General features: G+C 50.5%; 1 protein-coding gene across 1 annotated transcript; it reads right to left on the bottom strand.

Annotated features, from left to right (window-relative positions):
• Positions 1–4,438: 4,438 nt before the first annotated feature.
• Positions 4,439–43,035, bottom strand: Pnpla1 (patatin like domain 1, omega-hydroxyceramide transacylase). Its single transcript, XM_075979706.1, has 10 exons — positions 42,280–43,035; positions 20,374–20,606; positions 17,978–18,043; positions 16,989–17,198; positions 15,929–15,989; positions 12,825–13,469; positions 9,735–9,810; positions 8,672–8,794; positions 6,989–7,094; positions 4,439–5,863 (listed from the first exon to the last, which is right to left on the bottom strand). The coding sequence occupies exons 1-10, from the start codon at positions 42,482–42,484 to the stop codon at positions 5,840–5,842; spliced, it is 1,749 nt and encodes a 582-aa protein (XP_075835821.1). The 5' UTR covers positions 42,485–43,035; the 3' UTR covers positions 4,439–5,839.
• Positions 43,036–53,906: the final 10,871 nt, after the last annotated feature.

The raw sequence follows: 53,906 nt of genomic DNA, 5'->3' as shown, positions 1-53,906 counted from the left end.
AGGGGACCTAGCGAATGAGCACGGGAGGTGCTCTTAGTGGCTGCAGCTGAGGATCCATCCTGTCAGGACCTCAAGGGCAGGCCAGTGCAGATGCCTGAATACTAACACCCACAGACCTGCCCACCTGCCTGCCTGTCTGTATATCTCTGTGTGTGCGTTTATCTGTCTGCCGGTTTGCCTGTCTCTGTGTGTCTGTCTGTCTGTCTGCGTCTGTATCTTTGTGGGTGTGCGGGGGAGGGTGTGTGGGTATAGGTCAGAGGTCAACCCCAGATATCCTGCTCCAGTTCCATCTACCTGACAAGGTCTGTCACTGGCGTGGGACTCACCAAGTAGGTTTGTGTAATGTTGAGAGCCCCAGGGATCCACCGTTTCTGCCTCTCCAGTGCTGACGTCGCAAACGTGTGCCACCACACCCCACCATAAATGAGTCGTTGTTTTAAAAAATAATATTTTTAGTTCAGTCTCCAACCCAAAAATTGTACATGCATTCAAACAGCTGGGTCTCTGTAATATGTCCTTTACTCTGCTGGCCAAATAGTGTTTAATGCTCCTGGATTCATGAACGACCCCTGTGGACTCTGCAGGAGCCTGGGGTGAACTGGAGATTGGGGGAACCCCTGATCTACCAGAATCCTATCAGCCCTTGTGAAGATTCTGAACATTATCTAGTATTATTTCTATAATTATTTTATTGTATGGAGACAAGGACTCACTGTGTAGCCCAGGCTAGCCTCTTGAGTACTACACCTGGGCTACTTTATCATGGTCACATCCGAGGTCGAGGAGAGCATCAAGCTGGACTGCCCCGGATGGCTGCAAAGGCGTGCACCGTTCCAGCGCTGGCCCGGGACATGCAGCCTTCATCCTGTTCTGCATTCTGTGGGCGTGACGAGAAGCTCCCCCTCTCCAGGACACGCAGCCTTCATCCTGTCCTGCACACTATGGACATGTCAAGAAGCTCCGAGCTGATGGCTATGAAGTGTCTTGAAAAGCTCCGAGCTGATGGCTGTGAAGTGTCTTGAGATGGCTTCTCTTGTGACTGTGTCTGTTTGCGCAGCTGTGAGGTGTGGGTGCAAAAGGCCCTGCATCCGGGTGCAGCTGGTCAGTGATTCAGATGGGCAGTTTGTCACATGTCAGGTGACAGGGCCACTGACTCCCTGGGCCACCGGCAGGAAGGTGTGGCCGTGAGCATTAAAGCCTGGATGGCAGATGGAGTCTGGGAGTCTCGTCAGCTTGGAGACTATCGGTGGCCACATCAGGTTCTTGGCAAGCACTACAGGCTGGAGACAGCGTGAGGTGGGGAGGCCTGGACTCTCAGGCAGGGCGGCCCCACGCCCGAGGCATCCTTTCAGGAAGTCCAACTAAAACCATCCTTTTTTTTTTAATTACTTCGAGGTGTTTTTATTGGCACTTGGTGACCTCTTTAAGATTTATTTAGGCAGTATTCAGAGATGTGTCACTGATGTGCAAGAATGAAGTTTTGAAATGAGGGTCAGGAACCTTTTGTGCATAATTTATTTTTCTTCATTATTTTTATTATTAAGACAATCTCATACATAGTCCAGGCTGGCCTTGAACTTACGGCACTTCAGCTCTGCCTAATAATAGCTGGGATTACAGGTGTGCGCCATCACACCCAACTGTACACAGTTTCTTTTATCTATTTAAGGTTTGGCTTTTATTTTAAATTATGCATGTGTGGGTTTGTGCACATGAATGCAGCACCCTCAGAGGCCAGAAGGGGGCACTGTATCTCATGGTGCTGGGGTTGCTGGTGATTGCGAGCTGCCTGATGTGGCAGTTTCTCATCCGCAGCAACAACCTTCTGGGTGTGGAGGGTTTGGTATGAGTTTCCGATGCTGGCATCCAAGTCTCATTTTTGTACTGTGTTGTTTGAGCTAATAAAGATACTGACTTTCTCAGAGAGTGAGTTGGGTCTTTCCTGGGAAGCCTGATGATCACCCCTTTGCTCTATGCAGTGCAAACAAAATGGCTGCCCCCCCCCCCTACCATTCAGTAGATGCAAGATGGCCACCACCCTGCCCCATCCAGGACAATCAGAGAATCAGAGGCCACTTGATAGGGGGGCCAGGCTCCCTGTGCTTGCCCTGGGTTCTCTCTGGATATTTCTCAGGTGATCTATCTATGGGGTGACACCGTGATGGCACAGTAACAAAGGGGTCATAGGTCGGGTGGTCAGGAGCCCCAAGCTTCCCATCTGCAAGGTCAGGAACAAGACACTGCCTCCTGACTTGACTCGCTACAACCCTGTGAATGTCAGGGCGACTGAACGGAGGCATTAGACAGGGGAGGCGGGGAGAGGAGGTCAAGAAGGGGAGAGACGGGGGGGGGGGCAGCAGCCCAAGAGAAGAGCCACGACTGAAAGGCCAACGAACACCTGGACCAAGAGGAGACAGAGCCAAAATGGCTGGCTTATTTAGGAATCAAAGAAGCTGGGGCCAGGAGAGTGATGCTCATGGACTGGAGCGGTTGGGATGGGGGATGTCAGCCAGGAAGACTCTGTGACAGGTCCTTGTGAGTGGGAACCAAGGGAAAGACTGGGTCCACACTGATGTTAGATAGGCACCTGAGCTATTTGTGCCGGTTGTCTTTGAGACCCAACAGTATCCGGTCTGAGTTCAGCTTGGGCTAATTAGACCTGGTCTGCAAACAAAAATCAGTGTCTGAGCGTGTTGATAAAGGAAGGGCCAGCACACCTTTGATCCCAGCACTCACAAGGCAGAAGAGGGTGGATCTCTGTAAGTTCCAGGCCAGCTAAGACTGCGTAATAAGACCCTGTGTTTAAAGGAAATAAACAAATGAGGGGAAGAAGGGATTAAAAGAGACTAAAGTTACCAGAGACAGCAAATGAAAACACGGGCCGCCCAGCAAATCTGAATTTCAGGTAAATGGTCGTAAGTCAGGCACACACTGCCGTGAAAACACCTGGTCAGTGTTTACCTGAGATTTTCAGTCACAAGGTGCCCTGTGTTTCACCCGCCAATCCTGGAACTAGTACACAGGTCTCTCTTCATTAGTTCAAAACAGGAGACGTTAACCCAAGCCAAGAGAATCGATTATAAGGGGTTCAGGATCCTTGGGACAATGGTGACACTGGAAGGCTTGATATCCTCGCTCTGAGGGAAGACAGTTGTTAATGGGGGCTGCGTGCCCTGGTGCCAGGGAACTCGCATTTCTGGGTTGAGATGGACGCTCCTGTAGATGAAGGTCCTCACACTTAAATGAAAGTTGTGCCTTGGGGGCTTGGGGCCACACACCAACCTCCAGGTCCTGCCCCTCATAGCTTACACTACTGGATCAGCCAGAGTAGCCCTGGCGACATCAGGGATCTTCATTTTATGTTGGCAGTGGGTGGGTGGTAAGGAGGCTATCACATCTGAGACAGTCTTATGTAGCTCAGGCTAGTCCCTAACTCACTAGGATAGCCTGTCCCTTAGAGTTGAGCCACCACGTCCCTCTCTGGACCTTGATTCTTTGTTAGCCTTTCAGAAACCCATTTTCCCCCTGAGATGTCTGTTTAGGCTCCTCCAAGGGATTCTTGTCTGCTGACCTTTGCCCCTGGGTCCTCAATGGCCAAGTTGAGCTTGTAGCTGATCATCAGCCCTGCTCTAGCTTTTGCATTTGAGTATTTGTTAAGCAAATGCTGCTGGAGCCTGTGGGCAGTCTGGGCCTTCTTTTTGGGCCTGGCTTGGGTGGTTTCCTTTATAGGGGGCCATGGGTCACATCTTCTGCTAGAAAAGCTGGAAATGTTGAGGCTTATAGTGAGACCCATCCTCGGACCCTAGCCAGAGTGTCTCCACCTTGTACCAAGCCTTCAGCAAGTCAAACCATCCTACCCATGGTCAGTGTTTGCAGAGACCAAGAGACTCAGAGAATGCAGGCAAGCATGCAGCCCCAAAGTAGCCAGAGTCTGGTGACTCTGTGGTTCATGCCAGCCAGGCCAGGACCATCTGGACTGCGTCAGCTTGAGGTAGTGTTTCTTAGATCTCAAACCGGGGTCAAAGGGCTGAGATGCCTATTGGCGTATCAAAGCAGACCTGGCCACCAGGATCTCCCAGCATTCCTCAGTCCCTACCTATTTCAGGGTCCTCCTGGCGGGCATACCCCGCCCCTGCCCTGAACACTCTGCCCTGGAGCTGGGCTACCTTTCCCCCGGTTGCTCTTCTCTATGTAGTCCAGTCATTTGGGCTACTTGGTCCTTTTACCCTTTTCCCTTATGGCCTCTTTGCCTCTGGGCCTCTAGGCCCCAGGATTTCCCCTCTCCCCTCCCTCATCTCCTCTGTTGGCTTGGAATAGGGTCGTGTTCGCTCTGGATTCTTCCAGATGCCTCTGGCTGTATTCTCCTGTGTACCTACTATAACTGTCTCGTCTGTCATATCTAGGAGCGGCCGTGTCCTCTTTTTAAATTTCTTTTTCTCATTCCACGCTCTCATGGGGTCTGCATCAATTCTGGTGGAGATTCAGAGTCGGAGAGCTACAGCTACGTTTAAGTTTAAATTACTGTGTTTAAAACAGAACAAGAATGCCTCTGACCTGCAAGTCCCACTTGCCCGAGGACAGATAACTTCCTGAAATGCTGGGCTGCTGTGCCTGTAAGATAACAAGCCACTGCTTTCCTTCTGCAAACGAGGTTGGTTGACCCAACCACACAGGATGTGCTTGATCACACATAGGTGGGAGGTATGTAGGCAGGAAGTACGTCAGGGTGTATGCTTGCCTCTGATTGGACGAAGGCACGAAGTACATAGCCTTGTGGCTTTTGCCTTTATAGACATCGGACTAATAGTCATTCTCTGAAGATTCCGGGTATGGACCTGGCCGATATCCACCATCCTGGCCTGTTTTTAATAAAGCTTGCTTCCCAGCACTGGGGAGGCAGAGGCAGACAGATCTCTGAGTTCGAGGCCAGCCTGGTCTACAGAGCAAGTTCCAGGACAGATTCCAAAGCTATAGAGAAACCCTGTCTCGAAAAACCAAAACCAACCAAACAAAATAATACTAAAATAAAGCTTGCTTCAATTTTAACTCAAAAATTGTGGTAGTAGCCGGGCGGTGGTGGCGCACGCTTTTAATCCCAGCACTCGGGAGGCAGAGGCAGGCGGGTCTCTGTGAGTTCGAGACCAGCCTGGTCTACAAGAGCTAGTTCCAGGACAGGCTCCAAAACCACAGAGAAACCCTGTCTCGAAAAACAAAAACAAAAAAAAAATTGTGGTAGTGATCTTATTCTTGCCCAGCCGGATTAACAAGAGCCACCCCACAGGAGTCGAACACCTCAGGAATGCAGTTCTCCAAAGTAACCCCTTTTCTCAACTCACTGTTACCCCTCAAGAACTTGAACAAGCCATTTTGGGGCTGCTGTACCACGCCAGCTTGAGAGCAGATGTTTAATTTTACATGTCCCCAGAGCATCACCCACGGAGGCTGGAGATGTCTTCCATGTGGCTCACTGTCATAGCGGTGTGAAGGATACTCCACCCTCACTGGTGTGGGGGATTGGACATTTCGTCCTTGACATCCTCCCCGTACTCCAAGACTGGGAAAGCCCACGACTGCTGGTCTGCATGGCTGAGCCTTACAGTTCCAGGGGGATGGAAAATCTCTGGAGCCCAGAATGCTGCTCAGTTCCCTCCCTTGGGGGAGGCTTTGGTGGGCAGGAGACTCCTCAGGCAGGGAAACAGACATGGGGAGAGGGAGCAGACCTTCTGCAGTGCTGGACCTTGGACGGCTGAGAGCAACCCCCTGGTCCCAACCGGCCCGTCTTGGGTGGGAAGCTGGACTCGGACTCCAGGTCACTGGGGTCTCTCCTGCGTCAGCCAGCCTAGGCACTCTGTCCGCCCACTCCCTAGGAAAGGAGAAAGAATCATTTTGAGAGCCCATACCCAGGATATCCTGACCGCAGTTCCCCTCAGGCCTTCCCTCTGCTGAGCTTGCCAAAAACCAGGGATCTAGGATTGTTTCAAAAGCCAGTTAAGGGGTTCACTTTATTATCCCAGACCCCTTAGATATTCTGCAAAGGGGATCCCTCATGAGGAAGTGATTAAAAAGATGTTTGAAAGATTATTCCGCTTATAAACGATTAATTGGTAGTTGTTTTCCAGGAGGTGGGGGTGGTCTCCAGACTGCTCAGTTCAGTTGTGTGGTTAGCCTACTGCTCTGGGTACGGGTGCAGGTGGGTCACAGGCGCGCGGGTGGATCACAGACGCGCGGGAGGGTCACAGACGCGCGGGTGGGTCACAGACGCGCGGGAGGATCACAGAGGACGCGCGGGTGGGTCACAGACGCGCGGGTGGGTCACAGAGGACGTGCAGGAGGATCACAGACGCGCGGGTGGGTCACAGACGCACGGGAGGGTCACAGACGCGCGGGTACCCTTTGGAGGTCATCTGCACACTTCTCTTCAGTGCTCTTCATTTTATTTTATTTTGAGAGAGAATTTTTTTGGTTTTGTTTTGTTTTTCAAGACAGGGTTTTCTCTGTATAGCCCTAGCTGTCCTGGAACTAACTCTTGTAGACCCAGCTGGTCTGGAACTCACATAGAGATCCGCCTGCCTCTGACTCCCAAGTGCTGGGATTAAAGGCATGTGCCACCACCTCCACCACATCCCAATTTGCGCTCTCTCTCTCTCTCTCTCTCTCTCTCTCTCTGTGTGTGTGTGTGTGTGTGCCTTTCTCTTCCTTCTTTGGTTTTTGAGGCAGGGTCTCACTACAAAGTATTGAGTGACCTTGAATTCATTATGCAGACCAGGCTGGCCTTGAACTCACAGAGATCACCCCCCCCCCACACACACACACCTGCTTCTGCTTCCCAGGTGCTGGGGTTAAAGGCCTGCACCATGCCTGGCTCCCGGCTGTTCTCTAGAGCTAACTGTGGCTGTCCCAGGAAGAAATGGGACTCACATTGCTCAGGTCGATACACAGCCGTCTGGAGAGGCAGGGACACCTGGGGACACCCAGAAGGACTCTTTACCTCAGGGCAGCTGTACTCTTGGATCCGACTGGGGTGAGGTTTGTAGGTGACCCAAACTGTCTTGGAAGTGGAGAGTACAGGGAAGTCCAGTGGACGAGGAGCAGACCTGGATTCCAGAAGCCAAGGACGCATGCGTGAGGGGGAAAAAGAAGAGCAATGGGAGTTCCAAACCCTACTCTCACCTGCGGTGTGGGCCAGGGTAGCCGCTTGCCCTCTCTGGCAATCACAAGATCCTGAAGAGCCCACCTCAGAGGTAAACTCAGTGTTTAGCCCTGAACCTTCACAAATAGTTTTTTTTTTCGAGACAGGGTTTCTCTGTGGTTTTGGAGCCTGTCCTGGAACTAGCTCTGTAGACTAGGCTGGCCTCGAACTTACAGAGATCCACCTGCCTCTGCTTCTCAAGTGCTGGGATTAAAGGTGTGCACCACCACCACCCGGCCACAAATAGGTTTTTCATTTAAATGTTATATTTAGGCAAGTTCGAGACCAGCCTGGTCTACAGAGTGAGTTCCAGGACAGGCTCCAAAGCTACAGAGGAACCCTGTCTCAAAAAACCAAACCAAGGGGCTGGAGAAATGGCTCAGCGGTTAAGAGCACTGACTGCTCTTCCAGAGGACCCGGGTTCAATTCCCAGCACCCACATGGCAGCTCACAACTGTCTGAAAATCCAGTTCCAGGGGATCTGACACCTTCACACCAATGCACATAAAAAAAAAGTTATATTTATTTCTTTACATGGTGACCACAGTTCCTTATTCAGGGGTCCCAACTGGACCCAAGGGGATTTCCCCAGCTCCTGGCTAACATTGCTGTGGATGGAGCATCCACAGAAGGGACTCTGAACGTCGGCCCTCACCCATCCGGGACATGCGCCCTCTCTGCGGTCAATCATGAGTAGATGTGAGAAGAGGAGCTACTTGACGATTGAATAAAATACAAGTTCATGAACCCAAGAGGGACGTGAAAGAAAAGTCTAGGACTAGTAAGATGGCTCGGTGGGTAGAGGCGTGTACCCCCAAGTCTGGCAGCCTGCATTCAATTACAGGGACCCAAAGATGGAAGGTCAGAGCCAACGCCACAACGTTGTTCTTTGATCTCTGTGGCATATACTCATATATGTGCCCAAACAGAAATAGGAAGGAAATAAATGTCAAAACAAAAATTTAATTTCTACTGAATGGACTAAAGGCCACAAGCAACGACCTGTTGGTACAGGTAAGGTGTTTGCTGTTGGAAGAATGACATGAGCCACGCATGTTGTCACGTGCTTATAATTCCAGGACTCGAGAGCTAGAAGCAGGAGGGGGGGGTCAAGAGTTCAAAGTCAGCTTTAGCTGCACACTGAGTCTGAGGCCAGCCTGGTCTACATGGTGAGTTCTAGGACAGTCAGGGCAACTCTGCTCAAAACAAAACAAAAACAAAAAACAAAAAGGACCAACAGAAACCAGCAGCTGAGCAATAGTGCAAACCTCCAGGACCCCACCCTGACACTTGCTGTTTTCTGGATGCTTTCCCGTTCACTGGGTGGCTTGCGCTGTACCCTCAGCGGCTTATGAGCCGGGTCACCCCTGTTTTTCAGGTCAGAAAATGGAGATCGGAGAGCCCTGATGTCCTAACTAAGCCCCGAGCCTGCCCAGCAGAGGAGAACTTTCTGTCCATTAACTGCACACCTCAGACACTTACTGCAGCTTGCTGGCTGGCTTCTTGGAGCGAGGGTTTCTCTGGAAGAACTCTCTGGTGGCATTTGTCTTCTGTTTCTTCTTGAACATCTTGTCTGTCCTGTTTGAATCCACAGCAAGACTGTCCCTAGGCAAAGAAGCAAGGAGGTGGTTTGTTATGGCCTGAACAGTGTCTGTCACCACAGAGCCCTGCCCCAGCTCAGGAGACCCCCAGCGGCATTGGCCAAGGTTGGTGTTCCCCAGCAAACATCCCTGATTATCATTAACTATTTATCTGGACAATACCAGGCCAAGAGGGAAACAGAACCCACACTTATACCTACTAAATGTAGACACAAAGAGGTTAAAATCACACAAACGCAATATATACTTTATATATTTTAATTTACACGAACTGTGAAAGGTTTTTTTTTAAGATTTGCTTTTTTATGTATGTGTATCTACATGTAAGTATGCATACATGGAGATGAAAGGAGGGCTTCAGATCTCCTGGAGTTAGAGGTCTAGGCTGCTGTGAGCTGCCCAGTGCAGATGCCGGGACCGGAACTTAGGCCAGATCCTCTGCAAGAACGGTTTGTGTTCTCATCCACCATCTCTCCAGACACACACACACACACACACACACACACACACACACACACACACACACACACACAGAGTTGTAGAGATGAAATTATACATAATGGGGAAGCAGGTACATCTTAATAAACTTCAAAAGAGATTTGAGAGCTCATCACACCATCAGGGGTTACCTAAGGTGCTGTTAGACTTTTCCAACCCTGGCTTCACCCAAAACGAGACCCCGGGCCAGGAGTGCACACACTCCCAATGCCCTAGAACAGAGTGCACCCAGTGTGCGCAGGAGGGAGGCAGAGGGATGGCATCACCCCCATCAACAGGCGCGTTCCACAAAGCCCCTCACTGGGGAGAGAAGAGGGCACAAAGGGTAAATTATTATCCCATGGACAAGAAGAGCCGGTGGGGCCCAGGCAGTCATAAGGGTGGAAACCTCACTTAGCTGGCCCTCTCCCCTGAGCAAAGGTGAGAACATATCCTGGGGAACTTACACCAGAGGCTTGTGGAGGGCTTGCTTCCTGGTGCCCGGTGCTGCCAAGCTTGTCAGCTGTGGAGAGGCAGGAGGCCCTGCAGCCGGAGTGAACACACAAGGAGGAGTGAGGTGACAGGAGGGGGTACTGGGTCACTTTAAACACAGAGATGCCAGACTTTGTGACACAGCACGCTTTTAATCCCGGCACTCGGGAATCAGAGGCAGGTGGATCTCTGTGAATTTGAGGCCAGTCTGGTCTACAGAGCGAGTTCCAGGATAGCCAGAGACAAAATAGTGAGATGCCGTTGTCAAGAAAGCCAATTTTTAGAGGTATTTTTTTGTTTTCTGGTTTTTCACAAACAGGGTTTCTCTGCGTAACAGTCCTGGCTATCTAGGAATTCACTTTGTAGAACAGGCTAGCCTTGAACTCACAGAGATCCTCTTGCCTCTGCCTTCCGAGTGCTGGGATTAAAGGTGTGCACCACCACACTTAACAAACATAATTTTCTTAACTTTTTAAAAAATTTTATGTGTATGTGTGTTTTGCCTACATGTATGACTGTTACGAATATTTAAGTATGTGAAGGCATGTTGCATTTGTTTATCAATGTAAGGATGTGTGTTTAGTTATGGAAAGCTGTGTTATTTTGCCTGCCCAAGGCACCTGATTGGTCTGATAAAAAGTTTAATGGCCAATAGTGAGGCAGGAGAGGGATAAGCGGGGCTTCCAGGTAGAGAGAATAAATAGGATAGGAAAAAAAAAAGGAGAGAAGGAAGGCAAAGAGAGGGAGCCGCCAGACAGAAGCAGTGAAAGTAGACGTATAGAAGAAATGTAAAGGGCTGGAAAGATGGCTCAGTGGTTAAGAGCACTAACCTCTGGAAGAAGATCCAGAGGATCTGGAAGAGGTCCTGAGTTCAATTCCAGCAACCACATGGTGGCTCACAACCATCTGTAATGAGATCTAGTGCCCTCTTCAGGGGTGCAGGTGCACATGCAGGCAGAGTATTGTATTCATAATAAATAAATAAATCTTTTTTTAAAAAAAAAAGTAAAAAGCCCCAAGGCAGAAGGTAGATAAAGAGAAACAGACTAATTTAAGTTAAAGGAACTAGCTGGTATTGAGCCTAAGCTAGGCTGAGCATGCATAACTCAGAAGTCCATATGATTTGGGAGCTGGTTGGTTGCCCTAAAAGGCCTGGTATATATGTCTGTGTGCAGTGACCCAGAGGCCAGACACTGTGTGGGTGCTTGAAGAGGAGCCAGTGCTCCTAAGAGCTGAGCTATTTCTCCAGTCTCTGGAAAGGTTTTTAAACCTTAAAAACAAGAGCAAAAGAGACTGTTGGGACCATTTAGAGTCCTGGCCTCCAGCTGCTCTTCCCTGCTAGAGATCTTTACTTTCCTTCTGATCTGAGTTACTGAAAGCTGTGTCAAAGTTGTTTACCAGCTCTGCTTCACGAGCACGTGTTGCCTTGCCTTGAGGATCAGAGGATAAGGTTTTCACCTGTGGGCCCACCTGACTGTTGGGTATATAAGCCTCCGTGGTGCTGTTGAATAAGGGGCTTCTTACCAGTGACTAGAGGTCCGTGTCTCTGTGTGTATGTTTGTGTGGGAGCTATATGGTAGTGCATAGAGTGCAGACAGGTGCTGTGCGCTGCAGAGACTCATCAAGATGGTTCAAGACATAAAAGCACCAAGCCTGACAAAGGCAGGTGGATCTCTGTGAGTTCGAGACCAGCCTGGTCTACAAGAGCTAGTTCCAGGACAGGCTTCAAAGCCACAGAGAAACCCTGTCTCAAAAAACCATAATAATAATAATAATAATGAAACAAGTGAACAGTAGTAGAATCAACAAAGAGTGCTCTCCTCAAGGGTAAGATCCAAGCTGTACACCAGGGGATCTGGTGGAGACCCAGGGCAGCAGCTGTGGAGGGCAGACGCTGCTGGCTCCTGCGGTGACATCAGAGGCTTTCCTGAAAGTGCCATGCTAGAATTTCATAATGAATTCCCAGGGCTGAGGTCTGAACATCTACCAGTGAGAGTAAGCAGGCCTTCATCTTGAAATGGAGAATATTATTAGAACCACTGGTGTATGTGTGTGTGCGCGCGTGCACTGATTTGGAGGTGGACACTGGGTGTCGTCCTCAATTGATTATATATATATGTATGTATATATATATGTGTGTGTGTGTGTATATATATATATATATGTTGGATTTTTCGAGACTGGGTTTCTCCGTAGCTTTTGGTTCCTGTCCTGAAACTCACTCTGTAGACCAGGCTGGCCTTGAACTCACAGAGATCTGCCTGCCTCTGCCTCCTGAGTGCTGGGATTAAAGGCATGCGCCACCACCGCCCGGCTACTATAATTTTATGTGCATTGGTGTTTTGCCTGTATGTTTGTCTGTGTGAGAACGTCAGGTCCCCTGCAACTAGAGTTACAGATGGCCGTGAGCTGACATGTGGGTGCTGGGAACGGAAACCAGGTCCCTTAGAAGAACAGTCAGTGTTCTTAAGCACGAGCCATCTCTCCAGCCTCTCAATTAGATTTTTTAGAGAGACTCACAGATCTGCCTAGGCTCACCAGCCAGGGTCTCCTTGGATCTGCCTACCTTCATGGCCCCAGTGCTAGCTACAGGAGTCTGCTGCTGTACCCAGACTTTCTGTGGGTTCTGGGAATCAAACTTGGGTCCTCATGAGTTTATGTTTGTTGGTTAAACATTATATAAATTGTGTGAGTTCTAAATATAGATGGCTTATTATAGTGAGGTCTTTAATATCGTTATTAACCTTATTAATATTTATTTAATTAATATTAATCAAAATTAATTAATTTGGTTTTTGAGAAAGGGTTTCTCTGTATAGTCTTGGCTGTCCTGGAACTTGATCTGTAACCCAGGCTGACCTCGAACTCAGATATTTGCCTGCTTCTACCTCTTGAGTGCTGGGATTAAAGGCGTGCACCACCATTGCCTGGTTTATTTTATTTCTTTAAGATTTATTTTATTTTAGCCAGTCAATGGTGGTGCATGCCTTTAATTAACCAACTGTTAATCTCAGGTCCACACTGTTAAGTGCTAGTCTCGAGGGACAGAGCAGGGAGACTCATACCTGTGGGTCGCTCTGGGCCGGGCTCCTCCACGGGTGGCAGGGCAGGTGGTATTGAAGGACCCGAGGGCGGAAGTCTGGAGGCTGTCCCGGCTGCTGTGGCTGCCTGGGGATGTCTGAGCAGCAGTCCAGAACAATGAGGGGATTCAGGTGATGATCCAGCCTCTGAGCTGTGCGTGTCTGCCGCTGAGTCTGAGGCGTGCGACACCGGTGGCAGGCTTTTTGTGCCTCGGTTGTCGTCAGCGGCCGAGTCCGGTTGACAGCCATCCTTCACTCCTTCCTTCAGGCTTGGAGTTTGAAGATTCACTGGGTCAGTGTCCCTGGGGTCAGTGGGCAGCCCAGGACTCATTTCCGGGCATGGCTGGGGTGGGGTCGACGGCGATGCCGGTGACTGCTTAGATGAGGAGCCCCCTGGTGACTCCACAACCCCGCTGGTCCTGGATTCGGGTGTCTGCACTGATGGGGAAGCTGGAGAATGGCCATCCTTCCTGTCCTCTTGGGGAGCCCCCTGAGCATGGGGTAGTGAGGAGTCTTCAAGCTTGTCCCGCTGAGCTGGGGGCTCGTGGCCAAGGGCAACCTCTATCTGGCAGTACACTTCCACCCTGGGGAAAATCACTCTCTTGCTGGGGGAGTCGAGGTAGGCAGCGTCTAGGAGAAACAGCACAGCAGATTTGATATGCTCATAGTCTATTACGGGGGTGTGAGCGAAATCTGTATAAATATGATACATGGTCAGCCACGGTGGTAAACGGTTAGTCCCAGCACTCAGGAGCTGAGCCGAGAAGACTGTGAGAACAGGAAACAAATGAAGGAGGATTTGGACATAAGGAGGTGGGGGAAGGTGGGGTTCATAGAAGGGCTCCAGGAAACTTCTGGGTTTTTTTTCTTTTTTGAAATAAGGTTTCATGTTATCCAGGTTGGTCTGGCCTCAAACTTACTATATAGCCAAGGATGACCCTGAACTTCTGATTCCGTCCCCCCCCACCATCGCTCCCATCTCCCCAGCTCTGGGATTACCTCAGGTGCCACACTGGAATATGAATACTGGACAGGTATTGAATATGAATATGAACAGGTTTATGAATACTGGAAATTAAATTTAGGTGTTTATGTATGCTAGGCCAGCACTCAGCCCCAGCCTCTCCAGAAAACCTTGGGGATGAGGGATGGCGCATGTGTAGGAGGGAGTGGGGGGGCGGGTTGAAGGGCTGCTGGTCACAGCTGGGTGCAGACTGGCCTCCTCCAGCCCCTGCGTCTTGTTTTCCACACCACGCAGGCAGCCAGCTGGGCCAGCAGCTTTCCAGCTGCGGGAGTAACTGTGTGGATGAGAGCTTTTGCAGGGGAGGGAGGAGAGAAAGGGGGCGGGGTCCAGGGTGCCACTATTCTGTGGGCCATGACTGGCTCCCCCGCAACAAGCAGGGAGTAATCTGAGTGCTTCCAAGTGGCGGGTGGGGAATCATAGTGTGGCTCTGAGTACCAGAAGGAATTTCCCAGTAGCTCCTGATCACATCCGGTGCTAGAAGAAAAATCCAAGAGGCCTTGCGTGAGGAATTGGAAGGGACTCACGCTTGGGCGCTGGCGCCACCTGGTGGGTGATGCGCGCATCACAGGGCGCCTGGGAAGAACCCGGGCAGGGGACAGGTAGGTGCACGGGGTGTACCCTGAGCTAGGGAAATGGAGTTGCCTTCAAATAAGTGCCAATGATAGGATCTTCCTGACCTCAAGTCCCTGACAAATGCCATCACCCAGGAGAGAGTGAAGGGTTCCCCAGATTCTGGCCAAGGGATCCTGGCCAGCCCCTCATCCTCCAGGCTCTAGGAGACACAGGGTGTGACTCAGATGTAAACCACCATACAGATGGGGAAACTGAGGCCCCAGGAGACTCACTACTGCTCCATAGCACGAAGGTGTCAAGAGCTGGGGCACAAGCACAAGCCCTTCTTTACAAAACTGGCAACAAGACTCGGAGAGCTGAAGTGATTTTTCCTAGGACTCACAGCTCCGGGGTGGGGCTGGGAACTCCTTGCCTCCAAAACCCAGGATGCTCTCTCTCCCTCTCCCTCCTTCCCTCCCTCCCTCCCTCCCTCCCTCCCTCCCTCCCTCCCTCCCTCCCTCCCTCCCTCTCTCCCTCCCTCCCTCCCTCCCTCCCTCCCTCCCTCCCTCCCTCCCCCTGCTATCATTTGTTTTCTTATGTTCCTGGATGCTTGGATGGGAGTAAGGATGAAGGAGAACATAAGGAAAGAAGATAAGGGAACTGGAGAAGGCAGGGAACAATTTGAAGAAAGAATGTGTTTTTAGTATACATTCTAGTATATATATTATAGAAAATATCATTCAACCCTTAGTTTCACCCCAAAATATTTCTTTTCCCAAAGCATTTTTTTTAAGTCACAGAGATGTATAGCCTTGTCAGAATAAGGCATGCTGGGAACTCAGAGCCAAGTGAGACGGGGATAGAAAATTATACAAAGTCCCTGAAGATCACAGGGAGGAAGGCTGGGCCAGCAGTAGGTGAGCACCCTTTGCCCTGGACTTCCTTCATCTGAATGCACATTCTAAGGAGTTAGCCTGAGTACGGACAGGCCTTTCTTCTCTCTCTCCCCAAAGACGCTTGCCACACCTCCGTGAAGTTTGAGCGTTTAGTCTCCGTTCAGCTGATAAAGGCTAGAGGAGACAGGGGTTGGGTCCAGACCCGCTAAGGTTCCTGGTTCTTCCCTTTGATCAACTGTGACTAGTCACACCTACTTGAGACAGAGTCCTGAGCAGCCCAGGCAGGATGACCTTGAACTTCTGACCCTCCAGCCTTCTCCACCACTCCTGTTTTACACAGTGCTGGGGATTGAACCAGGACTTTGAGCATGCCAGGCAAGCACTCTATGAACTGAGCTGCATCTCCAACCCTCACCTTGTTTTTAACTCCATAAACGTTTTAGAAACACTCTGAACACCGTCACAGCCACCATGGGCTGTCTAGGGCAGGGTAGGCTGCTGGGTCTCCTCGTGCCCAGCTTTCTCGGCGATGGCTATGGGACACTCCTCTACCCAGAATTCCATTCCCACCCCTGCCACCCTCCTTGCCCTCCCTTCCTCAGGCTCCAGCTACTCACTCAGCCTCCGCAGGTATGAAACGGCGTCATCATAGCCCCGATAGTAGTAGTCCTGCAGGATCTAGGTGGTGACACAGGAGAATGAATGAGGGTCACTGTCCCCACCCACAGCCATGTTCTACAAGCTGACACCAACCCCCTCCTACCCGAGACATGTCATCAAGCCCTGGTCTGCACGACCCCCCTGTCTACCCTGGAGAGCTGGGAAGCCATGGCTGCCATGGTGGGGGTGTCAACACGTCAGTCACCTGTTCCCAGGGCACCACCCGCCCCCTGTAGGAGAGGGTAGAGAGGGTAGGGTATTTCTGGGGAACCAGAGACCACACATCTCTGGGTCATAGGAAGGCTAGAGCTTGGGGTCTGGGTTCAAGTCCCAGCGCTGCCCTTCACTGGCTATGTAGTGACCACTCAGTCTCTCTGTCTCCACCTGTCAGATGGGGACAGTGGGTGTTGGGAGGGGTGTGTGAGAGGTTCTCTCCACAGTGCTGTCTCTGAGGAGGGCTGAACTGCAAACATTTCGGTCGTTGCTGACCACAGATTCTGCCCCAGAATTTTGTTTATTTGTTTTGAGATGGGATGGCAAGTAGCTCAGGTTAACCCCAAACTCCATATGTAGCTAAGGATGACCTTTTTTTTTTTTTTTGGTTTTTTTGAGACAGGGTTTCTCTGTAGCTTTGGAGCTTGTCCTGGAACTCCCTTTGTAGACCAGGCTGGCCTCGAACTCACAGAGATCTGCCTGCCTCTGTCTCCCAAGTGCTGGGATTACAGGCGTGTGTGACCACCACCCGGCCAAAGAATGACCTTAAATTCCTGAATTCCTGACCCACCTGCCTCTACCTCCCCAGGACTGGGATTACGCGTGGATCACTGTGCTCAGTTTCTGCAGCGCTGGGGATCAAACCCAGGGCTTCAAGCATGCTAGGCGAGGCCTCTACCAACTGAGCCACGTCTTCAGCCCCGCTTGTCTTTTAGCAATCCTTTAATCACGGCAAAGGTCCAGGGGAACCCTTTGAGAGGGTCGCCTCTGATCTGGACCCCACGCGGACCCTCTGTCTCTCACCACCAGGTCTGGCGGGAAGAGCGCGTGTGTCATGCGGGTGATGTTCTCCAGGGAGAACTGGAAGGAGAAGTTGAACATTCGGAAGTCATGGAAGATGGCCGGGCAGTCTCTCGGACAGATGTCCTGCTGGCTGCTGAAGGTGGAGATGGTAATGGAGTCTGTCCAGAAGGCGCAGGGCTGCATGCTCGTGAAGCCACCATCGATGTACCGCTGCAGGGACAAACAGACAATCAGAGAGGACATGGAGGCTGAGGTCCCCAAGAGAAATAGTGGGTGGTGTGGAACAAGGTCCCTTGCTGTGTTCACGGAGGCCTCAGGACTCCTAATTTAATATTCTGACCCTAGACTTTCTCTCTCTGTCATCTTGGTGATACTGGCCTCTGGGTGGTGTGTCCATCTTCCTGATGACTCAGGAGCAAGCCCCTCCCACAGCCTCACAGCGCACCCACTTCTGGCTCCATGGATGGGGTGGGGTCCTGCTGGTTTCCTTACCTAGGAACTGAACGGGAGATGACAGTACAGAGGCTCTGTACCCCGTGGGAGTCAGAAGAAAGCTTGCTGACAGAACATAATGTCTGGACCAGGGCTTCCATCCCCGCTACTCAGATTGTAGCAGGAAACTGGTCGCTGGTCATCCTGAGGCCAGCCAGAGGTGCAGAATCTTGGCCTGCCCAGGTCTACTGAAGCACAGTCCTGTTATCTTAGGACTCCTCTGGGTTAATCACGGGCACAGGGAAGCCTGCGACCACTGGCCCAGATGGCCCCAAAGGCTTCCTCACTCAGGGTCTCGGGTCCCTGTGTTCTAGCGCCTGTTTTGTCACACTGTCTTCTAGGAGAACACGGAAAGTCTTGGAACCCCGACTTGCTGGGTCCTCTACAGGGTGGGTGGTCTAGAGAGGGCTCCCCTTAAGAACCCAGGCGTCCATCTACTCCAAGTAGAAAATCTTCCTCCCCTTAGACGCTGCAGGACTCGGCTCACCGTCACTCACCTCACCCCGGTATGTCGGGGGAATGAACCCGCAGTACACCGGAACGAAGCAGCTGCAGTACAGGGCCTGGGGAGAGACAGGGCTGAGACGCCGCAGGCCCCGGAGTGGGTGGCAGAGATGCAGAGGTGGCACTGACCCCCGACCCCTGGCCAGTCCGCAATTCCTTAAAGTAAGGGTGCTGGCCTGGGAAAGTTTCCGGTCAATCCCCGTGCTGTCCTGAGTGGGGTCCTTGGTAGTCTACTGGCTTAGCTGGACCGGATATCCTAAGAGGGAGGCTTTGACATACAGGGGCTCTGCTGGCCATCAGCCTTCCACGAACCAGCGGCTGCCCTGGACCAGGCCCTGTCCTCAAAGAACACTGAGAAGCCATCCTTGGGAGTGTCACATAGCAGAGGGTGAAGGAGGTAAGTATGGCAGCTGTGGCCCCAGAGGAGGGGACCAGGCGGGGTGGGATGAAGGGACAGGAGTAAGGTGAGGCAGGGGATGCCAGGCCAGAACTAAGAGGGAACAGCTCTCGGCAGACATGGCCTGATTTGGGTGTGGTGAGCTGTGTTGTCACGGTAGGAGTGGGAGTTGGGAGAGGCTGGGAGGGAGACCGCAGCCATGAGCGTGAGGGGGTACACTAGTCACCCCAGGGGCCTGCTGCTTGTTCACCCCAATCCCAGAGCTGGAGGCTGGGAGCTGGGCACAGGCTTGGGAAGTGGGAGAGAATGGAGATAGCAGATGAAAGTCTCATGAAAGAAAGCTGAGCCAGGTCAGGGTCTGTTCAGCGGTCACAACTGGTCGCTAAAATCTGCACCCAGGAGCTCAGCACAGCCCTCTCAGGATGGATGGGAACTTCTCTAAGTGGGAACTGGAGGGGAACGTTCAGCCATTTGTTTGTTTACTTTTGTTTGTTTGTTGAGACAGGATTTCTCTATATAGCCCAGGCTGTCCTGAAACTCACTCTGTAGACCAGGCTGGCCTCCAATGAGTTTTGCCTGCCTCTGCCTTCCAAGTGCCGGAATTAAAGGGAGTGAGCCACCATGGCCTAACTTTATATTTAAAGATTTATTTTATATGTATGAATGTTTCATCACCATTTATATCTGGGAGCAACTTACATGGCTGGTGCCCATGGACATCAGAAGAGGGTGTCACCCTGGAAATGTAATTACAGGTGGTTGTGATCCACCACGTGGGTGCTGGGAACTGAACCCAGGTCCTCTGGAAAAGCAGCCAGTGCTCTTAAACTCTGAACCATCTCTCCAGACTCATTAATCCTTTTAAAAAATATTTATGTCAGCCGGGCGGTGGTGGCACACGCCTTTAATCCCAGCACTCGGGAGGCAGAGGTAGGTGAATCTCTGTGAGTTCGAGGCCAGCCTGGTCTACAGAGCTAGTTCCAGGACAACTTCTAAAGCTACAGAGAAACCCTGTCTCGAAAAACCAAAAAAAAAAATTATGTCATGTGGTGGTGGCACATGCCTTTCATCTCAGCACTGGGGAGGCAAAGGCAGGAAGATCTTTGAGTTCCAGGCCAGCCTGGTCTGCAGAATGAATTCCAGGACTACAGCCAAGGCTAAACAGAGAAACCCTGTCTTGAAAAAACCAAAATAAAATAAAATATTTTTTTTTTCGAGACAGGGTTTCTCTGTGGTTTTGGAGCCTGTCCTGGAACTAGCTCTTGTAGACCAGGCTGGTCTTGAACTCACAGAGATCTGCCTGCCTCTGCCTCCCGAGTGCTGGGATTAAAGGCGTGTGCCACCACCTCCCAGCTAATATTTATTTTTTAATTTATGTGTATGTATATGTGTGTGTGTGTGTGTGTGTGTGTCTGTACCTTTTGTGTGAGTGCCCAAGAGGCCAGAAAAGGGCACTGGACCCCTCGGATCCCCGGAGCTGGCCTTACAGATATGGCGAATGCTCAGTGTGGATTCGATGACTAAACTGGGTGCTCTACAACAGGTGCTCTTAAAATCCCCCACTTTTCTAGACAAGGTCTCCTGTAGCTCAGGCTGGCCTCAGCCTCGCTGTGTAGTGGGTGACCTTGAGCTTGATCACCTCTGCTAACCTGTGGGTAGAACCCAGGGCCTCCTGGGAGCTACAGCCCCAACCGGGTGATTCAATCCTTGTCAAGGCTCCTGAGGACTGAGAGGGAGCACGGGTGCTGTTCCTCATCCTCTCTAAACCTGGGATTGCACTGAGACCCAGGCCCGGAGGTCTCTGGACTTGGAGGGGTGCTTCTGAGAAGCCCCAGATTCAGCCCAGAGGCTCTGCAGGGTGAAGGCAGAGATGCTGGCATGAAGGGAGCAAAGGGTCAGGCAAGCAGAGAAGAGAAGAGAGGAGGAGGCTGGGGAGAGAGCGGCGCTGGGCTGCCCGGGTTCCCACAGGTGCTGGCACAGCCAGGGCCTTGCCTCGATGAGTTCTTCCTTGGACGTGTACTCTGAAACCACCACGCTCTCCCCGTCTGTGACTCTGGTGAGGCTCACGTGCAGCTTCCCGGTGGCAAACTTGTAGGAGTCCTCGGGCAGGACGTCGTACAAAAACTGTCGCATCATCTTTACCATCTTACAGGACGGGGACAGAGGGCCCAGGAAGGACTTCTTCACCTCAGCCAGGCCCTTGTTCAGCACTCGGAGGTACTCCTCTGTGGGGGAAATGGGCGGGAGACGCACCATCAGTCAGCAGTGCAGAACTCACAGGGATCTCCATGACGTCACCACTGCATCCCGCAGCTCACAGTGACAAGGCCTGGGATCCAGATGCCTGGGGGACTCAGGAACAGGCCTGCCATTGTGCACAGGACAGAGGCACGAAGGAGGAAGTCCCAGGTCCCCCACAGGACAGACAGCAAACAGCTTCCCCAGCCTCCTGTGTCCACGCCTGGGGACTGCCACCAGGCCGTGTTTCTGAAAGTCCTTATTTGCAAACGCAAATAAGATTGAAAGTCTTTACCAAGCGACAAGGGCACTTGCTTAGAGGCCACAGACCTTTGGCAGGCCTCACCCTCACTGAGTAGCAGAAGATGGCCTTGAACTCCTGATTCTATTGTCCCCCCAATAGTCCAGGATTACAGTCTGCCCCGCAGGCTTGGTTTAATACTGTGCTGGAGAGAGAACCCAGGGTTTCGTGCATGCTGGGCATGGACTCTGCCGGCTTAGCTGTTGCGGGAGGTCCTTCTGCTCCTCCAGCCTATAGCCGCTGAGATACCAGCCCCTTGGGGCGTGGTCTCTCTCCCTTTAAAAAAGCGGCCACTTCCCTCTCCTCTCTCTCTTCACTACCACCTTATTAATCATAATTCCAAACTGGTGTGGCATTGTTTGTGACTTACACCTTCACTTAGCTGTAGTTCCTCCATGATAGCCAGCTTTTTAAATTTATTTTTATTCGTGTGTATGTATGTGCACATGTGTGTGTGTGTGGCCACAGAAGCTAGAAGGGAGTGGTGAACCCCCTTGGAGCTGGGAACCATCTGACTTGACTGCTGGGGACTGAACTCATGTCCTCTTCAAGAGCAGCAAGGGCTCTCAACCATCTCTCCAGCCCTCAAATATTGCTGTTTCTTGGTGCCAGGGATGGAACTCAGGACTTTGCACAGGTTAAGCCTGCACTTGGCTGCTGAACTACACACCGGTCCTTACGCAAACGTCTCATGTGGAAAATTTTGCTTCAAGCTAGAGTCATGAATATGGAATAGGGACTTGTGTAGTCATGAGCTCTGCCATGGGAGGCGGCCAAGTGGAGGTTGCATAAGCACCTTTGTCAGAGCCTTATCAACAAGATCCATGCGTGGGCAGAGGGGCCGAGTCTTGCTGACTCGCAGAGCCCAGCTTTCTGAGGGCCTGGCCGTCGATCCGTGGCAGACACACTGAGAAGGTGACAGATTTGCCCAAAGTCACACATGACAATTTGGAGACAAAAGGAGAGTTTCTTCCTGTCACATTTTAAAGAGCACAGATTATACACCAGTCTAATCCCGGAGAGCACTCTGCTAATGTTGGGGTACCATTGCACAGATAAGGAAACTTAGGCAGGGAAAGCGTCTTTCCTGAAGCCATACAGGCAGAAAATGTTAGTTTAATGTTGTTGTTTTGTTGTCTTTTTCTGACTCCAGACCATCCCTCACCAACACCCATACTACACCTGCATTAAGTCCTAGGGACCCCATACTGGTTGTGAACACACATCACTCATGATCCTTCCTGGGCAGAGGAGGCCTGGCAGTTTCACAATTATATCCTTACTGCGCTCAGGACAGGCGTGAGCAAACAGCACTTCCCTCTGTGGGGGTGGTGACCAGCAGCAGCAGTTAGACCGGACACGTGGGCTTTGGTGAATTGGTTTCACGTGGCCCAGGCTGGCCTCACACCGTGTAGCCAAGAATGACCTTGAACTCCCGACCCCTGTTCACTCCACCTCCCAGTGCACGCAGTCATCAGATGACGTGTTTAAAAGCTGTGTATTATTTATTACGCACACGCCTGGACCAGCTGCGTGTACCATGTGTTTGCAGGTTTGCTCAGAGGTCAGAGTGGCGATAGATCCCCAGAACTGGAGTTACAGGTGGCTGTGAACCGCCAAGGTGGGCGCTGGGAATCAAACCTAGGACAACCGAGAGAGCAGCCAGTGCTCTAAGCTGCTGACTCAGCTCTCCAAGCCTGTCTTTGAATTCTACACAGGCTGACGGAGTCACTGACCTCGCCTTCAGCACTGCTTCAGCTTGTTCTACAGGTCTGGGGAGGAGCAGGCAGTGCCTGGGGACTGGAAGGGAATATGCTCTGTCACCGGAAGCACATCTGCTCCTGTGGGGACACGCGCCAAACAAATCAGATACAGGCAGACGTGTACTGCGGTCCCAGTACTCGGGAGGTGGAGGCAGGAAGATCAGGAGTTTGAGGATAGCCTGGGCTATAAGACCCTGCCTCAAAAAACCAAACCAAGCAAGACAGAAATGTAGAGAGACAGAGAGTCTCGGAATTCCTCTACCCAGAAATGAATGCCTGGTCTGTTTCCTTAGATGGCCTATTTCGTGTTTAAGCTCACAGGGAGCTGTGCTGAGTATTACTGGACGCACTCGTAAGTTACTGTTTAAACCTAATATATGCATGTGCCTTGCCAATAAACACCTACTTACGTACTGTTTACATGTTTTGGGGTGTGGGGTGTGTGTGTTGTGGATGCACCTCCCTTTGCCTGTGCGTGTGGAGGCCATGATCTCTCACTGAACCTGGAGCTCACGGTCTCCACCTGACCAGCTGGTCTCGAAAAACAAACAAACCCCCAAAAAACAAAAACAAAAGCACTAAGCCTTTAAAGGCCTGTGAGATGCCCAGTGGGTAAAGCCGCTTGCTGCCTCGCCTGACAGCCTGAGTTCTAGCCTTGTGACCTACAAGGCAGAAGGAGAGAACTGGCTCCTACGGGCAGTCCTTGCTGTCCCCATGTGCATGGACATCCACCAACAAACACTGGATTAGTTCCATTTCTGCTGCTGTGAGCAGACACTGTGACCAAGGCAACACATGGAAGGAAGGGTTCATTTGGGCTTAGGGAGAGGGATACGAGTCAGTCATGATATGGGCACACGGCAGTAAGCAGCAGACATAGCGGCCGAAGCTGAGGGCTCGCTCAGAGCCGAGAGGGAGCTAACTGGGAATGACTCAGGCTTTTGAAACCTCAGTGCCCATTCCCAGTGAGACACCATTTCCAGCAAGGCTACCTTATACCTCCTGTGCCTGCCAAACAGTTCAAACAACCTGGGACCAAGTATTCAAACATCTGATCTATGGGGGATGTTCACATTCAAACACCCACCCCCCCACACACACACAATTTTAGAGAATAGCCTGCTATGAGACTGGAGAGATAACTCAGTGGTTAAGAGCACTGGCTGCTCTCCCAGAGGACCAAGGTTCAATTCCCAACACCCACATAGTGATGCACAGCCATCTGTAATTCCAGTTCCCCGGACATTCAACGCCCTCTTCTGGCCTCTGTGGGCATTGCATGCACATGGTGCACAGACATGCATGCGAATACACACCAGGAGGAACAATAATTCAGACCCGGTTCTCTGCCCACACCCTGGATTCTCCTCTTTAGGACAAATTCCTAGAAGTAGGAAGGCAAGGTCAAAGGTCTGCACGTCTCGAGCATAACCTGCCTATTTTAACCACGGCTTCAGAACTAGAACAGGATTGGTTCTCAGTCTATGCTCACCCACCCGCTAGGGAGGGGTGTGCCGGGGATGAACAGCAGTGGAGAGAATGAAAATAGTGTTGACATTTCCAGGGTCCTTCCGTCTGAACACGGTTCAGTCTGGGAATCAGCTGTGCACCGCCCAGACACACACAGCCAGGGAGGGAGGGGGTGGCTGTCTGGTTTCTCTCAGCCTGGCGTTTGGTTCAGAATTCTCCCTTCCCGCTCAAGGCAGGCACACACCGAAAGGTCCCTGTCTTTCTGCGTCTTCTTGCTTCTCTCCTGGTTTCCGTGTATCTGTCCTCAGGGACAGACTGTCCTTCCCTCCTCTCTCACTCTTTTTCTGTCTTTTTGGTGATGGGAAGAGGAAGGGATAACTAATGTGGTTAAACAAGTCTCCTGTGGTGGAGAATCAGGCAGGTGTGATGGTTCATGCCTGTCAGCCCAGAGTTCAAGAGGTAGAGGCAGGAGGATTGCTTCAAAGGTCAAAACGAATCTGGTCTACACAGAAGTTCTTCAGCCAAGCTCCCATGGTGAGACCCTGTCTCACTCAAACAGTGAGAGAAGCAAGGGGGGGTGATGGAGAGGGAGAAAGAGAGAGAGAGAGAGAGAGAGAGAGAGAGAGAGAGAGAGAGAGAGAGAGAGAGAGAGAGAGAGAATGGATTAAGTACTGCCACTGCGTAGCCCTGACTGTCCTGGAACTCACACTGTAGACCAGGCTGGCCTCGAACTCACAAAGATCCGCTTGTCTGTGCCTCCCGAGTGCTGGGATTAAAGGCCTGTGCCACCACCACCCAGCCAGCCTTCACTTCTTTATAAGTCCTTGGCTTTCCAGCACTTTCTCCCATCCAGTGGCCTCTGTGGTGATTCCTGTCGTCACCTAGAGAGGATCTAGAGTCACGTAGCAGACAAACTCCTGGGCATGCGTGTCAGGGAAACTCTCGGTTGAATTCACTGAAGGGGAAAGATCCACTCTGAACGGGGGCAGCGCCCCTGTGAGGCCTGGGGTCCTGGGCTGCCTAAGAAGGAGGAAGGGAACCAAGCACCAGGGTCCACCTTTCTCCCTCTGCTTCCTGACCAGCTGGCTCAGGTTCCTGCCAGTCAGGATAGATGGAACCTCACACTGTGAGGTACTGTGCGCTCTGCTCAGAAACTCCGGGTTAGCTGGCTGCCCCCACCCAGTCCCCACTAGCCGCATCTACTTCTGTTCTCTGGGGGTGGGGGCTGTGAAGCCTCCCCCTCTTCTCGATGGCCTGTCAGGAGGCTGTCTCCACACAGGTGTTCAGGAGCCTCTCAAAGAGACTGGGAATCCTCCAGGGCCAACATCCTGCCACCCAGCCAGGCTCTAGGATGGTGGTGGGTGCTTGTGTTTGTCCAGCAGAGAGAACACCAAAAGAAAAGGGACTGTTTCTTGACTCCACAGTGAAGACGCCCGGCAGGAAGGTCACCCGGGCAGACAGGTAACAGAACTGATTACGATATACAGCGCCATACATCCCAGGCTGGCCTCAAACTTACTATATTGTCAAGAATGACCTTCAACCTTGATCCTCCGCCATGTATCTCCCAAGGGATGAGATTACTGGAGGAGGTACTATACTCAAGAATCAATTGTATTGACTCGTGTGGTCACCTCGGGCTTCATAAGTGCCGGGAGCTTCAACAGGCCATGAAGGCGATAGATGCGGAGCTGGGGAGTTGGGAACGGCAGTGTGAAGCCGCAGCGCCAAGTTACAGCTGCTCGGGGAGTCGTTGACATCTTCTGTGACCACACACGTGTACTGCAAAGCTTTGCCTCCAATCCCAGGGTCATACAGGCCATCTGGGCCATCGCTGGCTAGTTAAGGACCTTTATCCAACCTCAATTTCACTGTCTACAAAAGAAGGGAGAAGAGGGTCCGGAGAGATGGCTCAGCAGGTAGAGGCGCTTGCCACTGAGCCTGAGGTCTATCCCTGGGACCAACGTGGGGGAGAGAAGTCATTCGTAGAAGCTGTCTACTGACCTTCACCAAGCACGTGTGTCTTGTGTTCCGCCATGACCATGCATACACATACGTGCAACACACACACACACACACACACGAGAAAGTTGGTCCTGAAGGGACACTAGCCCACTGGAGCATGTGGCTCTGGCAGGCCTTGCCCTTCCCTCTCAGTCCCTCTGCCTCGCTAAAACCAGATTGCAGTCCTAAAGCTAGCCACTAAGATCTATTCCCTTATTGGCCACTTCCTCCTCCTGAGGCTGCCTAGCAAGGTCCCCCTATCAAAGTATTAAAGTCAAGCGATCAAAAGCCCCCTTTATTTCCCCTAATTAGCACACCCAGTTAAACACCTCATCCTAACACGGATTTCCCTTTATAAACCACCCCTTGCCTTTAGCCACGTCTGTCTCCTCTCTATCCAGAGGCGTCCTTTGTCTTCCAGGACAGATACCCCTGCCCCCTGCCTCTTGTCCCCTTCCCCTCATCCCCCGTCTCCTTTACCACCACATCCTAGCCCATCCTAACACAGACCTCCCCTGTTCGCCTCTTAAAACGTCACTCCTGCAAGCACGTGCTGCTGTTTCTCTTTCTCTGCCGGTGCCAGAAAGCAGCCGCTTTAACTTTCTTTCCTCATTTACTAAAGAATCTCTCTGTGAAAACAGGTGTTTTATGTAGTTTGGGCCTAACCCAGGGTCTGGGGAGGAAGCCCCCACTGTTTGGGGATCTCCTCCAGATTGTTCGCTTGTTTTTTGGTTTTTTGAGACAGAGTTTATTTGTGTAACAGCCCTACCTGTCCTGGAACTCACTCTGTAGACCAGGCTGGCCTCGAAATCACAGAAATCTGCCTGCCTCTGCCTCCGGAGTGCTGGGATTAAAGGCGTGCACCACCACCTCCCGGCTAGGTGGTATATTTTAAATGTGGGTAAAAATTTCTGCTTTGGAGCTAAGGATGTGGCCCAGTTGGTAGAGTGGTTGCCTAGCACACACGGAGCCCTGGTCCACTCCCAACACTGCACATACTGGGTGTAGTGGTGTACACCAGTGACCCCAGCTCCCTGGAAATGGAGGCAGGAAGGTCAGGAGTTCAAGGCTAGCCTCTATTGCAACGTATGTTGGAGGCCAGCCTGGGCTACATGAAATTCTGTCTCAAACAAAAGAAAACAAGAACTAATAACCAAAAGAAAAATCTACTTTACTGAGTTATTAGATAGTTTGAAAGTTCCCTGCCTACGAGACAAAGTAGGGGTTGGAGAGATGGCTCAGTGCTTAAGAGAATTGGCTGCTCTTCCAGAGGACCCAGATTCAATACCCAGCATTCACATGGTAGCTCAGAACCATCTGGAACTCTATCTACTTCCAGGGGATCTGACACCCTCTTCTGGCCTCCATGAGCACTTCACACATGTAGTGTTCAGACACACATGCGGACAAGACATACATGGACATAGTAGAAGCATGGCCCATGTCTGTGGGGGTACAGGGCCAACATCGCTCTTTAACGGGGGAGGGATAGAGGCTTAGTTTCAAAAAAAAAGTTGGGGGCTAGAAAAGTTACTGAAGAAGAAAAGAGATAATTTGATGCATGTATATGCTTTGATCAAGAAGTGGGAAATGTTTACCCCCTTCCCACGAGCAAGAAGGTCTCACTAATCCTTAGTATTTGATGCAGTGTCTGGAATCCAGGCAGACACTAGGCACTGACTACATACAGAGATAATGAATAAATTAGTGAACTTCAGAAATCAAAAAGGGACACTGAGGCCCAAGGAGACAAATAGCTATAAAAGATGACGCAGAGTTAAACCTTCAGCTTGCCTTCCTTTCCCCACAGAGAGGGCAAGGGGCGCTGGAGGCCGGCCCTCTAAGCAGCTGGATCCTGCTCCCGGGTGTGCAAGAATTAGGCCTGCTGTGTGGGATGGATCTAGGTTGGAGGATGGGGTTGCACACACATACTCACGCACCCGGTCTCAGTAGACTGGTAACCTAGCAACAGCCTCCATCCTAGCCAATCACAGTTGGCCAGCAAGCTCTCCCTCATATTGAGAAGACTGCTGAGGGGAAGATGAGGTGCGGTGGTCTCTGGGGAGGCACAGGGGGGCAGATTCCCATGGAAGCCCTGGTAAAGCTCAGCATCCCTGCACAGGGAACCTGTGAGCCCGAGACTCCTGTCTGGCTCCAAATTGCAGGCAGAAATCCCAGGTGTGTTTTCTCATGGGTCTGGCTTGACTAACTAACTACATTCTAATAGTAACTATTATTATTATCTTAATGAAAGTGGTTCACCCAAATAGGCTTTCCCAGCCACGGTCTGTTTATCTTCACACAGACAGCTAGACCCTAGGGACTGTGACCCTGGCTTATGCAGAGGCAGTGATAAAAGCATTTTGTTTTAAAGCTACGATGTCACTGGTGGAAACCCGTGGGGACCCCCTGGTACTGCCAGTTTTCAGCCAGAGGAGGTTTCATGCCAGGCAAATCTAAAGTGGAAATCAAGTCTATGAAGCAAGCAAACACATGGCTGCTAAGGGTTGAAGCCGATTAGTCTCGGACCCTGTGAGAATTTCCCGCCCCAACTTAGACAGGAAACCCCTCAAAATTCCTGGAAAAGGGTAGTTCTAAGATCCTGGGTCAGAACATTAGATGCAGGGAGGGTGGTTCAGGGGTCGACACTTGCCAGGAAGTCATGAGACCCCGAGTTTGGTCCCAGAACCCATATAAAAGCTGAGTGCACGGATGAGTAATAGTAACCCCGGTGCTGGGAGGGGGAGTCAGCTAGATCAGGCTCAGCAGCCAGCCAGTCGAGTCTAACTAGAGAGTCCCAGTTCCCTGTGGGGGAGACTGAAAAGAAGAAAAAATAACAGGTGGGTGGCTCTTGAGACAGACATCCGAGGTTGACTTCTGACCCCTACACACAGGTCCACATAAAAGCATGTGTGCGTGCACATGTATGTGCTGAAAGGCAGCCCCTCACACACAAACACCAGTCCAGTACACGTGTGTGCTGAAAGGCAGCCCCTCACACACAAACACCAGTCCAGTACACGTGTGTGCTGAAAGGCAGCCCCTCACACACAAACACCAGTCCAGTACACGTGTGTGCTGAAAGGCAGCCAGCCCCTCACACACAAACACCAGTCCAGTACACGTGTGTGCTGAAAGGCAGCCCCTCACACACAAACACCAGTCCAGACTCCATTTGTCTATTCTTCCAGGTAGACATTCCAGTCCAGGGTAAGGTTGAAGCTGAGTGGATGGACGGATGGATGGACAGATGGGTGGATGGACGGATGGATGGACAGATGGGTGGACAGATGGGTGGATGGACGAATGGGTGGATGGGTGGATGGTGGATGGACAGATGGGTGGATGGACGGATGGGTGGATGGATAAGTGGGTTGGTGGGTAGATGGATGGATAAGTGGTGAGTGGGTAAGGGTGTGGGTGGGTGGCAGATGAATAGGTGGGTGATAGCTGGGTGGGCACCCACTGTAAGTCACACACTGGAGTTAGCAGAAAAAGACCTTACAGGAAAACTCACACCTTCCACCTCTGCTCCGGACAAACTCAGCTGAAAACAAAAGCTCTGACCTGTGTAGTGCTTACGAGAAAGCAAGACAAAACAATGTTCCCAGATGGTAACAATCGCTGTGCAGAGCCTTCTAACCTCCCTGTTCTAGAAAACTGAGGTTGCAAGCGCATCCGGGGCGACCCCTGTGTGCACCCTGATGGTGCTCTCAGACCCTTGGGGTTGTGCTTGGGGTCTTCTGAGGATGCACACAGACCTTAGGGGACCTAGAACCCAGACGCGCCATAGAGCAGCCTCTTCTGCTGCCTCCAATCAATACAGACCCCCCAACAGCCTCCTGGGTTTTCGGAAGGCTCCAGAGCTCTGACCCAGAGAGCACTGTGCCCGACAGGGAGGCTGATTCTTCTGCGGTGTGCGGCAGATCTAGGAAAGTCACACACCGGCCAGATGACATCTGGGACCAGAGTGGGGGTGGGGATGGAGAGAGAGTGGTCAGACTAGCCTTGGCCTGAAGCCTTTTCCCTTCTTGCTAAACTCCACTCAGAAGGGCCACAGGAAAGCAAGCCCTGGAGTGAGTCACCCAGCCACAGGGACTTCGTAACTCCTGTTCTCAGGGTTGGCAAAGCTGTGACACCCACCAACATTCTCGCTGGGAGAGTCCAGGCTCGGCCACTACCTAGCTGAGAGCAGGCTAGGAACAGCAAGAACCGAGTGCCTGGTTATGCCGCGCTGGGGATCAGACCCACCTCCTGCCTGCGAGGCAAGCAGTCTGCCGATTGAGCCACGTCTCCAGCCCTAAGAATTACTGTATAAAGCCTTCTACGGTAACCGCAGTGTTAGGGCTGAGGTGGCATGCCCTTGGTCAGTGCTGCAATTAAATAGTGAGGTTTCCTGTTAAAACATTTTTTTTAATGGACAGGAAGGTTCACAGATGCACTATTCATAATAGTTCAAAGTAAAAATCAGCCAGATGTCCATCACCAAATGAGTGGATATATAGATATACTATACCTACCTGGTAGGATATTATTACGCCATTAAAAAAAGTTGAGGGCTGGAGAGATGGCTCAGAGGTTAAGAGCACTGACTGTTCTTCCAGAGGTCCTGAGTTCAATTCCCAGCAACCACATGGTGGCTCACAACCATCTGTAATGAGACCTGGCGCCCCCTTCTGGCTTGCAGGCACACGTGGAAAGAATGCTATACACATAATATAATAAATAAATAAATAAATATTTAAAAAAAAGTTGACTGGGGCTGGAGAGATAGATGGCTCAGAGGTTAAGAGAACTGACTGCTGTTCCGGGGGTCCTGAGTTCAATTCCCAGCAACCACATGATGGCTCACACCCATCTATAATGAGATCTGGTGCCCAGAACACTATATACATAATAAATAAATTTAAAAAAAATAAAACCTTAAAAAAAAAGTTGACTGGGGCCAGGTGGCGGTGGTGGCACACGCCTTTAACCCCAGCACTCGGGAGGCAGAGACAGGCGGATCTCTGTGAGTTCGAGGGCAGCCTGGTCTACAGAGCGAGTTCCAGGACAGGCTCCAAAGCTACAGAGAAACCCTGTCTCAAAAAAACAAAAACAAGCAAACAAAAAGGGCTGGTCCTGCTACATCCTGGTGAATGCTGATAACGTCATGCTGGGGAAAGAGGTCAGACACAAACTCGCGCACACGATACATGTCTCCTGCTATGTTAAAAACTAGCGCACACGATACATGTCTCCTGCTATATTAAAAACTAGCGCACACGATGATACATGTCTCCTGCTATGTTAAAAACTAGCGCACACGATGATACATGTCTCCTGCTATGTTAAAAACTAGCGCACACGATGATACATGTCTCCAGCTATGTTAAAAACTAGTGCACACGATGATACATGTCTCCTACTATGTTAAAAACTAACGCACACGATGATACATGTCTCCTGCTATGTTAAAAACTAGCGCACACGATGATACATGTCTCCTGCTATGTTAAAAACTAGCGCACACGATGATACATGTCTCCTGCTATGTTAAAAACTAGTGCACACGATGATACATGTCTCCAGCTATGTTAAAAACTAGCGCACACGATGATACATGTCTCCTGCTATATTAAAAACTAGCGCACACGATGATACATGTCTCCTGCTATGTTAAAAACTAGCGCACACGATGATACATGTCTCCTGCTATATTAAAAACTAGCGCACACGATGATACATGTCTCCTGCTATATTAAAAACTAGCGCACACGATGATACATGTCTCCTGCTATGTTAAAAACTAGTGCACACGATACATGTCTCCTGCTATGTTAAAAACGAAGAATCAGGTTATGTTAAATGTGTCCCTCTGAAGAGACCGAAAGGGGATCAGTGACTTCAGGGGACTTGGGGGAAAGTTCCTGTGGGGGTAATTACAGCGTCCTGAAATTGTCTGTGGGACTTGTCGCACAGCTGATGAACCAAACAAACTTTGTCAGGTGAGCCGCATGGTAAGTAAACCATGTACCGATAAAGCGATAAAGCAAAAGGCTTTTGTTTGTTTTTTTGTTTTGATTTTTTGTTTTTGTTGTTTTAAGGGGGGAGAAAAAGTTGTAGGCGTTAGGCCACACAGGCAGCTTTTCAAAGTGGGGTGACCTGGCCTTGGGCTAAAGGAAGAGTGCCTTAGCCATCCATGGGCAGCCTTCTGTGGCTCAGAGAGAGAGAGAAAGTATAGGCGTGAATACAGCCTACACTGCTCCTGGGAAATCATCATCATCATCATCATTATTATTATTTTTATAGACAGATGTAACAGGGCCCCAGACCTTATCACAGCTGACTCCATGATAAAAGGACCATTCATGCTGTAAAACTGGGCACTTAGAGCGCCATCGGTCAAAACTAAAACAAAGACCTAATCCATCAAAGTCCATTGTTCCCGGAAAGTCTCTAAATGTACTTGACCTCAGTTTTTAGCTTCTGTAGCTCTGCTTCTGGCTAGCTGTTCTTGCTAACTGAAGTATGCCCAACTCAGAACATGGTTTTTGTGCTTAGAAGCTCACCCTGAGAAAAGCCCAGGACTTCACGGGATTCCCAAACACCCAGTGTAGGCCCCTGCTGGCTAAAAAAGACTTTCCATCGGCATAAACCATGAGCAAGCAATCTTCTCTGGTGACTACCCCACAACACAGAGTCTCCGGAAGCCCAGGTTGGCTTCAAATGCACCATGTAGCAGAGGCTACCCTTCAACTCCCTGATCGTCCTGCCTCTAATCCTGGAATTATAGGCTTGCTATAGCATGGCAAGGCTTTTCTTCCACGTTTTCTTTGGGGAAACCAGGTCATTCTTTTCTTTTACGTTGGGGGGTGGGGGCACAGGGTCACAGGACAGTTCATCCATGTCTCTTCTTCTACCGTGTCCTGGAGGTAACTCGGGTCACCAGTCTGGGCAGCACGCGCCTTCACCCGCTGAGTCACCTCTCCAACCTAGCTAATCTTTCTTACTGTATTTTGACCCATGACGTCAGTCCACAGTCCGCATGCTCAGTAATGCAGGGAACACCAAGGCGGCCACCGGTTAGCTGGCCAGCCACCCTGCTTGGGCCTCCCTCAAAGCCAACTGTTCCTTTTCCTCAGCTTGGCCTTTCCCACCTGAAAAGCCCTTGTGAACGGAAATCCTCCTCTCTGAAGCTGTGACATCGGGGGCCTGTGCTCCCACCTTCTGGACACACAGGTTTCTCCACTTTGTCTCTGTCCTCCCACATCCTTGCTGGAGGCTTTAAATCCTGCCCAGCCTGCCTCTGCTGGCCCTGCTCACCCTGCAAGCATGGTCAGCTCCCTCAGGCAGTCCTGACTGGAGGACCCGGGCCACACTTCCTCTCGTGTTAGAGCTGCAGCCAGGCGTGGTGAGACTGTGGTCCCGGAACACGCAAGGTGCAGACAGGGGAACATGAGGCCAACGTCAGCCTTGGCTACATGGAGGCCAGCCTGGCCTACGTGAACCCTATCTCAAGACAACGGTCCGAAAGAAGGCTTGCCATCAAGGCTTTTTTTTTTTTTGAGGGAGGGGAGGCTCTTTCTGTCGTAGCAGCTGAATGGGTGGGGTTTCTAGACCACTAAATCTTTATCCTTTGATAAGAAAAAGAAATTATTGGGGGGAGGGGTGGGAGAGATGGCTCAGTGGTTAAAAGCACTGACTGTTCTTCCAGAGGACCAAGGTTCAATTCCCGGCTCCCACATGGCATCTCACAACTGTCTGTAACTCCTATTCTAGGGGATCCAACACCCTCACACAGACATACATACAGGTAAAACACATGCACACATATATATTACAAATAAATTATTCAAAAAATAAGAAATTACTTTTGGGTTGGGGAGCTAGGCCCTTGGCGCTAAGCCTGGAGACCTGAGTCTGATTCCTGGCACCAACAGGGTGGAGAGAGAGAACTGACCTCCACGGCTATGTCACGGTGCACCCGCACACATCCACTCACGCACTGAAGAAATGGGTGAGGGAATTTTAAATGCCCTATAGAGAAACTGCTTTCGAACCACAGGAAATCTGGCAGTGTGAAAACGTGTCCCGCTTCTGGCCTCCTCAGAAATTCTAGAACCCCGCTGGTTGTCATGGAGACTGCCTCTCCTCAAATAAACTGAAGCGTGGACGGTGACGTCATCTCCGATGACAACCAGGCAGGGTGCTAAGTGCTTTTGCTCTGTCTTCACACAGGGTGAGGTAGACCCCCACCAGAAGGTGGACCCTCCACAGCCTCTGCTTCCCCGGGGATGAAGCATGAAGCAGTTTCTGGTCAGAGAAGCCCTGAACGGGAGCAGCTCTGAGAAATAAGACTGAGCTTCAAAATTTGCTTAAAAACAAAAAAAGACAGGGTGCCAGTGGGATGGACCAGCAGGCAAGGTGCTCGCTGCCAAGCCTGAGGGCCCGTGTTTGATCCCCGGGACTGTGGGGAGCAGAGGACACCCTAAGTGAATAAAGTTGAGAAATGAGGGCACTGCCAGGTCAAAGACCCAGTGCCTCAGCCTGATTCCTGGGACTGGCAAAGCCTTCTCTAGTCCGTGTGTCCACCGTAGCTTTCCCCAGCCTGCCCACTGCCTCCCTGCAGAGACTCCTCCTGCCATGATTAACTAAACCTGCCTCCTTGGCCGGCTGTATGTAATAACTTGCCTCCTGGTTCATCTGTAGGCATTACCCTTCCTCCATGTATAGAACAAGCACACAGAGTCCAAGGTGCTGTGGCTTCCCCATCAGAAAGCGCAGCCCACACCATCCTAGCCTGTTCCGTCTGTGTGTCTGTCATGTCTTCGTTCCCTTGATGCCCCAGTCAGGGTTCGAGGACCCAGGCTGTGCAAGGACATGACATAGGACATACATGGCGGAAGGAGAGAACCAACTCCTGAAAAGTGTCTGACTCCACACTCACTACAGCACCTGTGCCCCTGCACATGAACACACGTGCATGCATGCATGCACATAAACTCATAATACATAAATGCAACAAAAGTCATTTCAAAAGCGACAGATCTCCAGTTAAATACACAGTTATCACATAAAATACAAGATAATGAGCACACTTGACAGCCACTCAGGATGCCTGTCAAATCCAGGTGAGCAAGAGCAGCAGGGGAAACCCTCAGGCCGTCCTGTGTCAGTGCTGAGCCACCAGGAAATGCCGTGGGAAAGGAAATCCCCTCCCGGCAGTAAAAACTACAAGAGCCTTAGAAATAAATCTAGTACTGGAGGCTGAGGCCGGAGAATCACCATGAGTTCGAGGCTAGCCTCATTTATAGAGTAAGACAAAAACAAAGCAGAACAAAACTCTTAAATCGCTAAACCCGATAAATGACATACAGTGTCTTTATTAGAGGGGTAGTGGGTAGAGAGACGCGCTGTATTTATCATGGCAAGGTATAATTTCAGATAAAAATCACAGCAGGGAAGGAGCTGGGAATAGCTGAGGCACGGTTAGAAGAAAATGGAGGAGGAAGGGAGAGGAGACAGAAGAGGAGGAGGAGGAAGAAGAGGAGGAGGAAGAAGAGGGGGAGGAGGAGGAGGGAAGCGGTTCTCTGGGCCCCAGACAGGCACCTGGTGTACAGACATGCATGAAGGCCAAACTTCCATATACATAAAAATAAAAATAAATACATCATTCCTTTAAAGTTGTCTTGAAAATGCAGGGCAGGGTGGCGCATGTGTGTGTGCATGCGTATGCTTGAAATTCTGCCACTGGATAGGCAGAGGCAGGAGGATCCCTGGGACTCCCTGGCCAGGACGGCTAGCCTAATTGATGAGTTCCAGGCCCCTGAGAGACTGACTCAGTAGAGGCAGACAAGGTTTCTGAGTTTAACACCCAAGACTGTCCTCTGGCCTCCACATGTGGGAGCAAACACTCAGACAGACGCACACACAAACACACACACTCGCACAGACACACACACAGACACACACACTCGCACAGACCCACACACAGACACACACTCTTGCACAGACGCACACACAGACACACACAGACACACATACACACACACTCGCACAGACACACACATACACACACACAGACGCACACTCTTGCACAGACACACACACTCGCACAGACGCACACACAGACACATACACACACACAGACACACACACTCGCACAGACGCACACACAGACACATACACACACACAGACACACACACTTGCACAGACACACACACAGACACACACTCCTGTGTCTCTAGGGATTAAGCTCTACAGTCACTTCAGCGAACCCTCTAATACAGTATAGCAGAGCCATGCAGGCTCCCCGGAGTCAAGAAGGGCTTGCGTGCTTTAGGGGTGTGCCAGACACAGTGGCCCGCCCACTACAGCACTGTTTACATCCACAGGACTCAGGGCAGCCATCAACAAAGCGATGAGCTGCGGTCCGATGTTAATGGTATGTGGAGACTTGGGTCCAGGCCTCCACTGAGCTTCCGATGATGGGTCAGCACCTTAACCGCTTGTTCTTCTGTCTACATAAAATGTTCTCCCCAAGATATTTCCTTTAAAAATATTTTTTAGGGGAGACTGGAGAGATGGCTCAGAGGTTAAAGAGCACTGCCTGCTCTTCCAAAGGTCATGAGTTCAATTCCCAGCAACCACATGGTGGCTCACAACCATCTATAATGAGATCTTGTGCCCTCTTCTGGCCTGCAGGCATACATGCAGGCAGAACACTGTATATATAATAAATAAACCTTAAAAAAGTAAAAAATAAAAATATTTTTTACAAAATTTTCCTTGTTTTTGTTTGTTGGTTTTGTTTTGTTTTGTTTTATGAGACACAGTCTCTCTATATAACCCTGTCTGTCCTAGAACTCAGAGATCTGCCTGCCTCTGCTAGGATTAAAGTTGTGCACCACTATGCGCAGGCCCAAGCTAAATTTCCCAATATATCCTCTCACTACATCAGGTCTTAGTAAAAGCTCCCTTCCCCCATTGCTAACCCTGCATCCACAGAGATAGTGCCCACGGGAGCAACATCCTATGGGAGTCCACTACCTGTAAAAGCTCTCCTTCCCCCATTGCTAACCCTGCATCCACAGAGATAGCGCCCACGGGAGCAGTGTCCCACAGAAGTCCACTGTCTGTAAAAGTCCTCCGTCCCCCATCGCTAACCCTGCAGCCACAGAGATAGTGCCTATGGGAGCAGTGTCCCATGGGAGTCCACTCCACACAGCAGCGCCATGGTTTAAAAAGCATTAAGTGTCCACTCTGGCCAAACTAAGTTCAAGTTGTGAACTTCCTGAGCACACTGTATCACCTCAGGCAAGTGGTCTAAGTGTCCTGTGACTCAGTTTCCTCCTCTGTGTCATGGGAGATAATAATAGTTTTTATCTTCGAAGGTATGGTGAGTCCTGGATGAGTTGATAGCTAGAAACTCCGAATGGGGTCTGATACAAAGGACATGCCACTTATCAGGACTTCACAGGGCAGTAAAATGACTGAGCTGGATGTCCACACCCCTGCTTCCATCCTGCCCTACTCATGAGCCATGCTGGATCTAGGCCTTGGTCCCCCACAGAGGCTTTTTCGTGACATCCTTCCATTCCCCAAATTCTGTGATAGCCTCAGGTGGGCTAAGCAGGCTTCTTATTTCTCTGAAGGAATGAACTGAGCTGATTCTCAAGTATTGCCATAACTCACTGGGATGGTATATATTTAAGAACTTGCAGCAGGAACCAAAACTGGGGAGGTGGCTCACTGGGTAGAGTACTTGCCTAGCATATGCAAAGCCTTAGGTTCAATTCCCAGCACCACAAAAATGGGCATGGTATGCTGTGGGATAATGCTCTTGTGCACTGTAAAGATTTGGCACTCATATTAGTTTAATAAAATGCTGATTGGCCAGTAGCCAGGCATGAATTATAGGTGGGGCAGCCAGAATAAGAGAATTCTGGGAAGAGGAATGGCAGAGAGTCACTGGCCAGATGCAGAGGAAGCAAGATGAGAATGCCTCACTGAGAAAAGATATCAAGACACGTGGCTAAACATAGACAATAATTATGGGTTAATTTAAATTATAAGAGCTAGCTAAGAAGCCGGGCGGTGGTGGCGCACGCCTTTAATCCCAGCACTCGGGAGGCAGAGGCAGGCGGATCTCTGTGAGTTCGAGGCCAGCCTGGTCTACAAGAGCTAGTTCCAGGACAGGAACCAAAAGCTATGGAGAAACCCTGTCTCGAAAAATCAAAAAAAAAAAAAAAAAAAAAACCAACAAACAAACAAAAAAAAAAAAACAAAGAGCTAGCTAAACAATTTATAATTAACACAAGCCTCTGTGTGTTGATTTGGAACTGAATGGCTATGAGACCAGGTGGGATGGAAACTTCCATCTACAAATGGTGCCCAAATGTTTGGCAAGAATCTCCACATAAAGCCTGAAAAAGCTTTTTAAAAAAGGATTCTAGACAGACAAGAACGAGTCAAGTGCAGCTTCTTGATAACCATCTTTTATCTGGTAGGCTCTGTTTGCTAGAGGCAAGCATAGGAATAGCTCCTTTAAGAAAGGCTTCCTGACTCAGCATTAGTGGCAAAACCTTGCAGCTCTTTTAAGAGGCTCTGCCACCAAACACTTAAATGGTGTTTATGAGCAGCTGGTATCAGGCTTCTTGGTGGTGGCATAAACCCAGAAACTCCACAGAGTTGTGGCAATAAATGAGGCTCCTGTCAGTACCTCCACCGTGAAGCTAGCCTCTCAAAGTGCTAAGGAATGGGATGAAGTCAGCTGCCAAAGTTGCAGCTTTAATCCTGGCCATGTCACTTAGCTGATTAAAGACTCACGTGATCCAAAAAAGATAGAGATATACAGTAAAAACAGATTCAGAAAAAAACAAAACCCCCAAAAACCTCTAAACAGTTTATAGTGTGTTTATAAATATACATAGGCTTGGGGGAGAAAAGAAAAAAGAATAAAAAAATTCATAAAAAAAGAAATAGAGTAGCTGGGCATGATGGTGCATGTCTTTAATCCCAGCACTTGGGAGGCAGAGGCAGGTGGATCTCTGTGAGTTTGAGGCCAGCCTGATTTACAGAGTGAGATCCAGGACAGCCAAAGATACACAGAAAAACCCTGTCTCAAAAAAACAAAAATTATGGGGCTGGAGAAATGGCTCAGCGGTTAAGAGCACTGACTGCTCTTCCAGAGGACCCAGGTTCAATTCCCAGCACCCACATGGCAGATCACAACTGTCTGAAAATCCAGTTCCAGGGGATCTGACACTTTCATACCAATGAACATAAAATAAAAAGATAAATAAATCATAACAAATTTTAAAAAATTAAAAATAAAAGAAATAGTTTTTTAAAAGGCACATAAAGATGGAAAATACACAGAGAGTCTAGATACTGTATATTATTGTGTGTCTTTGTATTGTTTTACTGCTGAGGAAGGAGCAACAGCTGCTAAAAGGACATTTGATTATAAATACTGCTGGATTAATCCAACCTATATACATTTTTAAAATGTCTTGACTTCAAAATTTAAGTCAAAAGAGATGTTGCTTTGGAGAAGAGGTTTTGCTTTTATTTCCAAAGGAAATGAGAGGCTGTGGACTCATTCTGGGTGAAGAAAAATAAGGTTTGATTGAGGAAGACCGCCTGAGAAATCTCCAATGGGAAAAAAAATGGCCCCGATGAGCCAATGTCTCAGAGCACCTCTGTTGCAGTTTCTCTGAGTTCTGCATCCAGAACAGATTCAAGGCTGCTGGCTGAGGTAGTCTAGTCTCACAGATACTCCAGTCAGGACTTGACCACAATCCTAAATTTTCTTTGGGTTCCCAAAGATTACCAGCACTGCCAAACAGGAAGTAGCCTAGAAAACTATGCCCACATTTAAAAAATGTATTATGTTTGTTTTTGTTTAGAGTATTAGTTACAAGTTGTTATGGATAATGGCCAGGAAAAAAGCTAAACAAAGGAGATTAGATTCAGGGTTCTTGTTTTGAAAAGAAAAAAGGAGGAATGGTGTGGGATAATGTTCTTGTACACTATAAAGATTTGTCACTCGTATTGGTTTAATAAAATGCTGATTGGCCAGTAGCCAGGTAGGAAGTATAGGAGGGGTGATCAGACTAAGAGAATTCTGGGAAAAGGAAAGGCAGAGGGTCAGTTACCAGTCAAATGCAGAAGAAGCAAGATGAGAATGCCTCACTGAGAAAAGGTACCAAGACACGTGACTAAACATAGACAAGAATTATGGGTTAACTCAAGTTGTAAGAGCTAGTTAATAATAAGCCTGAGCTAATAGGCCAAACAGTTTATAATTAATACAAGCCTCTGTGTGTTTATTTGGTACTGGATGGCTATGGGACTGGGCAGGACAGAAAGTTCTGTCTACAGAAATGCACAGCTGTAACCCCTGGAAGAAGAAGGCAGGAGGATCAGTAGAAGTTAAGGTCATCCGAGGGAGCACTGTCTCCAGGGTGAGGAGTCTGCAACCCCAAACGGGGCTAACTCTTACCCCAGGCCCCTTCTGAAGGCCTGACGTCCTTTCCACTAGACAGAAAGACATTGAGAGCTTACCCACTGAGGACCCTGAGCCTAAGAAAGATCCCGACACTAGGGCCTGCAGCATGGGTAGGAATTTTAACTCTTTTCCCATTGTCTCTTGCAGACTATTAAAAAGACAGAGGTACCTTGCACATTCGTGGTACTTAGTGAGCCCTCTATGGCCATGCTCTGGGAGCCCCACTCCCAGTGCAGAGGTCCAGGCAGCGGGGCACTGGGTGCGGCCTCCTCCTCAGAGAGAACTAACAGCGGACACTTCAGCTGGTCTCGTCAGCTCTACCTTCTAGCACATTCTCAACCCAACCCCCTATCCATCCCCATCCACACAGCACACTCATCTTCTACCTCCAACCCAAGCTGCCTAGCCATTGGGGATCCTTAAAACCCCCCAAACTAGATGGTTGGCTGTGTGTAGAACTTCCGGGCTCCGGTCACCAAACAGTTCATGTCCGTCAGTACAGCTCCTGCTTTAAAAACCCGGGTCAGGGCATCGTGGGATTGCCCTGATGGAGGAAACCGAGGCACAGCCAGCTCAGCAACGGGCCTCTGTTTCCACCAAAAGGAATGCCAGGGCTAGGACTCTATCTGCGGGCACACTCTCAGCACCCCGCAGGTGCCAGCACTAGGTAGGAGCTGGCCTCTGTCGTCTCAGGTCACCTGCCTCCACCTCCGACTTCCCTCAGGTCCATCACCCAGGGCTCCAGGAAGTTTCTTTCTCTGTGCATCCCCTTTATACAACCTCCTCTTGGAGGCCACCTCCTCAGCTTGGCCCTCCCTGAACATCTTTCGAACACAGTCCGCCTTTCTCCCTTCATCCCAGCTAACTTTAGTTTGTTCACAGGCCCCTGCCCCTTCCCCTCATGACAGGAGAGACATCCCTATTTAAGTTTATCTGTCTTTCTTTCTAAAATGTTCTAGAACTTCAGTTCCACAAAGGCCTGCATCCCGGCCTAGCACTGAGCAGGTAGGGGTGGTCAGGCCTGTGCTCTACACTGATGGACCAGGAGCCTGTTGCTCATAGCCCAGGGTCAGCACTGAGGCTCCTGACCCACCAGGGCGGAGGTGAAGCTCCTACACTGTGCCCACTTCCGTCCCTGGCTTCTCCTGCCACCTCAAATCTCAGACTTATATCCTTCCAGTGGGAATCCCCTCTACGCTAGAAAGTGAGAAGTATTTCCCCTCCCTAGGTGTTTATAGAAGGAAGCCTAACCCAGCCTCACTCATGACAGGCCTGAGGGAGGAGGAGTATGTGAGTGTGTGTACAAGTGTGTACGTGTGTGCGTGCACGCGTGCCTGTGTGCATGCGTGTGTGTGTGTGTCGGGGTTGGGGGCTATGCTTCTTTACTTCTGGCTTGGGACACAGAGCAGCTCCCAGCTCAGGGTGCCGTGGAAGACCTCTGCTCACCAATGGGTACCCTGGCACACCTCAAGACTGACCACCATCTCCTGAGCATCTCATGCCCTACCTGCCAGACCTGGCTCTGTTCCCAAAGCACTTCCAAAGTCACAAGGTCCTGCTCAGAGGAGTCCCTTTAGCAGCCCCCCCCCCCGCCCTGGCCCCAGAGACCCCAGAATAAAGGTCTTACCCATTTCAATCCCACAGATGACCAGGGCAGCGATCACCGCGCCGGCTGATGTCCCAGCAAAACGATGGGCTGTGTCCAGCATCCTCGGGGCCAGGTCTCGCAGAGCGTCTACAGCCCCAGCCTGGTAGTAGGAAAGGAACCCGCTCCCCGAGAAGGAGATGGAATGAGGGGTGTCTGGGTCCCCCTTGAACACCTGTTCCTCCATCTTCGGGGCCTCTGGCCTCCCAGTGGAGGCGGAACCCGCACCCGTCTGTCTCCTTCTCCGCCAGCCAAGAGCCTGGAATGTGGCGACTCTACTGGCCCAGCCAGGCACCCATGGGTGGTTCACCCAGCCACTGCCTGGGCCTGTTTAGCTTTGCTAAGAGGCACCCCAAAAGACTAATAAGGGACCCCAGGGCCTGGATGAAAGACAGGCAGCCCTCAGAGTCATGGGCAAGGTCTTGGTCCTACAGACCCCACGCTGTCTCCATGACCTAACTAGACTCAACGTCAGGCACAGGTTCCTCGTGCTCTCTCCACCCATCCCAGGTGCACCTAGGAGTGGGGCATTCCCTGATCCCTGTTCCGGAGAGGCGGTGCCTCTCAGCCCTCAGCATCCAGTTGCAAAATCTCTGCCAGTGCCTCACCCGGTGCCTCCCTCCCTAACAGGCTGTTGCAGGGACAGAGTTATGAGCCACCCCCGCAGGGCTCCTGTGTCCCCCCACTTAAGCCCCAGGACGAACTGCTGGGTGGCTCTGGCTTTCCAAGGGGAGGAGTAACTCCCACCCGTACCTCTCCCCCACCCCTCCCCAGACTGGAAATGTTCTTACATAAGCGCCTCTCTGTTTATTCTCATGTTAGGATTGGCTCTGGGTGAAACTGTACCAGAGAAGTCGGACTCGGAGAGGGGCGCGGGGGGGCCTTCTTAAGAGTCTAGGAAGGCAGGGAGCAGAAAGCTAGGTCATACCAAGATGATCACATGGATAACAGGTTGTGGGTGGGAGGAGCGGGCATGGGGTCCCATGTGGGGACATCAGGGTCAGGGCGGGAAGATGTTTCCGGACAGGGGCTTAGGGGACCATGGTTAGCTCTAGGGCTGCCCAGCATAACTCCCGGGGAGGAGGAATTCTCTTCCCAGCCCAAAATGTTACTGATGATCACTAAGGCAACAAGAATGTCCCCGCTCCTCCTCCCTCTCCTCCTCTCCCCTCCTCATTCTCCCCCTCCTCATTCTCCTCCTCCGCTTCCTCCTCCACCATCACAGCCATCACCACATGGCAGTAGGACCAGAATTAGAACTGAGACATCAAGTTGTCCCCCTCCAAGTCCCAATCCACCCCAGACTCTGTAGGTGGTAACATCAATGTCTCTCCGGGTCCCGGGAGCTCCCATCAGCTCTGATCCAAACGGGAATTACACAGTAAGAGCCATGTCGAGCACCCACTAACGAGGGGGTGCCCCAACGTTCCATCTTATGCAGATAGCTTCAGACTGCTAATTGCCAAATTTGGAGGGCAGATTTTGATTAGGAGTGTGTGTATGCGTGCGCATGCACTCATGTGTGCGAGTGTGCAACCATGCGAACACGCTAAGAAGCAGGGGCCAATGACTTTTGGCAATGGAAACAAGAAGTGCCCCTCCTCCCCTTCCGCAGCTTCCCCAAACCAGATACTAACAGGTTTCCTGGGAGTCTGCCAGGCACATGTGAAATAAGCAGAGACCCATCCAAGAGACTCTGTAATTAACTACTAAATTGTGTAAGGCTAGATTGCTTCCAGAGGAGTTAAGGAGGGGAGCCCTGTGAGCTGGAACATCAGAGAAGCTGGGGATGATGTGGAGAGATCGGGAGGACGCAGGGCAGGGGATAGCTCTGGCTTTCTTGGGAGGGGAGGCCTAATGGGTTCAGAGGTACAAGAGGAAGTTGACTCCTTAGCTCTGCTATTTACACGCCGTATGGCCCACACAACGTCTTTGCTCTTCTCCCCGTTGGCAAAGCAGGCAGTAGTCCCCAAGCTGGACAGGGGTGCTGTAAAGACGACAGATAATGGCTGAGTGCCTGGCAGGCGGTGTGCCTGTCATTATCAGAAGGCAATAAAATCCACGACTTCTGGAGCAGACGGAGCCTGGAGTCCGCCTAGGAGAAAGCAAGGTCAGAAGGAAACAGTGACCTTCATGAAGCCCGTGCAGCCCGTGACCTCCGTGTAGCTCGGGAAGCACGTGACCTCCGTGAGCACACAGCCGGGCTTGACCGTGCACCTCAGCTGGCGAGTCTCGGAAGGCAGGTGAGGTCAGGGCTGATGATCCAAGAAAACAGGGTGGCCAAGCCGAGTGACGACTTGTCAGCAAAGCTGTTGCCACAGAGAGTCCCAGACGGGGGACTGGTTGGACAAGCGAAGTGATTCACAGGCAGATAACGCATGTTTTTCAGCTTGAGGGTAGGGAGAGGCAGGGTGCCAGAAACCAGGACGCAGCTGAGGAAACTGGATGGATAAAGATTTTATTTATTTAATTTAATATCTGGGGGTTGAAAACCACTGGCTTTCCTTGCAGGGGAACTGTATTTGAATTTCAGCACCAACATGGGGTCTTGAACCATCTGTAACTCCAGTTTCAAGGGATCTGGTGCCCTCTTCTGGCCTATAGGGGTACTGCATGCACATGGACCACAAGCCATACATGCTGGCAAAACAGCCCTACTCATAAAATAAAAAGAATTTCAAATAAAATATTTTTAGCCGGATGGGCATACCTAGATCTTTGAGTTTGAGGACACATTGGTCTACTATAGAGCAAGTTCCAGGACAGCCAGGGCTGCACAGAAAAACACTCCAGAAAAAAAAAAACTTTTTTAAAAGGTGGTTGCACACCTTTAATCCCAGCACTCAGGAGGTAGAAGCAGGCTGATCTCCAGGAGTTTGAGGCCAGGCTGGTATACATAGTGAGTTCCAGGCCAGGCAATGCTACACAGTCAGATTTTGTCTCAAAATGAAAAAAATAAGTGCATGTTTGTGCTGTGAATTCGGTCCGATAGCCTTGTATTGGGGCAGCTTGGCCTAATGGATGTGGTCTTCTCTGAGGATGCGTGACCTGAAACGGACCTGGGCGAAGGGTTACGGGGTCTCTTGGACGGTGTAGGAGCTGCCAGAGCCATGGCTTGGAGCTTCCCCCTGGCCTTTTTGGGAAGGAGGGTGTTGCATCAGCAGTGCGGAGAGCTGGTCCCCGAGCGGGAATAGCCAAGCAGCTGGTGACGAGTCTCGAGTTTCTCATTCTGTCTTGTAATCATTGTGCACAAATTTTGACATTAATAAAAGGTAACACAATCTCTAGACTTCTCTTTTTGCTTGTTTGTTTTTCAAGACAGGCTTTCTCTGTAGCTCTGGAGCCTGTCCTGGAACTTGCTCTAGTAGACCAGGCTGGCCTCGAACTCGCAGAGATCTACCTGCCTCTGCCTCCCAAATGCTGGGATTAAAGGCGTGCACCACCACTGCCGCCCAGTCTTCCCTCTTTATGTGTGTGTTTGAGCTGCCTGCTCACTTGGGAAATCCTGACCCAGACACCACAGATGCCCTAGAGAAACAATTACATCACTCACAGCACCCGGTCCTACACCAGATGCCCTCAGTTACAGCAAGGACGCAATCGTGATGCCTCCCTAGAGTGGGACACAGGAGTGAACACCGTGTCACAGAAAGACACCCACGGCACTGACCCAAGGCCATTACTGTGGGCACAATAGAAAGCAACTGTAGCTGGACCTGGTGGTGCAGGCCTGCAAACCCAGAATGTGGGAGGCAGAGGCAGGAGGATCAGGAATTCAAAGGCAGCCTTGGCTATGAGGCAAATTTGAGTCCAGCCTGGACCAATGTGGAGATGAGGTTCAGGTGTGGGACTGGCAGAAGGTTGAGCGAGTAAATTGTGCGTGCTGCTGGCGTGAGGCCCCGAGGTTCCAATCCCAGAAGCTACAAAGGGCCAGGTGCAGCGGCAGGCACCTGTAATTCCGATGCTCCTGAAGTGAGATGCGGGGTAGAAACCGGAGAACAAAAGGACTTTCCTGGACTCGGCGTTCTGAACCACACAATCGCAAATTTAAAGCCCTACAAGCTAAGGAGGGAAGACAGAGGAGACGTGGTTGTGGAGGGGAACAGCTGAAGTTGTGAAGGGTTGAGGGGTGGAGCCAGATCTCAGTCCCAGGAGAGGGAGGACTGACCCACAGCCAACCGCACACCACAGGTGTCAGGTCCTCCAAAAGGACAGGCCCACTGACTTGGTCCAAAGTTGAGTTACCTGGTAAACACTCTGCTTTGCTTAGAAACCATGCAAAGTGGCTCTTGCTTGTCAGGAAAAGCCGCTCCTACAGCCCCCAGTCTCCGAAGAAGGTTTCTAGTTCTCTCAACTCAAGCCTCCAATGGGTCAGAGCCCCACACTACCTCCCACGCCATTGCAGCTAACCTGCCCCCTCCCGCCGCAGCATAACCGGCAGGCTCTCCGGCCACTTTTGCTGCCTTTGCTCCCACAGCCCCAGGAACTGCCTGTCTGCTCTCCCCACCATTTCTCTCTCTCCGACCGGTCCCGATAGGCAGCCACTGCAGATGCCTCTGGCTGTTCTCTCTCTCTTATCTCCAATAAAAACTTTCCCCTTAACCCATAGAGTTCCAATGGTTTCTTTCCTGCGCCCCTCACATTCAAGGGGCATGGGCAGAGGCCCAAGTGTAGCCAACCCAGGACAGCCCGAGTGCTCTCCCCTCTGGGACCACACCTTAGTCCAAAGAGTCCCAGCAGGGTCTGCAATCTTGTTTCCAGAACTTGGCTTCCGCACAAAGCTTCCACTCAAAGTCTGTCTCCCTGACCCTCATCTCTGATAACATCCGCCCTAGCGCTTTGAAGTCACTCCAGAGTCCTCTGTGCCTTCCTCACCCCAGGTGTGTGCGACACGCCTCTGTGGACCAAGGCCAGCCAACCGCAGGTGGGGTTTTTTCTAGTCCCCTTTCAATGCTCGGGTGTCCCTTCAGAACCTGCCATGTTCAACTGAAAGGGAAGTTAGGGACAGAACGTAGTGGCTCAGTGACAGAGTACATGCCCGGCTTATACAAGATCCTAGGTTCACCCCAGCACATCAAGAAATAAAAATAAATAGGAAGAAAGCTGCTCTGACAGGGTTATTGTCCTTGCGCTGTGGAAGTATGGTCTGGCGGAGGGTTACCCAAGCTTCCCTGGGACCCACGTAAGGGTCAGAATCTCCACAGTCACGTCATGGCACTCAGATGCCTGCAAAAACACCCCACATGCACATACACGAACAATTTAAAAATTACATTCACAGTCAAGCAGTGGTGGCACACGCCTTAAATCCCAGCACTCGGGAGGCAGAGGCAAACAGAATCTCTGTGAGTTCGAGGCCAGCTGCAGAGAAACACTATCTCAAAAAACAAACAAACAAACAAAAAAGTTCACTAAGATGGCTCAGGGGTAAAAGTAAGGCACTTGCCTACAAACCTGGGACCCAAGTTCAATCCTGGGACCCACATGTGGAAAGAGAGGCCAACTCTACGGCTGTCTTCTGATTCGCTACTAAGTATGAAGCGGGTCATGGCGGCTCAAAGGAGAACAATCCCTTCCCATAGGCTCAAATAGTTGAGTGCTTAGTCACCAGCTAGTTGAACTGTTCAGGAAGAATCAAGAATTGTGGCTTTGTTGGAGGGGCTGTGTCACTGGGAGTGGGCTGAGCTTTAGAAAGCCCACGTCAGGCCCACTAGCTCTCCCTCCACCTGCTGCCTACAGACAGCCTGTCTGTTCCTGCCTTGATCATAGACTAATTCTCTGAAACTGTAAACAAGCCCCGATTAAATACATACTTATAAGAGTTGCCTTGTGTTCTTCCAGAGGTCCTGAGTTCAATTCCCGGCACCCACATGGCAGCTCACAACTGCCTGTGACTCCAGTTCCGGGGCATCTGACCCTCACACCAATGAACATAAAATAATAAAATAAAAATAAGTTTTAAAAAGAGTTGCCTTGCCTGGGCACGTCTTTAATCCCAGCATTTGAGAGACAGAGACAGGCAGATCCCTGTCCCCAGGAGGCCTGAGGACAGAAGTGCTGAAGGCTGGTAGCCTCCAGCCCAGAGACCCAGATGAGATGCAGATAAGGGGTATGCGCTACTCTGGACTACGAATGTGACCTATTTTACAGAAAACTGGTGTGGGGATCTGAGTGACATTGTGGCCAGGTGCACACATCCCAGGCCTCTAGACGGAACCTGTAGGAACCCACCTCCAGGGCAGCTCTCCCTCCCCCACTTCTCCTTCCTCTCCCCTCCCTGGTCAGGGTTCCCAGGTGACGACCGTCCTTCCTGCAGATGTGAGCTTTGTGGAAGCAGCCAGCAAGCAGGTCTGCAGTGACAGGGTCAGTGTCAGCATGGTGGACACAACAGGGCTATTGTGGACTCACACATCGGAAGCAACACACTGAACGAGCCAAGAAATGATGGCAGAATCTATTGAAGCCAAACTTCATCTACCTCATGATGGAGCAGGTCACTCCTGTCAAAGGAACAATGACCATTTGTGCCCATCAAATAACATGGTAATGCCAGTTGTGGCAGTGCGCTCCAATCTTAGCATCTGGGAGGCAGAGACCAGCAGGTCTCAGGCAGCCAGGGCCACATAGAAAAGTTCTGCCTTTAATAAAATTAGTAATAGCTGCACGGTGGTGCACACCTTTAATCCCAGCACTTGTAAGGCAGAGGCAGGCGGGTCTCAGTGAGTCTGAGGTCAGCATGGTCTACAAAGCATTCCTAGTAGAGTTCTTTCCAATGCCCAAACTGGAAATAGCTCATCCATCCGCAGAGTGGGCAAACTGTGCTCCTATAATGAAATCCGCTGCGCAGTGACAGAGCAAATGGCTACATGAGCCACAGGACGGGTCAGAAACACAAAGCTGAATGGGAGAAGCCAAACATGGAAGTGTAGGTGGCATGCGACTCCACGTACATGAAATTCAGCAAAAGGCAGTCGCTGGGAAGCAGAGCAGGGCTCAGAAGGCAAGGGAAATGTCCTGTATTTTGACCTGGGTGGAGGTTTCGTGGTTGGACCCACTAGTAAAGATTTCACGGGGACTCAAGCTACATCTGCTGTATCTTAGCTACTCCTTGTAAAGCTGTATCTGAAACAATGCTGTTCAAGGCTTAGGGATGTATCTGTGCCACTTTGACCCCATGGCCTTCCAGATTGCCTCAGAAGAGACCTGTCCACCTGAGAATGACTTCTCATCCTTGACACTGGCATTTCTACCCAAAAGCGGAGACGGGAACTTTCCAGATGACCGAAGAATTCTGTGGCCATTTGTTGACTCGTTCCTGGATATTTGCACAAGGGCTGGAATCTGGTCAATGGCCCATGTTGTAGTTTGAATATGAAATGTTCCCTAACAGCTTACACGTTTAAACACTTGTTCTCTGGCTCGTGGTATGTTAGGGAAGGTTACAGATGTCAGGTCCAAAGGAAACTCCATTTCTCCAAATTCCAAATGGCTGTCTGTGATGTCCATTAGCATACCAGAGTCCATGCTGGCATCCTAGCCCTCCTCAGCCCTCCGCTACCCTAAACCGCCCTGAAGCAATTCATTCTCCTTATAACCCTAGTTTGGCTGTGTTCTCTGACTCCCTTCTTCCTCTCTCCCTCTGCTCTGCTTCCCCCGAGGCCAAGTTCAGTCTGCTGGTCACGTGCGGTCTGACTTCTCTATGCTCTGGGCTCTTCCAGATGCCTCTGGCTGTGTTCTCCCCCATACCCACAATAAAACCTTCCCCTGAACCATCCACAGAGCGTCTATACAATGGAACCTGTAGGAGGCAGAGTCTCACTGGAGGAAGGCAGTACAGGCTGAGATCATTTTCGGGTCACCACTCTGCCTCCCAAGTGTAATCCCAGCCTTGGCCTCCATCTTTGGAGGCCTCTCCTCTGTGGCCCTCGAACCTTGACCCCTCCTCGAGAAGGGTCAAGGTAGCCTGCCAAACCTTGATCCTTCCCCAGGAAAGGTCAAGACCACTCCCACAGGCTGTTTAAACTGCTCCCCAGAAAACAAACACGTGGCTTTCCCTTTTCCTCTCCGTGGTGGCATTGGTGGCTTTGCGTTCCCCTCAGGGCTACCCTGGAGGGCAGGTGTCATTGGCGGAGTGGAGTGGCTCAGTTAGGAAATATCCCTAACACCAAGAGTGGATGCAATGTGATCAGACGGCTCCTCCCTCCTGCTGCCGCGTCCACGGTGGACTGTATCAACTGGAACGGTGGGTCCAAGTAAGCCGCTTCTCCCTCACGCTGCTTCTGTCAAGACTATTTTATCACAGCCCTGTGAAAGCGAGGAACAGGGTGCTGGAGAGATGGCTCAGAGGTTAGAGCACTGGCTCCTCAGCCAGAGAACCTGGGTTCACAACTGTCTGTAACTCCAAGCCTGACACTCTCATACATACATGCAGGCAAAAACACCAACACACATGAAATAAATAAAAAGAAAGGAACAAGCCCGTCTGTGAAAAGGTACCCCACAGCCTAGTTGTTGAAGGGAATATATTAGAGACCACTAATATTTTAACAAGACAGCAATAGGAAAAGTCTGGCTTAGTACCTTTCATAACAGAGGTTGAGGCCACACTGAAGCCAGCCTTGCAGGATAGGGGACAGCCACCCAGTACAAGCTGAAAAACCTGATGTGGGACGCCCACAGCTCAGTGGGTGAAGGCACAGGAAGGGCCTGACATGAGTTGGCCCAGGGACCCGCATGGAGGAAGGAGAAAACAGATCCTGCTGGATATCCTCTGATCTCCACATACCAATAAATGAAGATGGGGCTGGAGGGATGGCTCAGCAGTTAAAATGGAAAGAATTAGTAACTTTTTAAAATTAGGGAAGATTTTCGTAATAACACTAAAGTAGAGAAAACAGTTATTTGTAGGTGCTTGGAACTTGGGCACTGTCTCCTACACGCTATTTAAAAGATATGCTTTATTAATTATGTGTATGTGTATGGAGGTTGGCATTGCATGAGTGCAGTACCCTTGGAGGCCAGAAGAGGGCAATGGGTCCCAGGAGCTGGTTCAGGGTGCTTGTAGTCTCTCATATACAGGAGTTGCTCCCCACTCCTGTCCCCAGAGACATGGTTTCTCTGTGTAGCCCTGGCTGCCCTGGAACTCACTTTGTAGACCAGGCTGGCCTCAAGCATGTAGCTCTGCCTGCCTCTACCTCTCAGGCAGAAGTTGCTTCTTTTTAAGAAAATTATTTATGGGGCTGGAGAGATGGCTCAGTGGTTAAGAGCACTGACTGTTCTTTCAGAGGACCAGGGTTCAATTCCCAGTACCCACATGGTAGCTCACAACTGTCTGAAGATTCAGTTGCAGGGAATCTGACACCTTCACACCAATGCACATAAAATAAAGTTAAATAAACCATAAAAAATATTTAAAACCATAAAAAATTAAAAAAACATTTAAAAAAAGAAAATTATTTATTTATTTTGGTGTATGAATGTTAACCTTGGAGGCCAGAAGAGGCAAGTCTGGATCCTCTGGAACTGGAGTTAGAGGTGGTTGGTTGCACGCTGCAGTGTGAGTGCTGGGGGCTGAAACCAGACCCTCTGAAAGAACAAGTATCAGATGCTCTCCTGGCTCATTGCTCCAGCCCCTGGATGTTACTGTTAAGTTTAAAATTTGAGTGTTTTGCAGGGCGTGGTGTACATGCCTTTAATCCCAGCACTCGGGAGGCAGAGGCAGATGGATCTCTGTGAGTTCGAGACCAGCCTGGTCTTTAGAGTGAGTTCTAGGACAGCCAGAGACATACAGAGAGACCTTGTCTTAAACAACAAAACAATAAGATTTGGGGCTGGAGAGATGGCTCAGTAGTTAAGAGCACTGGCTACTCTTCTAGGGGACCCAGGTTCAATTCCCAGCATCTACAAGGCCATTCACACCAGTCTGTAACTCTAGTTCCAGGGAATCCAATACCCTTACCCAGACATGCAGGTAAAACACCAACGCATATAAAAGATTTATGTTCTTTTTAAAATTCCACAGAAGGCAGGTGTGCCAGCACTCTGGAGGCAGCAGCAGTTCAAGACCAGCCTGATCTACAGGGCGAGTTCCAGGATAGCCAGGGCTACACAGAAAAACCAAAAAAAAAAGATGAATATCCACAGAGGTTAGGTAGTGAGAAGCGAACATAGGTGGAAGAAGGCATCTTTCAGGGAAGGGAAAATATATTGTGTTGTCCTATGCCAAATGAAATCCCAGTACCAGGAACAGGTTACCTCCTTCTAAGTTGTTGGTCAATGGTGCCCTGTAGATTCCGCACCCTCAAAAAAAACCATTAAAGGCTATTGCCAATGTTATCCATTACCCTCCAAGGCTAAAGGTGCTGACTTGACATCACCCCATCCTGTGTCTTAGAGACTTTCTCTCTGCTGCAACCAAACACCTGAAGACATTTAAACGCTGGGCGTGGTGGCATATGCCTTTAAACCTAGCACTTGGGGAGGCAGAGGCAGGCAGATCTCTGAGTTGTAGGAACTTTGTACCAGAATAAACCCCTTTTGTTTCTGGTTTTTCAAAACAGGGTTTCTCTGTGTAGCCCTGGCTGTCCTGAAATTCAATCTATAGACCAGGCTGGCCTCAAAGATCTGCCTGCTTCCAGAGTTCTGGGATTAAAATCATGTGCCACTATGCCCAGCTAACATCTCTTTACTTAAACTGTTTGTCAAGCATTCTGTCAAAGCAATAAAAAAAGTAAATGACATACCCTCTGTATTTTTTTTCCTTCTTTGAGACAGGGTTTCTCTGTAGTTATGGAGTCTGTCCTGGAACTCTCTCTGTAGACCAAGCTGGCCTTGAACTCAGAGAGATCTACCTGCCTCTGCCTCCTGAATGCTGAGATTAAAAGCTTGCATCACCACCACCCAGCTACCTTCTGTATTTTACAGTTGCCTTTGTAATTCAAAATATAATCCATAAATAGGGGTTTTTAAACCCGGTTCTCAAGGCTTGAATGAACTATTTCCTCTTCTCAAACTTTTAGCTATTGCCCAAACAAACCTATCTTCTTTCTAAACCCTCTTGGCATCAGGCCCCAGCTGGCCTTGGAGCTGTCAGCAATGTCTTATAAGCCGGGTGTCTTTGCGTTGTTCGTACAACACACGGGTTATCCATATACTGGAAGCACTTCATAGGTGGCAGACAAGCTGGGCCCTGGAAAGGTGATCAAGAGCTGTGTTTCCACCACATCAGGACCCTGGCAGGAAGGGCAGCAGGAGATGGCTAAGTTGGCAAAATACTTCCATAGAAGCACGAAGACCTGAGTCCAGACCCTCTAGAGCCATTAAGGCGGGGACGGGAGGATGGGGAGAGCCCTGTGACATGCATTTGTAATCACACGGTGGGGGGTGGGGGACAGGAAGGAACCCGAGCTTGTTGGCCACTCAGAAGCTGAAGCCTGTCTCAGCAGAGCGGGTAGAGAGCACCTTAGGAGACACCCAACATTAGCCTCCAGCTGCCACATGTACCACACAATGTCCTTACAAGTCACAGCCAGACCGTGAAGTCCTGGAAGCTGGCGGGTGGGTCTTAGCTGACTGACCTTGCCCATGCCTTTAATTTCTGCGAAACGAAG

Source organism: Microtus pennsylvanicus, chromosome 7 (assembly GCF_037038515.1).
Source record: "Microtus pennsylvanicus isolate mMicPen1 chromosome 7, mMicPen1.hap1, whole genome shotgun sequence".
NCBI lineage: Eukaryota > Metazoa > Chordata > Mammalia > Rodentia > Cricetidae > Microtus > Microtus pennsylvanicus.
This window is presented reverse-complemented; position numbering and strand designations above follow the sequence as displayed.

Excerpts from the sequence above, each read along its gene's own strand:
- Pnpla1 (XM_075979706.1), bottom strand. The coding sequence starts at position 42,484 with ATGGAGGAACAGGTGTTCAAGGGGGACCCAGACACCCCTCATTCCATC. Across the intron at positions 20,607-42,279 it reads CATCTGTGGGATTGAAATGG|AGGAGTACCTCCGAGTGCTG; the intron begins GTAAGACCTTTA and ends TTTCCCCCACAG. Across the intron at positions 5,864-6,988 it reads AAGAGTACAGCTGCCCTGAG|GGAGTGGGCGGACAGAGTGC; the intron begins GTAAAGAGTCCT and ends CTCCTTTCCTAG.